This window comes from Nuphar pumila, chromosome 3 (genome assembly GCF_984573655.1).
Source record: "Nuphar pumila chromosome 3, dmNupPumi1.hap1.1, whole genome shotgun sequence".
Taxonomy (NCBI): Eukaryota; Viridiplantae; Streptophyta; class Magnoliopsida; order Nymphaeales; family Nymphaeaceae; genus Nuphar; species Nuphar pumila.
The window spans coordinates 58,849,303-58,921,391 of record NC_143251.1 but is presented as its reverse complement, the minus strand read 5'-3'; the positions used below and the strand labels follow the sequence as shown (position 1 = coordinate 58,921,391).

The 72,089-nt window shown below is 38.9% G+C and overlaps 2 protein-coding genes across 5 annotated transcripts; one reads left to right on the top strand and one right to left on the bottom strand.

Annotated features, from left to right (window-relative positions):
• Nucleotides 1–15,686: 15,686 nt before the first annotated feature.
• On the top strand, nucleotides 15,687–63,498 carry LOC149842949 (Tetratricopeptide repeat (TPR)-like superfamily protein). Of its 4 annotated transcripts, XM_089999525.1 has the most exons (6): nucleotides 15,687–16,140; nucleotides 16,435–17,618; nucleotides 17,755–17,860; nucleotides 18,038–18,138; nucleotides 60,819–60,888; nucleotides 60,996–61,443. In XM_089999525.1, exons 1-2 carry the CDS (start codon nucleotides 15,699–15,701, stop codon nucleotides 17,481–17,483), a joined length of 1,491 nt encoding a protein of 496 aa, XP_089855651.1. In that variant the 5' UTR covers nucleotides 15,687–15,698; the 3' UTR covers nucleotides 17,484–17,618; nucleotides 17,755–17,860; nucleotides 18,038–18,138; nucleotides 60,819–60,888; nucleotides 60,996–61,443. The 4 variants fall into 4 exon arrangements, with proteins under 4 accessions (XP_089855651.1, XP_089855648.1, XP_089855649.1 ...); XM_089999522.1 differs by having other exon boundaries at nucleotides 15,687–17,618; XM_089999523.1 differs by lacking the exons at nucleotides 60,819–60,888; nucleotides 60,996–61,443 and adding an exon at nucleotides 56,393–56,874 and having other exon boundaries at nucleotides 15,687–17,618.
• Nucleotides 45,659–47,604, bottom strand: LOC149842950 (uncharacterized). The gene is made up of 2 exons (XM_090000777.1): nucleotides 47,125–47,604; nucleotides 45,659–45,952 (listed from the first exon to the last, which is right to left on the bottom strand). Exons 1-2 carry the CDS (start codon nucleotides 47,602–47,604, stop codon nucleotides 45,659–45,661), a joined length of 774 nt encoding a protein of 257 aa, XP_089856903.1.
• Nucleotides 63,499–72,089: the final 8,591 nt, after the last annotated feature.

Sequence of the window (72,089 nt, the reverse complement as noted above, 5' to 3'; positions counted from 1 at the left end):
ACATGATTGATGCAAAGTAATTAATGTGAACGTTGAAGGTGCAGTTGAATGGCAACAACATACTAAGCAATGTGATCAAATGAGAATAGATCTCATGACGATTCAGAGGGGGATTCTTGTTGATCTAACTTTAGGTCAGGGTGATTTGATTTTATGATAAAACATTTCACAGCAAACCAAATACGAATCTAGTTTCCTTCTCTTTCCCTTTCTAGCCTCTTTTCCCTTTTTGAAGGAGAATAAAAGATAGAAAAGAAGAGAAAAGAGAAAAGAAAAGAAAGAGAGGAATTCTTTTGCAAAGGTCTCACTTGACCTTAATTTTGAAAATATTTTAAAAAATACTTGCCTCCGTTTTTTAAAATTTGTGGGAAAATAGAGAGACGGGATTCGCTCGTCGGTACGAGGTTCGACCATTCCTAGCGCCTTTACAAGGGGTAATTGAACCAAAGATCGAACTTATGCCTTTTGCTTTGCCTAAATATTGTCTAAGAATTTATTCTAAGTTTGGAAAATACACAAAGAATCATGATTGTGAAATACAAATGCAAAGATGTATGCTCTTTGAGAATAATTTTAGAACTTTTTGGGATTTTCCAAGTGATTTTGAAATAAATTTGAAAATATTTTGAAGAAATAGTTTTTGAAAGTTGAAGATTTTGAGTCTAACTTAGAACTTGAAATAGATCTGGAAAAAGAGACTTGAAGTTCTAAGTCTTGGAATAAATCTTGAATTTGAAGAAATAAAAAAAAAAGGAGATTTGGAACTGAGATAGAATTTTGAAGTAAAAAATGAAGTTTCAAAGTTTAAAATGAAGTTTCAAAGTTTAAAATGAACTTTGAATTTGACTTGATTTTTAAACAAAATCGATTTTGAAAATTGATCTCTGATCTTGAGTTTTGAATTCAGAACCTAAAATAGGAATTTGAATGGAAATTTGATTTTAGACTTGGAAAAATAGATTTGAAAATGGTTTTGGAAACAGAAATTGGAAATTTGAAATCCAAATGAGATTTGAAAATGGAATTGAGTTTGGAATTGGATTTAAAATCTGAAATCCAAGATGGAATCAGATTTGAAATTTAAAATCCAAGATGAAATTAGATTTGAGAATCTGGAATCCAAGGTGAAATTGGATTTGGAAATATGGAATCCTAGATGAAATTTGGAAAATTTGAAATTGAAATCTGGAATCCTAAATGGATTTGGATTTTGCAATCTGGAATCCAAGATGGAATTGGATTTGAAATCTAGAATCCAATATAGAATTAGAAGACGGATCTGGATATTAAGAAATCTTGATGAGATCTGAAGATGGATCTGAACCATGGAAATCCAGATGAGATTTGAAGATAGATATGGATTTCAGAAATTCAGTTAGAATTTGGAATTGGATTCAAGAAATCCAGATAGAACTTTGAAGATGGATTTGGAATTAGCAATAATCTTTAGAATTTCGATCCTTAATTTCAAAGTGATTTGAATATTTAGAAACACAGAAAGAACTTGGATATTTTGAGAATTTGAAGTGAAAAAAAAAAAAAAAAACTTTACTAGGAGATGAACTTCAAAGTTAAAGTTGAACTTTGAAGTTCGATTTGAATTGATTTTGAAATTGGACTTTTGAATCTTGGAAATGAATCTGAAAATTCCAAAATTGAACTTTGAAATTGGGATATTGAAGTTTGAATTTTTAAAAATAAGATGAAATAGAAAGATGAATTGAAATTTACAGATAGGAATTGAAGATTGATTTAAGGAATGAAGAAGATATTTAAAGAATTATCTCAAAATCACTTGGGTTTTTAAAGAAAATTTGAAATAATTTGAAAATATAATGTAATTCTATCCTAAATGATGAAATGAATTGTAAGGATTTGAAAATTGGATATTTGAAAAGCATATTTCATTCTTTAAACGAATTGAAATAAGATTGAAGATATAATACGTTCATGACTATGGTCACAAACGTATTATAAGATAATCTATATTTAAATTTAGATGAAGAATAAAACACATTTTTGTGCCTTTATAGAGTTTGAAATAAAATTAACTCTCAATATATCCTGACTATGGCCATTGATATATATTTTAAGTTAATTCCAAGTTAAACTCGGATAAAGGAAGAACATATTTAGAAAAATATGATGATTTTTTAAAAGAGACCCAGTGTGGATCCAATGTTATTCCATAAAAGATAAAAATCCTAAGCATTGTTCACATTTTGACTATGGCCATCAGTGTGAATCATTTGCTTAGGATTTAATTACCTTTTATTAGAATGGTGCATGTGTCATTCGTGTTTCACCATTGTGGATTTTAAAAAATAAAAGAAAATAATATGGAACAGGTAATTCATGATATTTATATGCTCATACATTCTAATCTAGTACTGAAAAGGAAAATTCTCATTGATATCTAGCTATTACATAATTGAAATTGAAACTAAAATAATAGAATCCTAAATCTAAAAAAAAAGGAATTCAACAATTTCTGCATATTTCCTGTAAAACAAAATTAGCATAAAGCAAAATACAAGATATGAGAAGAAATTTGGAGGTTACATGAAACTAGAGTGTACATTATGATATTTGAATGTTAATGAGAAAATATAAACAAAAATGTATATGCAAGGCATTATGATGATGAGAAAACATGTGTTGGAGCATATGTATGACATAGTAAACTATTAAGAAAATTGAATGCAAACATGTATATACAATGCCCTAAGCTAATGGTGGGAATAGGCATTAAGTGCATATACTGAATCCTAAACCAACCATGAATATATTATTTTAATGAAGAAAGCCTATTGTGATACATGCGGTCGAGTGATCATGATATGGACGATGTAACATAATGAAGGTGAGGGCGATATGCTGGGGTATAACAGTGGACGTGTGAAGGAAATGATGCAGGCAACTGGGATGCTATATTGGTGCAGGGCATATGACAAGGGTGGAGGTACAACAGTGACTGTACAAGTGGTGAGGGAAGTGATGATGTGCTGAAATATGGGGCAGGTATACCGGCAAACATAGGGGAATGGTGATTATCACAAGAGTAATGAACTGGAGGTGGCTGGAGATGTATGGCGTTCATGTAAATAAGGTGAAATTGTAACAATGCAGAATGTGGAAATGTGTATATATATGAAGATATATATAGGAGAAATGGGTATGAGGGTGATAATGCACCATATGTGATGAATTCCTTTATGCCTTTGACATGAGGACTAGTTGTTGCAATAAATGCTTGATGTGAATGAGGCACGAAATATATCAGGAAAATTACAGCCCTTTTACTGGTTGGAGTTCAGAAAAATGGCGGTGCACAAGAGACCACCATGAATATCATGCACAGAGGTGTGTCACTTTATTGAAAGTGGTCATGAAGTAAAATCGAAATAAAAGGGGATCAATGTTTATGATTTTGCAAATAAAACGCATGCCTAATATATTACATCTATGCAAATGCAAAAAACATGTATAAAAATGCTCTTATAATGTTCATTGCTAATGAAGAGGGGCATTTGCCACGGTGATTCAGGCTGAGCTATTGTAAAAAGAGGGGTGTGTACCTCTTGCTAAAGGAAACCATTTCCTAACAAAATCTGGAATTTCAGAAAAGGGCTTCAAATGTTAACATAACAGCTTCATCTTTAGAGAGATAACATGAGACAGTGTTAACAAGATAGTCCATTGCAGGAATTGACAACACAGCATCTGTTGTACTAAGGGAGGGGAGTCCCTTTAGAGGGTCGCCTGTAGCTTGGAAATACTTCACAAGTGTACACAATGCAACACTTTTATCAACAGAACTTGGTGACTTATACACAGAATTTCAAGATGGTTTCGACTCTCAAGGTGCAAATGAAATCTTCCAAAGGATTCTATAGGCATAAAAGTAATGATTGATCTTGTTTTTTTTTTATTACGATATGAGCTCACAAAACTATAGGATATGCTGGTGGAACTAGAGGTGTGGGGCGATCTTGTGAAGGCTATGCTGTAATGGGTGTTGCAGGGTGAATAGTGTCATTTGCAGGTGGATGGGTTGAATGCTTGTGGAGGTGATAATGGTATATGTGTGAAAGTTGTGGGTGTTGTACTATTGTGTAGCAGGTGCGACAGGTGGTGTAGCAATAGGTGTGTGATGTGAGGATGGGAAGCTGTTGAAGGCAATGAAATGGTGGTTGTTAGTGAATTTTAAATGGGGTTATGCAACATATATGAAAGGATGGAACAGGGAACAAAAATATGGGCGCTGTGGATGAGAAATGAGTGATACAGGGGGTAGGTGGATATGTATGCTGGAAAGGGGTAATGAAATGGAAGGTGATGAGTGGGATGCAAGTGCTATAGATGCAGGAAAACAGAATGCAAGGGGTATGCATATGTAGCAGTAGATAAAGCACATGGTGAAACTGCAGAATGAGATGCAACTGATTAAACTAAATATAAATATACAGAAACTAATCTATTAGTGTTTAATGAATGTCGTAATGCATGTAAATTACAATATGTAATATAGCCAATATGCGAAAGGCTAACCTATGCAATGCATTTAACATGTAAAACTAAACATATGCAATATACAAACTAACATATGCAACATATCTATCATGCACAAACTAATACATAAGCAATGTGGTGAATCACGATGGGCAAATCAAGGTGATTTTATCATTGCCACTTCTAAAATGGTGACTCCAAGACCCCATACAGTCACAACAAGCTTATATCCACTCAAATTTCTACTAACCTCAGAGGCTGTCCAGTATGAGCTCCCCTTGAAGAACAATGGTGATGAGCACGAGCAATCTAAAAGACGTAATTATTTGCTGAACAAAGATATACACAGATATGCTGTAGTGATTCCTAGGAAATGAACTCAAACCTTTTTCACTATATGATTGTTTGGATTTGGGACCAACTCCAGGAAAGGAACATGAATTTCTAGCTACCAAGGATTGATTAAAAGCAAATGACATTTAATAATTTGAATTTCTTGGAACTGAGGGCTTTGCACGAAAGCTTCCTGAATTTCCTTCACATGATTCATATAAACTCCATTTTGAGATTAGCATAAAGAGACCTGTCGGAGGAGTGCTTAGCATGCATGATTTCATTCTCAGCATGTCACTAAGAGATTAAATCTCATATTTAAATCACATAATCTGAAGATAATTCTTGAAAGGAGTAACAGTTTGAACTGATAGCTAGCATGACTTAAACTCAAAATAAAAGAAGTTAGATCTAAAATAGCATGAAGTCACACAAACATGGGCAGATTGAACATGATGCCTTCACAGAATACGAAATAATGACGGGAAATATTGTTGTAGGATTAATGCTAGAGGTTTGATAACATCCGACTAAAACCAACATAATAAAAATTACAGAAATGGAAGTAATAACAGAGGTTGATGCAGCAAAAAATGCAGGGATTGCCAAGAAGAACAAATAAAAAATGATGATAAACGAAAGAAAATGGAATCCAACTCACTGGCAATGGTAAATTAAACTGGAGGATAGCACTGGATGTCATAAACCATCAAATGTTAAGAGATAAGATGCCATGAAAAAATTCGTTTAACAGAATGAATAAAATGCAATCAAATGTTGCTGAGATGTAAGATCAAATGCTGAATCCAATATAAACATCAAAGGTGAATGAAAAATCAAAAATGAAAAAAAGGGAATAGGGTATGGAAACAAAGAGAGATGCATAATTAACTAATATTCAAATCACCTAAGTATAAAGGAATTTTAGAAATGAAGAAAACAAAATGTATTGGAATCAAAGATTCCGTTGATATTACATATCCATAGACCAAATTTACTATATGCAAATCGGGATTATGGAGGATGCGTTAATGGGACAAAGTAAGAAAAATCCAAATAAAATGTATATATAAAAAAAGAAAGAAAGAAAACAGAAAACAGCAGAGAGGAGAGGGAAGTAATTGAAATAAGAAAAGGAATCGCAATAAAACTAAGAAATCAAAACAACAAAGAGAAAATACAAACCGAAAATCAAAGAAAAAGAAGATGAAATGCGAATAGGAAATCATACACAAACCGGTAATGATAATAAAACAAGAAGATCAAGTATGAAAAAATATTTAATCAAAAAATCAGAGAAACTCAGTAAACACAAGGGATTGTTGGAACGAACATTCTGTTATTGTTGCATGGGGCGATTCGATCCTGCTATATGCAGATCGACCCTACCACTGATGCCTTAAGATTAAAGAAAACGAGAAGAAAACTGAAATAAAGCACCAAAAACAATGAGGAATGTAATGAAATGGGAAAGTGATTTTCATAGGAAATCGAAGGAGGTCAGAGGTGATCGCTTACCTCTAGCTGCAGGGGGAGATCGATCTTTTTCGGATTACTTGTTTGTAGGGATTCTGAAATGATCCCTTCAGAAGAGGGAGGAGGCTCTCCGTAGGACTTCCTTCAGAGAAAAAGTGAAAGAAACAAGAAGGGAGATGCTAAGAGGAAGGAGAGGGATCAGATGCGTAGAAGGGGGACTTCAGAGAAGGAGAAGAACGTGGTGAGGTGAATCGCGGATGGGTTTCGGGCCCCCCTGTGCCTCCTGTTTTATAATAGGAGGTCATTAGGCCTTTTACAAGGGAGGTCCCTCCTTTTCTTGAGCTTTTTCAGAAAGGTGGATCCCTATGTTTTCGAAATTTTCAAAAAGGGGGCTCTTTTACAAATTCTTTTCAAAAAGGGTGGTTAAAAGCCATTTTTTATTTTCTTTTTCTATTTTTGATTTTTTTGTTCTTTTTCTTTACATTTTCTGCATTTTTTTATATTTTTGAGATAAAAACTATAAACTAAGGGATTTTTAAACTATTTTTGTAAAAGTTAAAAATATTTACAAAAGAAGGGTTTTCTGAGAATTCAGGATTAATCTTTTGAAATTTTTTTCAGAAAACAGGTTTGGATCCAGGGTTTTAAGAAAATATTTGAGTTTTGAACCTTGAATCAAGAAATTCAAAATGGTGGATCCAAATGGATACTGGATGAACTGTCTGAACTATTTAGAAAATATTTTTGGATTTTTATTAATTCGATTTAAAAATTGGATAACGAGGCTCAGATTTGAATTCTAATACTGGATCCGGATCCAAAATTGAGTCAGATATAGAGAATGGATTTGGATTCTAGTGAATATGAGAAATAACTAGAATTTAGATCGAAACTGACTCAATTTATTCAGAAAATGGAGGCCAGGGGCAAAAAGGGAATTTTTTATTATTTTTGAAAAATTTGGGGTGTTCACATCTGGATCCGAGGTTGAATCAAGTACAGAAAAAGAGATTGGATTTCAGATCTTCAACAGAGAAGTGAATCCAAAAAATGATTAGAAATTTACTCAATTGTCCTTCTAAATGACTCAAAAGGTGGGTGCTAGGGGCAAAAAGGAGAATTTCAAAATTTTAAAAAAATTGGGGTGTTTACAGATTCCCCTCTTTGTTGCTAAGCTGGTTGAAAGCTGAGCTTAGTAGCAAAAAAAAACACACCAAATTTTAAAACAAAAATGCCCTAGTAAAAAAATTTGAACTGAGTGTGAAAGAATTGATTGTGGAAATGATTATCAGGTTTAACACGTCATTCGGAATGGCTTGGAAAAAAACAAAATCCTCAAGAATGAAATAATTGGATAAAAGGAAATGAGAAAATCATGATGGGACTTTTGGATGAAGATCCTGAAATTATGACAAAGAGAGATTTTGAAGAAGTCTCATGACTGAGACAAAATAAGCTTTTTGAAAAGATTCAGGTTTAGCCCGTAACCTGGATGGAATAACAAATACCTCATGAAATGAGGCTCAGATTTTAACCCTTAACCTGCCTGGGAAGAAAGAAACATACCTCGTTAGAATGAGGTTCATGTTCAACCCTTACCTGAATGTGAAAGAAGTACCTCAAAAAAATGAGGTTCAAGTTTAGCCCTTAACCTGAAAGAAAAGAAAGAAATACCTCAAAAAATGAGGTTCAGGTTTAACCCTTACTTGAACAGGAAGAAAGAAATACCTCAAAAAATGAGGTTCAGGTTTAGCCCTTAACTTGAAAGAGAAGAAAGAAATACCTCAAAAAATGAGGTTCAGGTTTAGCCCTTAACCTGAAAGGAAAGAAAGAAATACCTCAAAAAAATGAGGTTTAGGTTTAACCCTTAACCTGAAAGGGAAGAAAGAAATACCTCAAAAAATGAGGTTCAAGTTTAGCCTTTAACCTGAAAGGGAAGAAAGAAACATACCTCATTAGAATGAGGTTCAGGTTTAACCCTTACCTAAATGAGAAAGAAGTACCTCAAAAAAATAAGGTTCAGGTTTAGCCCTTAACCTGAAAGGGAAGAAAGAAATACCTCAAAAAATGAGGTTCAGGTTTAACCCTTACTTGAACGGGAAGAAAGAAATACCTCAAAAAATGAAGTTCAGGTTTAGCCCTTAACCTGAAAGGGAAGAAAAAAATACCTCAAAAAATGAGGTTCAAGTTTAGCCCTTAACCTGAAAGGGAAGAAAAAAATATGATGTTGCCGGAGCAGACTTGAAAAATGAATGAGGTAACTCCTTTTGAAGAGGTAATCAATGCCAAGTTGTATCAAAATAGACATTGAGTATTTATTTCATGTTTAAATAGCCAGAAAATTTCACCAATAAGATGAAATTGTAGTTGATTCAAATGCTTGAAAATGTGCACGTATGTGCAAAAAGATATTCCCTTTTTACCTAGAGTATTTCTTTTAAATGAGGTTAACTCCCCGGATTCAAGAGTCAAATTTAAATTTTAATGTTGTTAATTTTCTTCAAGGGAGCTATCCATTTCCTTGGTATGAAAAGAGAAGAGATATTCTCAATTTCGTGAAAGCAAGCAATAAAAAGATATTGATAAAACAATTTTGCATAAGGAAAGATAATTCTTGGCAATTTCGACAATTTGATATCTGTGATATACTTTTTGCTTGTTTTTTGAGACATAGAATTGACTTCTGTTGGGGTTTGGCAGGAATTTCATCGTATCATTCTTCAACTTGGAAATGTTCTTATTTTCTATAGAAGAATAGTTCACACACTCCTTCAACTTGGAGATGATCAGAATCTTCCTTTAGAATTGGCAATGATGTCTCTTTTGATTAAAATCTCTTGATAATATGAATCAAATATCTTTTAAGGCTGGTCGAGAGGTTCATCGCATCAACCTTCAACTTGGCGATGATCCAAACTTTTTCCTAAAAGGATATGTCACACACTCCTTCAACTTGGAGACGATCTGAACCTTCTTTATCCCCAGGGGTCTAACTCGCATATCAGTCTTCAACTTGATGATAACTGAGAGAGCTTTTTTGCAGATAATCAATTATACTTGCTTTATTGGAAATTTTGAATGGATTCTTTATTGTTCAGAATATTTCTACTGCTTTCTTGCTAGAAGAATCATCTTTTTAAAATGCACCATAGCTATGATCAATATCAATTCGCTTCTGGCTTTTCAAAATCATTGAACAATTCTTCGCTAATCATACCAATGATATTTCTTTTATCCTTTTGATTGATCAACAGAAAAAAGGTTTGAATTTTGATCTTTTTCGTAGCAAGCTTCACCTTTTAGGAAAGAATACTAGAGATAATATGAGGTGATTGTTTTGTGCAGTAAAGTATTGGAATCAACAAATGTTTTTAGCAAATTGACAAAATGTTTGAGAATCTGTTGTGAAACAATTACTTAACATCAATTTTGATGGGACCTTGGGCTGAAATTTGGAAGAAATAATGTAAAAAATAGATTTTGAAATCCTGACCAGTGAAAAACTAGATTTTAAAAGACTGACCAACGAGAGCTGGAACCTTTGAATTACTTGCCAGCGAAAGCTAGAACCTTTGATCGAATGACCAGTGAGAGCTGAAACTTTTGATTGAATGACCAGCGAGAGCTGGAACCTTTGATTTACTGACTAGCAAAAGCTGGGACCTTTGATTTATTGACTAGCGAAAGCTGGGATCTTTGATTTACTAACAAGTGAAAGTTGAGACCTTTGATTTATTGACCAACAAATGCTGAAACCTATAATTTACTCACCAGCGAGAACTGGAACCTTTGTTTTACTGACCAGCGAACGCTGGAACCTTTGATTTATTGACCAGTGAAAGTTGGGACCTTTGTTTTACTGACCAACGAATGCTGAAACCTTTGATTTATTGACTAGCGAAAGTTGGGACCTTTGATTTATTGACCAGCGAATGCTGAAACCTTTAATTTACTGACCAGTGAGAACTGGAACCTTTGATTTATTGACCAACGAACGCTAGAACCTTTGATTTAATGACCAGCGAGAGGTGAGACCTTTGATTTACTGACCAACGCAAAAACTGAAACCTTTTGATTTATTGACCAGCGAAAGCTAGGACCTTTGATTTAATGATCAGTGAGAGCTGGGATCTTTGATTTACTAACTAGCGCAAAAACTGAAACCTTTTGAATTTCTAACCAGCGAAAGCTGGAACCTTTGATTTATTGACCAACGAAAGCTGAAACCTTTGATTTATTGACCAGCGAAAGCTGAAACCTTTGATTTATTGACCAACAGGAGCTAAGACCTTTGATTTATTGACCAGCACAAAAACTGGAACCTTTTAAATTACTGACCAGCGAAAGCTCTAACCTTTGATTTATTAATCAGCGAAAGCTGAAACCTTTGATTTAATGACCAGCAAGAGCTGGGACTTTTGGTTTCTTGACGAGCGAAAGCTGAAACCTTTGATTTAATGACCAGCGAGAGTTGGAAGCTTTGATTTATTGACCAACGAAAGTTAAAACCTTTGATTTAATGACCAGCAAGAGCTGAGACCTTTGATTTAATGACCAGTGAAAGCTGAAACTTTTGAAGAAAGTCTAATTTTAATTTTTTTGAAAGAAAGTTTGAGTAGAAACTCAAAACTTTTTAAGAAGCCCGAGTTAGAACTCAGAACTTTCAAGAAAATCAAGCCAATTTAAAGGTTGGATTTAAGAGAACTAGTATTCGACAAGATCGTAACCCGAAGGTTCGATCACAAAAATTGGTTGATTTGAAGACCTGAAAATGATTGATTGAACTAGGATCTTAATGAATGACCGAGTTCAGAAAGAATTCACCTTAGAGATCATGTTTTTGAGGAAGAAATTGGTTCAAAAAAGAATTCAATCCAAGAATTGCCAATTTGAAAAAGAAATTGGTCCAAGAAGGGATTCATCCCAAGACCAACAATTTTGAAGAAAAGAGATCAGTACAAGGACTGACCTTGAGAAATAGGCTTGATTTAAGATTGAGAATTTTGAGAAATAATCAGTGCGAGGACTGGGTTTTGCAAATGATTCAACTTGCAAGCTGAATTTGGAAAATAAAGATTCTTGATGAAAATTCTGAATTCAATAGACCATCATAGTTAACTGTATGTGACCCGCTTTCAGGATTATCCCCTTATCTTGAATGGGTAAGAAGAAAAACTTGATAAGCATTGATGATAGAAGGATTGATTTGATTTTGCCTGCATATGGAAATTTTGAAGTAAGATGAATGTGTATATACAAAAATAAAAATGCCCCAGTATAATGGAGAAGAATGTTAGGATAACAGAGGATCATTGTTATTAAGAAAGGCTCTTTGAAGAATACAAAGGCTAGAATGTGCATTTTAAGTATAAAAATTCTTCAAATATAGAGCATTGATAGGATCTGACAATTCCATCCCATCTGTGTTAATCAGACAATATGCATTGCGGGGTAATGCTTCTTTGACCACATAGGGACCTTCCCAATTGGGTGACCATTTGCAACGCAAGCAGTGCTTGATATGAGCTGTTGATCTGAGGATTAGATCATTAACTCAAAATCTCCTCTCGATAACGGACTTGACATAATGTCGAGCTATCCTTTGAAGATAAGCTTGAGCATGCTCCGCTGCCTTGAATCTTTTTTTGTCTAGTAGATCAAGTTGCACCAACCTCTGCTGCTGATACTGATCAAGTGACAATTTTATAAGTGAAACAATTTTGAGAGCAGGTTTTTTAATGTGGAGAGGTAAAACCACCTTAGTCTCATAAACGAGCTCTAAAAGAGTGACATTGGTCGGAGTCCGAATAGTAGTTTGGTATGCCCAAAGTGCATCATGGATTTTCTCGTGTCAATCACGGCCCGTCTCAACGGTTCTTTCCAAGATATGGATCAGAATCTTATTGGTGGCCTCTGCTTGGTCATTCCCTTGAGGATAGTAGGGAGCTGAAAAATAATAACAAATTTTTAATTTTGAACAGAAGGTTTTCATCCTCTCATTCTTGAAATGACTATCATTGTCTGAAACAATGTCATATGGTATGCCAAAATGATAGAGAATATTCTTGTGAATGAGTCCATTTTGCAGAATTCTAGTTGATTCAGGACTCTCTTTCAGAGTTTCAATTGAGTTAGGACTCTAACCCTAACTTTTTTTTTTTGACTTATTTTCACTTATTTTGAGAAAATCTTTCAAAAACCTCTTCATTTGGCTTTCAAAAACCTAAATTTTAGAGTTTTAGTCAGCTTAGGACTCTGGTCTAGAGTTTCAGTTCGCTTAGGACTCTATTTTTAAAATTGATTTTCATTCAGTGATTTTTACTCTGTTTTGAAACCATTTTCAGTCTTTATTTTAACTTTTTCAAAACCCTGATGTGGGGCCCACTCAGTTGATGCCACATCTAGAAGAGTTCTGATCCAGTCATAACTTTATTTGGTTCAAAAACTTTCCATTTCAATTCCAAATTCTAAACCTCTTTTTGAAAACTTTCATTTTCAAGTTTTAAAAATTGCTTTTGAAAATCAAGTGGGGCCCACTCTGGGTGGCGCCACATTTGAAAAAGTTTGGGTTAGCTTAGGGTTAGCCAGTAGTCTAATTAGTTTAGGAGTCTAGAAGGATCAAAACTTGATTTTAAAATTGTTATTTTCACTTAGATTTTAACTTTGGTTTTTTAAGTTTTCAAAAACTAGGGTTTTAAAAACCAAATGTGGCACCACATTTGGAAGCTTCTTAAACAATTAGAATTTCAATTAGGGTTAGTCCATGTCGGGTTAGGATTCCACCCCCCCACCCCCCCCCCCCTTAGTGGATTTAGATAGAATTTTGAAAAAGTCAAAAGGCATTAGTTATCCCTAATTAATAGCCTTTGAAAAAATCCATAAAAAGGGGACAAAAGGGGGGTCGACCCCTAGGCTTTCTCTTTCCCTTTCTTGTTGCTTCTCTCTCCTCCGAGCACCCTCTCCTTCCTCCATTGAAGCTGCAGCAACCCAAGGTAAATTTTGTTTACTTATTTTCATTATGTTATTAAATTTATTACAAGTTTTTCATGGATTTCACCATTGCCGCCTCTTGCATATGGATTTCAAGCTTGTTTTTCGTTCAAGAACCTTAAAATTGATTCAATAAAGCGATATAACATTGTTTGAGGGCATTTTTCCTGATTTAAATCTATTAAAATCGTTAGAAATATCATTTTTTATATTTAAGCTAAATAAAAGATGAGATTCGCCTCTTCAATGGGTTGAATCTCTCTTTTTAAAGGCTAAACCAAAATCTAACCATGTATTCCCTGATTTTCTTTATTTTTTTATCGTGTTTATGTTTATTTTGGTCATTCAAGCATAAAATTCAAATTCGTGATATTATTTGCATATTTTTTTTTTTTTATGTTTAGATTAGGGTTTTCAAGTTTTATTGACAATATATGATCCTCGATCCCGGGCACGCGGAAACAATGTTATTTCATGTACGTTTTTTTGTCAAAAAAATCTGATTTTTTTAGGGTTAAACTGTGAGCATGTCAGTGATTTCTTATAAAAAATTGGATTATTTTAAGTTCTGTAATGCTGTCAAAAAAATAGAAAACCAAACCTTACTTTTCAACCTCTGAAATCGCTATGTGGATTCAGGAATGACTTGCCAAGATGATATCTCCCTCATCGTAGATCCGATCGACGATCCGTAAGTTGTAATATCTTCATTATTCTGTATAGTATTTCTTGAAAATGTTTCAGATTTTTAGACATCTGTTTGCTATTTTTCATCCACCATAAAGTATAATCGATTTTACAAAGCTTGTTATGTATTGTCTAAACCCTAGATCATCTTGTGTCAATCATATCTCCCTCACCGAAGATCCGATCGATGATCCGTAAAAAATAAAATCTTTATTTGTGTGTCTGCTTTCATCTACTAAATTTTTATAAATTTTGAATAGGATTTTCGATATTTCTCTGTACCTGAAACTGGATGTATTTATTTCAACTCATTACATATAAGCCAGAATCAATCATATATTGCCAGAGCAATATCTCCCTAACCGAAGATGATTTTTCTAATCTGTAAAAAGAGAAATCTTTGTTTTTTCTGTCTAGTATCTTTGTATAATTTTTTTTTGAATTTCCATGGTGGTTTGGTTCCTGATTCAGGTCTGACACTATGACAGGTACATGCCCACAGGCAAAATCGCATATTTTTAGGGTTTTATTCAAATTTTATATTAAAACAATGTCAAAAATATAGTTTTTTGAATGCAGTTTAATTTTAGGGTTATCAAAACTTTCCATGTCTATTTTTACAGATTTTTGAATTCATTTGATATATTATTTGATTAAATCATGAAAATAGGGTGCCTGCGGAGTCCCAATTCGAGTAAAACACTGGCAAAAAGTCATTATTTTTATGATATTTTAATTTTTTTTTATAAAAAGTTTCATCTTTTTAGTGTTTGATCATGTTTTTAATCATGCTAGGATACTTCATACTCGATTTGGCTTTGATTTGAATCCATTTGAGCCCTAAATCCAAAGTTTTACAAAAATCTTTTCTGAAAACCCTGATTTTAAGACCATAGTCTTATTTTTGAGGGTATTTTTGTTATTTTTCTCCAAATTTTATATTTTAAAGTTGTTCATTTTTATTATTTCTTCAATTTTATATTATATTTTATTATATTTATCTCAGAGAAACATGAAAAAGGCTTATATTTGGATAAATCCAGTAATTTATAGATATTATTGGATAAATCCAGAAAAGCTGACACATTTTCACTAACAAGTTTTCTAGTTTGGTAGGGACATTCAAGTGTGTATTTTATTTTATTTCCTTTTCCCTTTTTATGTAAATTATAATTATAAACATTAGAATAAGAATTTACTTTTCTTGCTTAGAATAGGATTGCGTTGCATATAATTTTATTTTTCAATAATATTAATGTGTGATGGATGATGATTCATGCATATTCAAATTCACCATGATCTACACGAATGACACATGCACTAGAATGAGCGAGTTTGAATGGATCATCGTTTCTTCCTTATACACCAAGGAAAAGAGAGATGAGAAGAAACTCATTTCCACGGTTAAGAAGTAAGAACTTAAGGTTAAAAAAAAAATATATATAATTTAAATATTATTTTATAATATAATAAAAATATATTAATAATTCTATTAACAAAGATCAAGCACGGGGTTGAGGCAATAATAACTCCATCCCCACATCCATCCTGTACGGGTTTTGATTTTCCCCCAAACCGAGCCGGTTCGGACGGATCCCCATTTCCCCTCGTCCACTGCCATCCCTCCACCGTCCACAAATCTCTCTCTCTCGGTTCACTCAAACTCTTCTCTCTCGTTTCATCTCTTTGCTTCATAACGCATGGTTTACTTCCGTCTCCCACACAGTTACAACAACAACAGCCACCCCTTCCACAAAAAGAAGAAAACCCAATTTCCCTATACCACCTTCACTGCCCCCAACAATGAAAATCCTTCTGCTTCTGCAAAAACGGTCGCACAAGACCTGCGAGTACTGGGCAGCTTCCTCAGGCAGAAGAGGTTCCCGGAATCGTGGGCGTGCAACCAACTCCTCCACCGTTTGATCAAGAGAAATCGTGGGGTGCTAGCAATTAAGGTTCTCTTCGGTCTGATTCGATATGGCTATCATCCCCACGTCTCTTCGTGCAACTCTGTCGTCGCCCATCTCTGCAAACTGGGTCGTGTAGCGTCTTCCGAGCAGTTCGTGAAGCTCATGCCGAGAATCCGGTGCTGTCCGGATACGATCACTTACAATTCCGTGATCGACGGGTATTGCCGATTAGGTAAGTTAAGGTGCGCTTGCTTGATGGTTGGTAGAATGAGAACAGAAAGATGTAGGCTTGATCGAGTCACTTTGAATACTTTGATTAATGGGCACTGCAAAAATAGATTGGTTAGAGAGGCATTTAGTTTTCTTGGTTTGATGTGGAAGTGCTATACACCCAACGTGATTACCTACAGTACGTTTGTCGATTCTCTTTGTAAAATTGGTAGGGTAGATGAGTCTTATGAGGTGTTTAAGGTTATGATCATGGAAGGCGTTTCACCTAATTCAATTACTTTTACTTGTCTGATAGATGGGTACTGTAAAGATGGTCGATTGGATGTTGCTTTTGATCTGTTTGAGAGTATGTCAAAGTCAGCGGTGACACCGAATATTGTTACTTATAGTGCACTGATTGATGGTTTGAGCAAGAAAGGGCTGCTGGAAAGAGCAGCAGATCTGTTTGAGAAAATGTTGGCTAATGGAGTTCGGCCTAATAGCTTTATATTCACTTCAATGATTGATGGTTTCTTTAAGAATGGAAATGTGGATGCGGGGATCAAATGCTTTGGCAGAGTTATAGAGGAAGGGATTGAACTTGATGTTGCTGCATATGGTGCAATTGTGTGGGGGCTCTGTACTAATGGTAGGTTGGAGAAAGCACTAGAACTCATTAGTGACATGAAGAAGAGAAGGCTGAGACCAGACAAGATCATTTTTACAACTCTCATTGATGCATATATGAAACAGGGAAATTTGAAATTGGCTTTTGATGTTCATGATGATATGGTTGCTAATGGTATTGAACCTGACATTGTCACTTTATCAGCACTAATGGATGGCGTGTGCAAACATGGACAATTAAATGTGGCAAGGAAATATTTTCATAGAGTGAAGCAATTGTACCCAACTGCAAATGAGATTGCTTATACCATTTTCATTGATGGATTGTGCAAGGAAGGACATCTGGAAGAGGCTGAGGCTGTCTTTAAGGAAATGGTAGTGGTGGGTATTATTCCAGACAAGTTGACGTACACATCTTGGATCACTGGGCTCTGCAAACAGGGGAACGTTGTGGGGGCTTTCAAACTGAAGAACACAATGATTCAAGAGGGAAGCAAACCGGATCTGTTCACGTTTAACTCTCTTATTTGGGGTTTGACTAATAAAGGATTGATGATCGAGGCAAAACAAGTTTTCAATGATATGTTACGGAGCGGCATAGCTCCTGATCCTATTGTTTATACTGTTTTGATTCGGGGGTATCTAAAGCAGAACAACTGGTCTGCAGTTTCTAGTTTGCAAGATGATATGAGAAATAGACAGATGCTCCCAGTTGAAGCTAAGGAAGCTTGTGGCTAGTTAACCATGTTTTTAGACATCCAGTCATGACTGCCAGTTCTTTCAGGAACTTAAGATCATGAAGAGGAACACCCTGCCTGACCACCTAATTTTACTTCTGTTATGTATAAGACCACTTGAAAAGTTCCTGTACAGGTAAATTACAAGAATCTCATTCTTTCCAATAAGCGTACATTTGAGTACTTAAACCTAATTGTGCTGTCACTCATTGGTCATTATGCATTTTACTTCCAGTTAATGACAAACATTTGCATGACATTTTTGGTCATAGGTATACGCAGGAGTTTTATAAAGCCAGCTCTTTTCAATAGAAATTCCATGCTTCGGAGAAGATACATGAGCAAGTTTCATATGTTTATGATAATGGCAAAGATAAAGTAGGCTACCGAGTTAAACCTTTTCATGTTGTCCAACTCACTGTCTCATAAATAATTCTTTTTGACATTATCATGATTCTTTTTTTTTTTGTTATTAATGATATTGACATTTTAATTATCATCTATAAGATGTGATCAACTGCAAATGCATGGGATGGTGCAAAAACTTTGCTACAGGGAATTCTGTTTGAAATACCAAAGAAGTTATAAGATCAAAACTGCAAATGCACGATCCTGGTTGATGTATCAGATTAAGCTTGCATACTTGTCTGATGCAGGTTAGGCTTTAGCTCTTTGTCTCTATTATTTTTCTTCCTTATCTTATTGCAAATGTTCAGCTTCAAGTTTAACCTGAAATAATCCTTTTGTTTTGTTCACTTAATTCTGAAGAAAACTTGATTTTGTACCCATGGTAGTAGCTTGCATTTAGGAAATCTAATGATGGGAGGGAACAAGAACCGATTCTTACTCTAGCAATCTTTATTGCATAGGGCTGTTCTGAACATTCTACCCCTAGGTCATGATCAGAGCCAAATGTTTACATAAATAACACGGGTATTCAGTGAATTACTAACTATAATTAATAGAGTTTGAACCTTCAGGTTGTTTCCTGTGTATCGACAACCAACCTAGACCTAATAATTTCTTCTGCTAAATCAGATTTTGTTCTATTAACTTCTTAATCTATCACTTTGCGTTGTAAATTGCTTTTCTGGCTCTAATTAGCCGATTAGTTTTTGGCTTTCTGTATCATATTTTATTTTTGGATGGTGTGATGCTCCTTAAATTGTCAGAAACTTCCCTTCTTTTTTCGTTTTAAAAGTTAAATGGCTTTTAATACCAAAAAGTTATGTTGGCTGAATGTGTTATCATCTTTTAAACTCTTTGATAACACTACCAGCATTTGTTCCCTACCATGACTATTTCAGCTGAGATATTTATTGTTTTTCTCTACCTGTTTGTCAAAGTGTTTTTATCCTTCAGTTAAGGTAGTGTCTTCTTTGAACATATTCTGGTTTTTAAGCATAGAAATCCATGTCAGCAGATGAATACATGCTAAGTTAAAGTTCAATATGTGATCATACCGCATAGATTTATCGTGGGTTTCGTGTAAGGAGCATTATTCAATCATGAGTCGGGCCAAGAAAGATAATAGATGCTCCACTCCAGGTTGAGAATGTTGTCCACCTACAATAAGGCAAAGGCGACATACCATCCCAATCTTTTACACATCTCCACTTGCTGTTGCTGCAGGGGAAAATGGGGAATGGCATGGGGTCGATTATCATAGCTGTTCCAGTAGAGTGTCATTATCATGACCCATAGATCTTTGATTCGATTCTTGCTAAACGCCATCTGCACCTTGTGTATCAAAGATGAAAACTGGTGAATGCACATCTGGGTGTTTCAAAGCTGTTGTTGTTTCCACTGTATCTGGTTTAGGTGGAAGGTCTTTTGATGCAGCGTGAAGAGGAACTGAAACACTGCTTGATCATGCAATATACAGAATACCACGACCACGTCGAGCCACACGCTGATGGCCGCTGATGTCGTGATGGACTCGGTGTTGCCCCGACTGCTATTTTGATGCTCCTGGCAATGCACGGTCGTGCAACGCAAAATAACGCAGAACAAGTGAAGCAAGGAAAGAAAGCTCAGAACAAAAGGAGTCGAGCCCAATGTATTTGAACGGAGAAACAACTATTAATGTCCATAGATTTGAATTTTCTAACAAGAATGGAAAACAAAAATCGACAAATTAATAACAAAAGTATTCAGACTGACAGAGAAAACAAAACAAAAAGACAAAGGAAATCAGTAAGGACGTGCGACTCAAAAAAAGGAATAGCAGAGAAAACTAAAGGAGAAAACCAAAAGGTTGTGGGATTTCAATCGGCTCTTTCCTTCATGAAACCCTAGGCATGGTATTAATAATGCCTGTCTGGATCTGGGTCTCGGGTCCAGTCCTTGGACCCGAGACGAACTCTGATTGCTACTGGATCTGGGGCGTCCCGGCTCGTGCCCTTTGTGCTCGCTTGGAGTAGGTACTGTAGAAGATGTACCGAACCCTAGAGAGAGAGAGAGAGAGAGAGAGAGAGAGAGAGAGAGAGAGAGAGACGGCTCTACAAGAAACAGAGAACTCGATATTCCCCATTAGGGCTTCTCTCTATATTAAATAGAGAGAGGCAAAAAGAAAAATTACATCTAAGTCCTTATGAGAATAAAATTTCAGAAAACCTCTAATATAAGAGAACTTAACCTAAAAACCACCTATTCTCAACACTCCCCCTCAAGCTGAAACATAGATATCAATCATGCTCAGCTTGTCACAACATTTGGAGAAATTTGGCTTAGCAAGAGGCTTTGTAAACATATCTGCAACTTGGTCTTCCGACTTTAGGTATTTTGTAGTGATATGACCAGCTTGAATCATATCTCTTACATAGTGGCAATCAACCTCAATGTGCTTTGTTCTCTCATGAAAGACAGGATTGTTTGCTATATATGTTGCCGCTTTGTTATCGCACATCATGGTCATTGGAGATGAAACCTTCACCTGGAGATCATGAAGAACAGTGCTAACCCATATCAATTCAGCAACTGTTTGGGCCATAGCCCGATATTCTGATTCTGCACTTGACCTGGAAACCACATTTTGTTTCTTACTTCTCCATGAAATCAAGTTGTCTCCCAAAAACACACAGAATCCTGTGGTAGACTTTCTATCTACTACAGATCCAGCATAGTCAGCATCAGAATAGGCTACTGTCTCCAGAGTTCCACCTTTCCTAAACAATAACCCCTTTACAGGAGAGGATTTTAGATATCTGAGAATCATTATGGTTGCATTCCAGTGTACCTCAGTTGGTTTGTCCATAAACTGGCTAACTTTGCTTACTGCTAAAGCAATATCCGGTCTGGTCACAGTTACATATAATAACTTCCCTACTAGGGAGCGATAGCTTTTGCTATCAACTGGTTTTGACCCTTCTTCAAACAACTGAACTTTATGGTCCATGAGAATATTTGCTGGTTTAGCTCCCAACATGCCCGTTTCCTTTAATAAGTCAAGAACATACTTCCGTTGAGACAAAACCATCCCTTCACGGCCTCTAGCAACTTCTATACCCAGAAAATACCTGAGTGAACCAAGGTCTTTTGTAACAAAGTGTTTTTGAAGATGAGCCTTTGTGGCTTCAATAACTTTCACATCATCTCCTGTAAGAATGATGTCATCCACATATACTACCATAACAATTATGCCAGAGTTAGTTTTCTTTATAAAAAGTGTATGATCTGCTGCTGATCTATTAAAGCCAAAGCTTGACATCACTTCAAACAACTTTTGAAGCCATGCACGAGGACTTTGTTTCAAGCCATAAATCGCCTTTCTCAATCTGCACACCTTCTAACACTCCCCCTCAACCTCGAATCCTGGAGGTTGCTGCATGTAAACGGTCTCAGAGAGATCCCCATAAAGAAATGCATTTTTCACATCTAATTGACACAAGCTCCAGCCATGCTGAACAACTACTGAGAGAACAAGACGGATGGTACCCATCCGTGCAACAGGAGAAAAAGTTTCAAAGAAGTCAATTCCATATGTCTGAGTATACCCTTTCACGACTAATCTGGCCTTGTAGCTTTCAATAGAACCATCAGATTTGTACTTTATTGTATATACCCATTTACATCCAACAATGTCAGCATCTGCTGGGGAATCAACTAGATCCCAGGTATGCTGAGATACCAAAGCTGTCATTTCTTCTTGCATAGCCAGCTTCAAGCGATTATCAAGTGCTGCCTGCTGATAGTTCAGAGGAATGGTTTCAGCAGACAAGGCTGAAATAAAAGACTTCATCTGATGTCCAATTCTGGCATGGGAGACAAAATGAGATATGGGATATAAGGTGCATTGTCTTGTCCCTTTTCGTAGAGCAATAGGCCTGCTATTATCATCCTGAAGATCACTATTGTCAGTAGAACTTACCTCAGGAGAAGAAGAAGATGAAGGCTCTTGCGGAAGTGGAGCTCTACGCACATATACCAATGGAGGATTATTAAATCTGGAAGAGGATGAAGTTTGGTTCGGTAAGGAGGGCACAGATTCCAAAGGAAAAGGAGGTATAGGTAATGGAAAAGACTCAGCTGGATCAACCTGCAGCGGGGAACCGGAACTAGAGTAATATGGAGAGGATTCCAGGAAAGATACATCCGCACTGACATACTCTCAGCGAGAAATAGGATCATAACATCGATAGCCCTTTTGATTTTTTGGATAACCGATAAATATGCATTTTGTAGCTTGAGCGGCTAATTTATCACGGTCAGGGCCAAGTTTGTGTACAAAACAAACACATCCAAATATTTTTGGTGAGAAAGAAAAAAGTGGGGCATTAGGTTTTAGGATATGTAATCGAATTTGATCACCCACAGAAGACGAAGACATGCGGTTGATCAGATAGCAAGCAGTGGTAATCACATCACCCCAGTATACCGCAGGAACATTTGATTGAATCATAATGGTCCTGGCAACATCAAGGAGGTGCCGATGTTTTTGCTCAGCCACCCCATTTTGTTGAGATGAATAGACACAAGAAGTTTGGGGTTGGATGCCATGATCTTGGTAAAATTATAACAGACCTTTTGATTTAAACTCGAGAGCATTATCAGTGCGAACAATCTTGACAATAGATTCAAACTGAGTTTTTATTTCAAGAATTAGGGATTTGATAAGACTTGGAACTTCAGATCGTTCTTTTATTAAAAATACCCATGATAACTTAGAGAAATCATCAACAATAACAAGATAATAACGACACTGAGTCCTAGTAGGAATCTTACTAGGACCCCATACATCTGCATGAAGAAGTTCAAAAACTTTATTACTAGACTGACTCTGACTCGAAGGGAACGAACTTCGATGATGCTTGCCCAACTGACATGCTTCACACTGAAATGATGTGGTGGAAGGAATCTGAGGAAAGACCGACCGAAGCTTTGACAATGAAGGATGACCAAGACGACGATGCCACTGAACATGACTGAATGAATGTTCCACTGCAGCATGAACAGAACCCATTGGATGATGTAGGTAGTAAATTCCATTTTCTTCATAGCTTCCACCAATCTTCTTCCCCGTCAGCAAATCCTGAAAATGACAACCCATTGGATCAAATATTACTCTACAGTTTTGTTCTTTTATAAGGCAACTAACAGAAAGTAAGCTTTGAGGAAAGTTTGGAGCATGAAGAGCATTTTTCAACTGTAATGAGGAGGATATAGAAATATTTCCCTGACCAACAACCGGGGAGGAGCTCCCATCGGCTAATGAGACTCCAAATTGAGCCTTAATGACCTTTAGATCTGAAAAACACGTGAATTTCCACACAAATGTCTGGATGCACCAGAGTCAATAACCCACTTACTATCATTCGGATGGAGATGATTTCCGGTTGAATAGGCAACACCAGCTACAGGAGTGGTGGAACTCAAAGGTCGAAGAGCAATCAACTCATCATATTCCGCACGACTAAGGGTGATACTACTTTCATTTGCAGTGATATTCTCTTGTGCATTTGTTGCCTCAATAGTAGTAACATTTGCTTTAAGGGTATATGACTTTGATGCAGAAGAGATTGGCCGACCATGCTTATCCCAGCAACGATCTTCTAAATGTCCAGATTTTCCACAGAATGTGCATTGAAGCTTTCCTCTGCCTCCCATACCATGTCCACGTCCTCTGATATTCTGAATATTTCCACGCCCATAACTAGATGGGACAACAAGAGCAGATGACTGAGTCACAGGCTGAGATTGTGGCAGAGAGATCGCAAGTCTACTCAGACGATTGTAAGCATCAGCAAGAGTGGGAACATCTGAATCAGTCAACATTTGAACTTTTGCAACAGAAAAATCTGAAGAAAGACCTGTAAGAAAACGAGCAACCATGGTTTGTTCTTGATGATCCTTTTGCTTCGAGTAACAAAGAGGCCTGTGAGCATTAAGTCTTTCAAACACAGCTTTGACAGAGGCATAGTACTGGGCCAAGGTCTGATCTCCCTGTTGCAAGTTATATATTTCCTGTTCGGCTTGCAGGATACGACTCACATTCGTTTCTTGTGAGTATGTATCACGAAGATTGTCCCACATTAGTTTGGCTGTATTATAGTAGATCAATCCATCTGCAATATGGGGTTCGACACTATTCATGATCCATGACATAACTATGTCATTATCTTCATCCCAAGTAACATATTTTCCCAATTTCTCAATGGGTTCGCCTTCCAACAAAATATGTTTTCGACGATGTCCAGATACCGACATCATAAAAGTTCTGGACCACCTGGCATAGTTGGTTTCATTCAACCTTACGGAAGAGCCATATGAGAAGGGGTTGGCAAAAGCCTTATACTCCCCAATATGTTCCATTTTGGAATCGTATTTCGAAGTTTCAGCCATATTGAAGATAAAAAAAAATACCTCACTTGAACAACAAGTGTTCAAGAAGAAATTTCAACTCAGCAGGAAACCACACCTGCTGTTTCCACAACAAGCAGCAGCCCACACACAAAATAAAATTCAACCCAGCAGGAAATCACACCTGCTATTTTCCACGACAGAAGAGTAACTTAAGCTACCGTGCTTCCTTAAAAAAACTCGACACAGCAGGGAGTCATTGAAAACCACATTCTGAAATAAACCAACCCACTAAAAACAACTAAAGTTCAGTTGCTGTCGATACCACAGAAATCACGAACATTGCTGCACCCAAACACATCATGACAAATGATAGAATGCAGTCGCAAAACAAAATATTCACTACACCTGCTGTTCTCCAACATATAAGGCACAACATCCAGTAAGTATCACACGCAATCAGCTTCTAATCACACGCAATCAGCACAGCCGAGAACTCAGCAATCACGACAAAAAAAAAAAAAATTTCTGCTGCTCCCAAACAGCAGGAACACACCTCGACAAGAACTCAACACTCACTGTAACGCCCCAAAAATCCAGGACTTGTAACTTTTTAGAAAAGTTTAGAAAGCTTTGAAATCATACAATAATCAGAGTTTAAATAATACTTCAGCGAAAAATGATATTTTTAAAACCACAAGTCAATGGATCTTGAGCACATTACAGCGTAAACTTTCCTTTTGTCAAATCCCGCACAACCATTGAAATCAAATGGTTTAGAAACAGAGTTTCAATAATTGAGAATTCGTTTGTTGAAACCAAGAAGAAGCTTACTAAAACAGTTTTATTAACTCACGGTTTAATAAAAGAGAAATTTTGAAACACACTTTATACCAAATTTACCAACATGTCCTCAGGAGCGAAACGTTAGGGAAAAAGCTCTATCTTGACCTCATCACGCCATCGTGCCATCGCAGACTGTATTATCCAAAACCTGTCCATAAAATGGGTCAGTTTCACTAAAAACTGGTAGGTGCACAGACAGGACAATATTGAACATAATTAAGCAGAATAATTTAATATGTCAAGTAGATAGGCAATTATATAACAATTTAATTTCAACAGATTCACAAAGCAACGACCATGAGCATAATGTTAAAATTATTACAAGCATTTTATTGGCACAAGTAGGCTAACTATTACAAGCAAAGCGCTGCACAAGAAAGTTAACTAGCAAAATACAATGCTTCATCAACCACACACACAATTCCATAAGTATTGAACCTGTGGCCAAGCGGGTACGCACAAAGCACGACTCTAGAAACAACCTAGACTGATCCGGGGGTTTATTATGCTATGTATTTTATGATAACCCGGATAGCTGACTGAGTCCGCACCTAAGGGGACGGTCGGTGACCAAGAGAGAAATCCTCAAAGCAGCATAAACAATGGATGCATCCCAAACATGGAGAACTACCACCTAGGATAATTATGGTAGTCTCATTCCCCTAACTCCGATGACTGGGGAAGCCGAGTCTTTTGCTCGTAACTGCCATTAATGGCCTGTCCATCGAAGTTTTGTACCTTCCTATCCTCTCTCCTGACAGGAGTCAGCGATTCGAATGAGTACATCAGGGGTAGTTAACTGAAGACTCATTCTACATACTCTGGTCTTTCGACCCACTCGAGTATCTTGCCGGTGAAGGCGAAAACATCACTTATTTAGGTGATCACAATATTTTGTTATTTGCGCTCATCGAGGTTGCCACAACCTACTCATCCAATCATCGCAACGTAAGAAGACGTACTTGTCAAAAAGTACGGTCGTACATGTCATAAGTACGACTACGATGAAAGGGATATGGTTCCACAAAAGAAACCCCAACAGATGTTATCTGCAAAAGAATTAACACAACACAGCCTGGCAAGATAAATCTTGAATTCACTTCAACAACATTTTTCATATTTCATGATGCAAGGTCATCTCGGATCTCTCGTCCGATCAACAAAGTACTTAACATGTTGTGCATGTCTAAAAGTACACCATACTGAACCAGAGAGGTCTGTGGGCTTCTCAAAAGGAATACCCAACACCCAACTTCAAAACAATTCAAAGAATATAGGAGTGCTCATTTGGCACGATTCATCCTTAAAAGCCATAATGCCACATTAAGTCATTCACACAAGACACAACACTATCAATCTTACATCCAAAATTTATCTTAGTATCGACATGTTACACTAGATTGATACATAAAGAATGGGTCCTTCAAAAGAACCCCACTCATTCATATGCTCATGCCCCTGATCGGGGTTATTCAAAATGAGCCGCAACTTGAGTCAAGGTTATAAAACATTTCTCCCAAGTGTGTGGACTTGGGAGGGGCCAAATGTGACTTCGCAATCCTGCAAGACTTAATCATACTTTGCAAAAGTTGTGCATTTTGAAGAGCCCTGGGTTTGCAGAAGGAAATCCTCTTTAAAAGAACTATAGTGCACAAGTGCAACTTCTGGTGTTTTGAAAACAGGTGATAACAGGATATGCACAAGACTACAGTTATGTAAGTACATATTTACCATGAGTGTGAGCATATGCAGGTTATAACATGTCAACAAACAACTCTCGACTTGCGATGCCGCACATCGAGGGAAAAGCACATAACTAATACATGAGGTACCAACACCATACATTGACCACTTAGACAGGCAAACACATAAGGTCATAAGTAATACACGAGACACAAGGTCGTACCTCACTCAAAGGAAACGTGCAGGCAAAAATGGATGCAAGCAAACAAGGGCATATGTATTTCAAGAAATACGAAACCACACCTCAAATTCATAAACACTACGCAAAATAATAATCGAATAATGAAATTGTACATCCACCCATAGAAAGGTACAGGCAAGTATACATGCGAGCAACTTAGGGCATAAGTATTGCAAAAAGTGCGAAACCACCTTCAACACGTAAGCAAATACACAAATTACTACTCGAAGAGTAAAACCGTACATCGACTCATAAACATGGAGACAAGAATAATAAGTCACGCAAAAGCAGTATAAATCTAAGTACAACTAGCATAGACATTTTAATTATTTCAACTTAATTAGATCTTATTGCCCCTTGTGCGACTTTACCCTACCTCGGGATGTCGTGCAGTTGTGCGTCTACGAGTGTAGATGATACAAGGGTTGGGCCGTGGAGCGCGAATTGGACCCGTTGCGTAAATCTGCAAGAGTGTGAAATATTCAATTATGCTAATATAATTAATGGTTCGACTGAGGCATTGGTAGAATTAGGCGACAGGGGACCTCGGCCCCCTTCCTGACCAAACAACAAATGGCAGGGGCTTCGGCCCCTACCCAACAACAACTGACAGGGAGTAAAACCCTAATTGTTGATGACAGCGAGGCGGCAGGGGACGAGCGCCTGCCGACGGCAATAAGGCGGCAAGGGGCAAGCCCCTGCCGACAGTAGCGAAGCGACAGGGGGAATAACCCTTGCCATCGGCAGTGAATCGATCGGGGGGACAGCCCCTGCCGATAGCAACGAAGCGGCAGGGGTCGCGCCCCTGTCGACGGCAACGAAGCGGCAGGGGTCGCGCCCCTGCCGACGGCAACAAATCGGCAGGGGTCGAGCCCCTGCCGATAGCAGCGAATCGGCAGGGGTCGCGCCCCTGCCGATAGCAGCGAATCGGCAGGGGTCGCGCCCCTGCCGACAGCAGCGAATCGGCAGGGGTCGAGCCCCTGCCGACAGCAACGAAGCGGCAGGGGTCGCGCCCCAGCCGACGGCAGCGAAGCGGCAGGGGTCGAGCCCCTGTCGACGACAGTGAATCGGCAGGAGTTGAGCCCCTGCCGACGGCGGCGGATCGGCAGGGGTCGAGCCTCTGCCGACGGCAGCGGATCGGTAGGGGTCTAGCCCCTGCCGACACCGGCGAATCGGCAAAGGTCGAGCCCCTTGCCGTCAGCACAGAAGCGGCAGGGGTCACGCCCCTGCCGACATCACTGAGGTGGCAGGGGGCTAGCCCCTGCCAAAGAGACAGGAATCGGGGCGGCAAGAGCCATCAGCCTCCTGCCGACCCCTACGCAGGTCATGGCAGAGGGGAAAGTGACAGGGGGAGGACCGACCTCGTGTCGGTCGCCCGATCTCCCACAAGAAAGAGAAAGGGGGTCCGCAGGGGCCATTGGCCCCTGCCAGCACTCCGGCGCACCTCAAAAGAGAGAAGGAGATGATAGGGGCCCTGTAGGCCCCCTGTCGGGTCTCCAATGGGCAAGGAGGGAGGTGGGAGGGCGCGGCAGGGGCCGTGCGCCGCCTGTCGGCGTCCTGGCAAGGTGACAGAGAGGGAGATGGGAGGGGGAGGAGGAGAAGGTGGAGTGGCGTACCTGGGAGGCGGTGGCTGGCGTCGGCGCGGGGTGCAGCAACGGCATCAGTGGCGAGCGTAGAGAAGGAGGAGGCGGGGTCGTCGCGAGGGGATCGAGGGCGGCGCTGGTGGCGTGCGCAGGGAAGGAGGAGGCGGCACAGGGGGCAAAGGGCTGTGTGCCTTCCCCCGCCCCCCTGCAGTGCTTTTAAAAGCCTCAGGGGGGCGACGAATGGGGAAACCCCGATGGGTTTCCCTAATTCTTCCGAAAACGAAGGTGGAAGGGGGGGGGGGGCGACGCTCGGGAAGAGGATTTGAAATCCTCTTCCTGAGTCGGGTTATTAAAACCCTAATGAAGAGGGGCCCGGGTCGGGTCCGTACCCGACCCGGCCCAGGTCAATTTTTTTTTTTTTTTTTAAAGCTGGTTTTACACTCACGGCAACACAGAAAAAAATTTCTGTTACTTCCAACCATCAGGAATACCCCTCGACAACTCACAAACCAAAAAAACACGTCATAGCAGAAACAAGACTCGGCAACACTAGGTCGCAGCAAGAAATCCAGATGAGGAGAACAAATTTAGATCTTCTCCTAAGATCTGAACAACAATCAAACTCCCAACAGCAATCAAACTCCCAGCGTAGGTAGTCACGAGATTAAAAAACGAGGAGCTACGAAACCCACAGCAAGCATCCACGACCAGCAGCATGCCCAGATCTGTCATCAGATCTTAAAAAAAAATTTAAATCGCTGACCTGATTAGAAACATTACTCATTTGATCGAACTTTGATCACGATCATGAAAGCCTCCACGATCGACTGTGTTTTGATCACACTCGATCACGCTCCCACGTCACAGTCGATCACGCTCCCACGATCGGCTAGGCCACTCGATCACGCTCCCACGTGACAGTCGATCACGCTCCCACGATCGGCTAGGCTCTGATACCATGTAGAAGATGTACCGAACCCTAGAGAGAGAGAGAGAGAGAGAGAGAGAGAGAGAGAGAGAGAACTCGATATTCCCCATTAGCGCTTCTCTCTATATTAAATAGAGAGAGGCAAAAAGAAAAATTACATCTAAGTCCTTATGAGAATAAAATTTCAGAAAACCTCTAATATAAGAGAACTTAACCTAAAAACCACCTATTCTCAACAGGTACGAAAGGACCTCTTCTCTGCGCCTCGGTTCAGTGATCCGGATCGGATCCACCACTTGGATCCGATCATCGATCCCATGGTGCAAATCCAGTCCACCACCTGGGTCAGGCTGTATGGACCTGGGTCCATCCTGCTCTGCATCATTCTCCCCTAGTTGGGAAAAAGTCGGCTCTGACGACTTGTTGTCTCCACAATAAGCATATAGATCAGACACATTGAAGATAAGTGAAATGTGTCAATCTTCACGCAGTTCAAGGAGGTAGGCATTCAGACCTAAGCGCTGAAGGATCTTGAAAGGACCATATTCTTTAGGACTCAATTTACTATAAGTACCTACTGGGAAACACCCAGGACGTAGGTAAACCCATACTAGTTGACCGACTTGAAACTGGACATCACGACGACCTTGGTCTACAAAGGCGTCGTAGGCTTCACGGTTCTCAATGAGTTCGACGCGGGCTTTTCTATGTATGTCACGCATGTGCTCGACAGCATCAAACGAGAAAGACTGGTAAAATATGCCTGCGAGCGGAGGAAACCTAATCTCCTTGGTGGAAAGAAGAACTATCTTATGACCCTTAAAGATAAATGTGTACGTGTTCCTACGGCCATCATGGATGGTTTTACGGTCAAATTGCCAAGGACGTCCCAAACGGATGTGATAAGCACTCATAAGGGCCACATCACACCACACTTCATCGTGGTAATGCTCCCTCATGGAAAACCGAACTAGACAACGCAGTGTGATAGGTACCTCATTTCCTTTCTTGAACCATGCCATCTTATAAGGTTGGGTCAGTGTTTCCGTTTTTAGGTTCAAGGTGGACACGACACTCTTGGACACCATATTCTCACACGCCCCGGTATCAATGATAACATCACACGCACACCCCTCACAGTTACACCGGTATCTAAAAGTATTATTTCGCAACCATTTTGTCAGGGCCGACTCTCGGGATGTGGTTAAAACATGACGGATGGTTAACAAATTTTTGATGCTATCGTCGAACTCAACGACTTTTATCTCGTCATCTCCCTCAACAAGTGACTCACCCTCGCTCTCACTATCAGACGCTGACTCAACAATGCCCTCCGCCAGATGGGTGTTCTTACTCACGGTGGGACACTTGGATGCAATATGACGTAGTTCTTGACACCTAAAACAACGAATGCTAGACTCACTGGGCTTAGCTTTGGATCTGGTGTGGTACGCAGGTCCGGACTGATCGGGTTTGCTAGGGTCGACTCTAGGGGTGGACTTTGAGTCTTCTTTTCTAGGGGAGCTCGCTCCTCTGGTTGGGAAACTCGACTTGGGTTGACTGGACTGATCACTACGGGATGTCCTATGTTTCTGCCTCCTTTTCAATTTTTCCTCCACATTCATGGCATAACTACTTGCCTGATTTAATGATTCGATTGTAATACAACTGAAGTCATCAGAAATAGCAGGTCGGAGACCAGAAATATACCTCTTGACTTGCTAGTGGGCGGTCTCCTCGATCTGCACTCTCAGGGATAGGCGATGAAACTGAACAGTATACTCCGCAACAGTACTGGTGCCTTGACGCAAGGTAAGGTAATTCTTGTAGGCTCTCTCAGCATGATCTAATAGCACGAACTTAGACTGCATCAACCGCTGCATTTCCTCCCAAGTCTGTACGCGCTCTAGTCCCTGTCACTCCCTCGACTTCTGCAGCTCAACCCACCATGTCTGCGCTAGGCCTCTCAACCGAGTAGAGGCTAGGGAGACATGACGGTGCTCAGCAACATCGTGGTAGTCGAAGAAGAACTGGACAACATAAGATCAATCGAAGAATTGCTCCGCATCGAATCATCCTGCGAACTCTAGAAGCTCCAACTTCACCCCGTACATGGAGGGGCGCTTTGGTACTCTCTGCTGATGGGCCTCCACCATACCTGCGGGGTACTCATTCCAGAAGTTATCATCATCCATCACAACCTCATCTCCTTCACCACGATACTGCTCTCCTGGTAATTGATGCTGACGAACTTCAACGACCTGTGGTCGGCGCTCTGGTCGCACCGGTCCCTGCTGAAGCTGCATAGGAATCTGTCTTTGTCTGGCTCGCCCGTGAGTGGGAACCATCTGCGGCCGACGTTGTGGCACCGGTATGATAGGTGGCCCTGTTATAGGTGGAAGGGTTGGTCGGGTCTCGGGCTCTAGGTGGGTAGGAATGGGATAATACGGGGTTGGGTTGTGGGTCGGGCTAGGATAGTGGTGTTGGGTTAGGTATGGTATTGGGTTTTGGATCGGGGATGGGTTAATGGGTTGGTTCTGGTACGGGTATTGGGTCTGGTTGGTATAGTATTGGGATGATTCGCTCGATTGGATATGGATCAGGTATAGTCCTAAGTTACTCGTCGGACCCAGATTTGGATAGGTTAGATCAGGGATCGAGTTGTGGGGATAAAGGCTTGGTTTGAACTCGATCCACGATCCATATGATTATGGGTCTGGTTTTGACCCGGCTCAAATTCAAACTGGAGCTCCGTCCGGGTCCGATATGGGTTTTGGTCAGCATTGAATCCATATTGGGGTTCAAACATAATGGGTTGGGTCTGATTCGGGGCAAACTGCGAACCAAACCCAACTGGGTAGGTCACGTAAGGACCTTCGGAACTCGGACCTGCTCCCGGGGACACAAAGGGTGGTCCCCCAGACCCAGGCCGAGGTCCTATCGTAATCGGGTCCGGTCTGGACCCTCTCAGATTCAGACCCACCCACACGGATCCGTGACCCACTGCGCATAGGTGGGCTGCAGTAGCGCCCCCATGCGCAGGTTCAGGGAAATGGGTCTCGGGTCCGGCTGATGCTGTGGTGCCAACAGCCTGGCCCAGCGTCACGCCAGGGAATTGTGACTTGGGTCCAAGCTGCGACACAATCACCATGGCGTGTGGCCAGGCCTGTGCACTAGTCTTAGCGTTGGGGTACACGGCCAGAGCCCCTGGTTTTGGCTGACAAACACCAACGACCAGGTTGGCAGCCGAAACAGGTCCCGTAGTGACAGACGGTACCTGACGTGGATCGTGGGTGCGACCAAGAAGGATCGGCTGACCTGATTCGGCTGATGTAACAGGTACATGACTGTCCGCACTGTCACCCAGGTCTGCCCCTGTTTTCAACATTGAGGTTGTGCGCGTACCTCCGGATGACTCGATGATTACAAGTCGATCCTCAATCCCATCGATGCGCTTTGACATACCAACCATTATCTTTGTTTAGGCGCAATAGTTTTTCCTGTATCTGAGTTACTATGTCCAGCACCCGCAACATTGGATCTTCCACGGCGGTTCCCTCCCGCTCTTTTCCACCGGTAGGATCGTGCCTCGCCTCTTGAGCCATCCCGCTGACGAAGGAGGACGCTTGCGCTCTGATACCACTTTGATGCGGCATGAAGAGGAACCGAAACACTGCTTGATCGTGCAGTATACAGAATACCATGGCCACGTCGAGCCACACACTGATGGTCGTTGATGTCGTGATGGACTCGATGTCGCCTCGACTGCTATTTTGATGCTCCTGGCAATGCACGGTCGTGTAGCGCAAAATAACATAGAACACGTGAAGCAAGGAAAGAAAGCTTGGAACAAAAGGAGTCAAGCCCAATGTATTTAAACGGAGAAACAACTATTAATGTCCACATATTTGAACTTGCTAACAGGGAATGAAAAACAAAGACTGATAAATTAATAACAAAAGTATTCAGACTGACAGAGAAAACAAAACAAAAAGACAGAGGAAATTAGTAAGGACGTGCGGCTCAAAAAAAAGGAATAGCAGAGAAAACTAAAGGAGAAAACCAAAAGGCTGCAGGAGATTTCAATCGGCTCTTTCCTTCATGAAACCCTAGGCAAGGTATTAATAATGCCTCTCTGGATCTGGGTCTCGGGTCCAGTCCTTGGACCCGAGACGAACTCTGATTGCTACTGGATCTGGGGCGTCCTTGCTCGTGCCCTTTGTGCTCGCCTGGAGTAGGTACGAAAGGACCTCTTCTCCGCGCCTCGGTTCAGTGATCCGGATCGTATCCACCACTTGGATCCGATCACCGATCCCATGGCGCAAATCCAGTCCACCGCCTGGGTCAGGCTGTATGGACCTAGGTCCATCCTGCTCTGCATCAGCTTTGCTTTCTACTTCCTCAAGATTTCTGCCTTGAAACATGCAACAACTGTAATGAAACAAGCGGAAGTACAAAAAACAATGTGCACAATACAAGTCCACTAACGAAAGAGTGCATACAAGGGCCACAATAGGCCAACAAGAGCACCACAAAGTAAAAAAAATAGAAGATTTATATTCAAACAATGCTTAGAAAAGCCTAAGTTTTATAAAAGGGAAGTCCCTTAGAGAGAAAGGGGGCAGTCCAACTAGTCTTTAGACTAGCCCCCAACATTCATAAATGTGACCGTTGGGAGCAGTCCAAGGACTAGTTGGGCTACTCCAACAATCATATGAATTTAAAATTATAAAAAACAAAAAACAAAAAACAAAAAACAAAAAACAAAAAACAAAAAACAAAAAAATACAACAAACAAGGAAAAGACCTTGATGGACATTGCCTATTAAATTAATGTATACATATATATAACTATATTTTAACACCCTCTGTCAAACTTATAGTGTGATCATCAAAAGTTTGTTAAGGAGGAAAATGAACTGAGGTGCAGGAAGAGCTTTAGTGAAGAAATGTACAAGCTGATACTTAGAAGTAACATATGATAATTCGATAGTCCCTCTGCGGTATTCATCCCATACATAATGGCAGTCTATCTCAATATGCTTTGTTCGCTTATCATAGGTGTGTTTGCTTGCAATGTAAATTGCACTTTTGTTGTCGCAACACATCTTTCTAGGGTTGAAGATGATTACACCCATATCTCTGAGAAGATTCCTTAGCCATACAAGTTCCATGATTGTCGTAGTCATTGCATAATACTTAGTTTCAATAGAGGATAATGAGACTTTATGTTGCTTCTTGTATCTCCCAAAAATTAAAGAATCTCCTAAAAAAAACGCAAATACCAGTTGTTGATATTCTATTATTAGGGTTTCCTCCCCAATATGCATTAGTATAAGCAATTGAATCTAAATAAGAAGAACCCTTTAGTTATGAATTTTTTTAATGTATCTGACAATTCTTAAAACCATGGTTGTCAGTTGAGGAAGAGGAAGCGGGAGTGGGAAGCGATACGGGAAGCAGAAACAGGAAGCGAGGCACTTTCAAAATTTTAGGAAGCGGGAAGTGTGGGACGACTTAGGAGTGAATCAGGAATCATCTCGAAAGCGAACCGAAAGAGACCTAAGAAACGAGGAGGAAGCGGAAAAAGAGAAAAAAAATACAAAAAAAAAGTTCAAAAAATGGGGGAAGCACGATGGGAAGTGCGCTTCCCAAAAAAATGGTGCTTTCCCACACATTTTGAAAGCATGACGTTTCACGCTTCGGAGAAGCGCGCTTCCCCACTTACCTAGGCATTTCTGGTAACTCTGTTTAAAATTGCACTCATGTGCACAGTGGTTGGAACATGCTGAAATTTAGAGGATAAAAAAAATCCTTTAGGTTAGTTTAGATTTCTTACTTTCTTACTTTTTGGTTCAATTCCAATTAGTCAACTAATGTTGACTAGTCAAAAGTAAGAGACGTTGGAAGGGTCCAACGACTCTATTTAGAGTCGTTGGGCCTCTCCCAACGTCTCTATTAAGGCTCTTTGGAATGTGTGTATAAAAGGGTGAATCCCCCTCACTAATATAATGCTTCTTGCATAATTCAGTCAATAAAATAATATTTTTAAGGTTGTTTCAGCCACCTTTGGTGGGTCTTTTGTATGAGCCCATTTGTGGTTGTTTTGTATGTTCTTGTGATGCTTTGGTGGAACTCTTTTGAGTGCCCACTTTTGACAATTTGGTGAACATCTTCGGAGAAACTTGTTTTCTTACAGTTGTGGCTTATGATATTTTAGTATGACTTGGATGTGAATTTAATATTGTTAGTTAATGCTTTAATTGTATTTAGAATTTAAATTATGTAGTTGCTTTTTATTTATATTGTCAGTTATCAATTGCATGGTTTGTTATTAATTTTAGAAGGAAAAGAAGAAGATGAAGATGATTATGATTATTGAGGTTTTATATAATATTTTATTTTTGTTTTTGTAATATGAAAATATGATTCTTGTGGCATGTTAGTAATTGCAAGAGTCTTGTATATGATTTTATGGTTGTATTTTGTGCAATTCATCATTGTTTTATCTGTTATGATTTTTTTAGAATTTTTGCTAATTTTGTCTTATTTTTTTGGAATTTTTGATTTTTTTTATTAAAAAATTACGATATGTTTACGATGCGATACGATACGATACATGCTAATTTTTGCTCGACTGATATAGGTAACGATACGATACCTACAACCTTGCTTCTATTTTTGCCCGACCAATACGGGTAACGATACGATACTTACAACCTTGCTTCTATGGGTAAACCTTGTGAATATTTTTCAAAAGCACATTGTTGATCTCTTTGCTCACGCAAGTGTAGACTTGTATATCATTAGAAGAATTCTCAACCACATTATCATCATTATGAGTTTATTCTAAATTATTATTAACGTCATGATGTCAATTATTGACATCATTATCTAAAGAGTTCTCACAAATAGAATTACTATTGTGATTTATCTCACAAATATTTGGTTCATAGGAACCGTGTTCTTCCTTTAGTAAAAGATCGAACAAAAAAATATGGTCTACTTTCTCTTTGTTATCCTTTTTATCAAAACCATTCTCATTTTCTAAAAAAGTCACATCCTTAGAAACATATAGTTTGTTGTTTTTAAAGTTAAAACACTTCTAACCTTTTTTATTTTCTTCATATCCAACAAATACACATTCAATGGCTTTTGGAGACAATTTATCATTTTTACGAGAAAGAACAAAATATTTACATAAAATAGGTAATCGCTTGAAATTGGGTGTCATGTTAAATAATTTTTCGAATGGAGAAATATTTTGTAAAGATTATGAAGACCTTCTATTTATCAAATAAGTTGAGGTCAATACGACTTCGGTTCAAAATTTTTTAGGAATATCTTTTGAGATAAGTAGGGTTCTAGCGGTTTTTATGATGTCTATATTTTCTTTCCACCAACCCATTTTTTTGAGTTTTAGGGCAAGATCTTTGATAACAAATTTTATTTTATTTTAAATAGTTTTGAAAATCTTTTGACATATATTCTCCACCCGAATCAGATCTAAGAATAGATTAACTTTGAAATTGATTTTTTACAACCATGTGAAATTCTTTAAAAAATTAGGAAATAACCAATTTGAAGTTAAGGAAGTGGACCCATACATATCTAGTGAAGTCATCAATAAACGTCATCTAAAATCAAGAGCTAGCAAAACCCCAACTCAATCGAATCAAACTGCATCAAATGTACGGACATCCTTCTTGGAGTACACAAAACGAGGTACACACCTGACGCACCAGAATGAAGTTTCTTCCTCTTCCCTTCCAGATCACCAAATACCTATCTTTTGGGTTGGGTGATATTCTAATACCATATCAAAGTAAAGTAATACAGATCCAACCATGGGAGAGAGAGCAAGAAGACGAGAAGAAAAACTTCATTAACTTTGAAATGAGAAGAAAACAACCATACAAGTGACATCCCCTCTACCCCACTACAAGACAAAACTTTTGACTCTACGCTACTTGTGAAAGTGCAAAATTACCCCTAAAAAGAATGCTATGTACATATAAATACAAAAAGGGGAAGCACACAAGAATGGTAATATACCCATGATACATAAGTCCCAACAACGTCATGGTTCTGTTTTCTTTTACAGTAACTTGTGTTTTCCTTCGTGTGGTTCTGCATTGAGGCTGGAGGAAATGTTCTTCATGTGCAGTGCTTGTGCCTACTTCTGATGAACCCTTTGCTTATATTAGAATTGAAAGGGATTGGTTTAAATCCTTTTCATGGGCCTTGCTTTAGCAGTTTCAACTTCATACAAAGATGACTTGTCATTGGCTAAAGCCATGCTAGGTCAACCTCTGGTTGTGGTTGTACTTGCAGTGTCATGAAATTATGGTTTGGCTTGTATTTTATGTATTCATGTGAACTTTATTGTGGTTCTGGGGGATGTACACCTTTAAATAATGTTGATTCATGGAGAAGTGATAGTCTAATGTATTTGTTGTGATAGATAAGACCAGCTAGTAGTTTTTCAGTTCTATTCTTCAAATAAGGTCAGTTTTGACTAGTGGAGGTGTTGCAGTAAATTATGTATTATGGAGGAGAATATCGTGTCAATGTTTTTCCTGTTTGAAGTTGGAAAGCTGCTAACAAGATAATCTGACTTGGCCTCACCTGTTGCACTAAGAGATCACAGTTGCACTACTTTTTGCACCCTTTAGAATCTCTATGGCTTCAAGCTGAATTCTGTCTGCCTAGGGGGTGTAATTGGATCGGATCTTTTGAAGACCTATTTTTGAAACGGGTTTAAAAATCAGACCAAGCTTAACCCAATTTGATTCAGGTCTGAGTCTGAGTCTGGGTCTGCATATGACTGAAATTTTTTACCTGTATTACTTAGTGGGTTCAGGTATCTAGCGGGTGGGTTATAAATGGGTAAGGTTTTTGACAGACCCATTTTTTAACAAAAATTTTGACCCAAACCCGGACTAATTTGATGTAGGCTTGAAATTGTAGACCCATATGGGCTAATGGGTTTGGGTATAAGTCGAGTTAAGGTATAAAGTGGTCGGATTTTAAAAAGATTTTTTTTATGGAGGCAGATGTTATTCTTTAACAGGAGTAGATATCAACAAACTCTACTATAAATATGCAAAGCTTATAAAAGTCACTATTCTAAAGCATATCAAAATTGTGAGTCATTTAGTTTTAGGTTGGGTATGAAATGCATTTGGTTACAAACTAGGTCAGGTTCGTTCAAATTGCATATAACCATTTGGGTTGGGTAACGTGTCTAGTGTAAATGAGTTTGGGTCTATATTTTTCTTATCCAAGAACGACTTCTCTGCTAAAACTATAACGACCCCATCTGACCCTCGTAAAAATAGTGATTTTTTTTTTAAATAATTGCGAAAACTCACCCAAGGATTCGAGGCCTCACAAATTTAATATACCTAACCACTGCATTGAATTAACAGAAGAATAAATCAAACTTTATTAATTTAAATCAACTGTCAACTAGTTTAAGACATAAAATCGTCTATATCATAACCAAGCCATCCTATCAGAAAATGAGTCATACAACTCGCAGCCTCTAGCCGACTAGTTAGGACATCACTGAGCATCCATGCATGTAAAACAATTTTAAGAAAATGGGTAAGAACCACAGTCCTTTGTACGAATTTCTCTAAAAGTCTAAATAGTAAAGGAAATAAGATAAACAAATTCATGCATAAATTTCAGAGGAATTACAAGCAATAACTTACAACAATTATTCTACTATTCAAGCATTCAACCAAATATCATGCAGAAACAAATATCATGCGAAACCAAATAAGCATGAATGCATGAACTAATGTAGAACAATAAAATATGCATGATTCAATGCCTATGCGTGAATAACTTATTAAGTTATTTATTAGAGTTGCTTTTGTATGCATGTCTCTATTAAATGCTCACAAATTTAATTTTCATTTTTTCTTAAACCTGCAGATACTCAAAACGAGTATAAATTTCTGAAGTCCAAGTTAGGTTTCCAGTTGTAGCTTAACACACAATTTGTATTTTATTACTAGGTTTCACACTTATTCGTCGACCGATATCAAGAATCAACACCATTCATCAGAACATTAGAAATCAACATCTAATGACGTTACTTTTTTGGTATACCAATAACTACAGTTGAGTCAATACCACCACCCTCAGGCAAAGTGGTTGAATCTTCCTAAAACCGTAGCTGGGAGGTGAACCACCATATCGAGTTCAGGGGCACAATCACATACGGAGTTTTAGTATCCTCACGGTCTCCCAGGTCCGCCATTCAAGATTCCCATATTGTGAAAGGGACATCAAGGAAGAGATTAATTGCACCGTTTGGTCTCTTTTACCATTTTAAATAACTTTTTTTCAAGTTCTTTACACACAAACCGTTATGAAAATCAGCATGCAAAACCAACAAATTTCGAGCCCTGACCTTCACAATTTAACAATGCAATTAATTTTGAAAAATCAATTAATTTGCAGAAATAAATTTTGCAATGCATAAATAAAATCTACAACAATTGGAGCAACACATGCTCCTAGCCTACACGGCCGCAGTGGTTCACATCTGACCACCAATCTCAGAAATAATTTATGCATCTTTACAAAATTTTAGTGAATATGCAATACACACGGTTTTCAACATGTTTAAAAATGCACATTCAAAACACACAAAATCAATGCGCATACTCATGCAAATAGATGCTTGTAGAACACACCATCATGATCAATTTCATGCATAAATGACCAAACATGCATATGATTACAGTCATGTAAACACCAATTTATTTTCAGATTTATGCGTATGATATGCATAATTGCAAATTGATAAAATCAGGATCAGATTTATATATATCATTTCAAAAAGAGTACATATATCAATCTTAAACATGTACATGACAAATTTCATGTACTCAAACAACTATGCAGAAATTTTTACCTAGCCAACAACTGGGACTGATCCATGTATATGATCGAAATCCTGTACATGAGTCGGCTAATGCTGAAAAAAATATGTATTTTCAACATGTCGGCTGATCCATGTACATGATCATAGTCATGTACATGGGTCGGCCAGACCAGAATATACTATAACCAGCCTGCTGGCTGATCTATGTACATGTTCACAAACATGTACATGGGTCGGCCAGACCTGTGTACACTCATGGACAACATGCTGGCTGATCCATGTACATGATCGTAATCATGTGCATGGGTTGACTATGCTGGTATGCACACATGTATATATATATATATACCAAACTCAATACAAATTGAACATAAACATACACAGATACATAAGTGTCTAGGACAGATCTGAATCAAAACAAAATGATTTAATGCATAATCATGTAACTAGAACAGATCTGAATTGAAACAGTATGAACAGGTACTCGGCAAAACTAAAAAAAATAAAGTTAACATGTGATTCGGCATATATGAAAAAAAATAGACGTGTGGTACAACAGATCTGCATAATGCAAAAACTCGATAGATCTGTGTATCCATATATATTCAACAGATCTGAACCAGATCTGCGTGTATATGTATACTTGGTAGATCTAAATAAATATATATATTCATCTACAAGCATACACAACTCTACAGATCTGAGTCAAGATTATATTTTTTTTAAATGCATATTTTCAGGTGCATGTATATGCACACGTTAAGTTTGAAACAGTGAAATATACTTGGCTTAATGCATGTCTAAAAAACCATTATCAGATCTAAACAAACAATATATATATATATATATATATATATATATATATATATATATATATATTGTGTTTGTCCTTCATTATAAATTCTGAGATTTTTGAAAATTTGGTTAAGTATTTTGTAAGTTGATAGAAATCTTTGTTTTTAGGTGACGTCAGTTGAGTCGGGGCATGGCCCATGACCCATTGACAAGACCTAAACGACACAAAGATTTGTTTAAACTTTTTATTTTTAACCTTTAAAATCGAGTAAAATTCGAGCAAAATTTGGAGGCAAAAATCAGGTAATATATCATTTGATGCGTCTCGTAATTCTGAAAACATTGATATTTTGTTTTCTGAATTCGAGCTACGGTTGGCCCGAAAATCTTTTTTTTTTCAAAAGTGACATGCCTTGATGTGACCAGTACTGGATCGGATCCGATCGTTTTAATCCAAGTTGATATGGATATGGATCCAGTCAAAGATCGATATTAATTAGGATCTGGTCTAGGCTAAGATCCATATGGATATTGGATATCGATTTGAATCTTGGATTTGGATCCATATCCGAAATTGAAGGCCAACTAATTTAAAGTTTTAAATTCAATATACAAGGTTAAATTGAGTGAAATTTCATGTTAAAAAAACTCCCAAAGGGGTGAGATACCCTCTGGAACATTCTTAAAAATTTATTATTTAATAATTAAATAATTAAATAATTAATAATTAATAATTAATAATTAATAAAATATATTAATTAATAAACTATGAATTTTAATTATTTGGACAAGGGGGAAATTCCGCATTTGGTAGAACTCTACCTAGATAGGAGTTTTAGATAGATACCAATTTAGTTAAAAAAGAAATAAAATAAAATAAATGATAATAAGAGGGTAAATAAGATTTGGTTAGAGAGAGATAGAGTTCTACATCCTCTATAGAAGGACTCTAGAAGGGACGTCACCCTTTCTCTAGAAGACCAAAAAAAAAAATTATAAAAGGGTCTAACTCGCCCTTCTCTCTAGATTTTGTTTTCTAGAGAGAGGGAGATTGAGAGAAGGAAGAAGGGAAAAGAAAAAAAAGAAAGAAAGATAGAAAAAAAAAAGAAGAGAGGAAAAGGAAAGGAAAGAAGAAGAAAAAGAAGGTGAAGAAGGAAAGGAGGATCCCTTTCCGTTCCGATCATCCGACGAACACTTTTCAATCTTTTTTCATCTCTGATCGAAGGTACGAATTTCTCTATTGATTTAAACAGGAAGAAATAGCCTAGATCAGGTTTATGTAATAATTTAGTGGAAAAAAAGATATAATTTTATGTATATGTATATATAGAAATACACGATTTCGAATATATATATATACAGATTTACTCTTTTATAACGATTTTCATTATATACCAAAAACTTGATTTATGCCTGTCGATCTCTTGAATTCTTGTATTGATCATGTATAGTCTATTTCATGTTCAGATTTGATGAGTGTTCACCCAAGAATGGGCATGTCAATTTTCTGTTTTCTTGTATATGCATAGCAAAAATGCAAATGGATGCAATAAAATCAGATTTAGTGATCTTATTATTGTTCATGCCATGGAACATATATATATATATATATATATATATATATTCATATGTTCAGTTCTGCCGACTATGCAAATCACGCAGGTTTGTTTGCAGCCCCGAAAAAGAAATATATGAATGCTACGTATTCTAAAAACATATTATTGTACGAAAATAAAATAAACGAAACTACTCTACGATGCAATGCAACTAAAAAATCGACTATATGAAACGATATTACAGAAAAAAAACTATATGATATGCAATGCTAAAATATATTTTTACGTATGCAATGAACTTAAAATAAATTTACATTACCTATGAATCAAATAAAGAGATGGGGAAGAAGGAAACCTCGCAGCCACTTTCGATGAAGGGGTCGAGTAGAAGAAGTGGTCATTCCCGCGGTTCAAACGCATGCTCCGAAGACGAGGTAAGAGGCACTGTCGATAGCAAGGATCAGAAGTAGGATGAAAATCAAGAAGAAAGGAAGAAACAGTGATAGAACGAGATAAGAGAGGGAAAGAGAAGAGAAGAGGGAGAGAAGGAGGCTGGCATTTTTCCTAATGAGAGGACAACAACCGCTCTTTGTTTAAGACTATTTATAAAACAAAATTAGGTTAAACTAATTATTTTCTAAACACCCTACCTAATTTTATGAAATTCACAAAACTACTTTTTCTAAAAAAATATTTTCAAAAGAAGGCTATCAAAAATTCAAAAACACTCAGTTAAACTTGTTTTGTGTGATTTTTCTCCCTTTTTAAAATTAAAACCAACACCCTGAAAAATGTTGATAAGAATGAGTTTTTAATCAATTTTTATAACGAATCATGCATAAAAACGTGAATCTACAATACATAAATTATGCATGATCAAATTCTCTCATGCTTATCGTTTGCTAGTCCTCAAGCAAACTGACCCTCATAGAAAAAGTAAAAGTAAAACATGTAAATCAAATCCTAACTCACTTTCGTTGGAATCACGGTTGCATTTAGTATATGCAACAAGCTCTTTAAACTCCTGAGTTACCCCAGTGGATGAGTAAAGTCTCGTAAGGGTTTGCAGTGATGCTACCCACAAACATCTCTGTCATGTATACATCAAGATTCAAATTCAAGAAGCATTAGGCAGTTAAGAAGTTCGTTTAAACAAACATTTCATGCCATTATACTTTCACAACGTGTTTAGAGCCTTTACATACCACCACAGAATAAAAGCTTTTTTCTCTACTTTTCTAAAAGTCTGCAATCATTTATGCTTTGTTCTTTAAAAATCAAGTACACTCACACCATTGCCATTGCTTATTTATCCTCACTTATATGTTTTCTGCACAGGTTTTCATAATTATTTTTAAGCAGTGAACTTTGTCTTTATGCTCTTGATTTTCTTTCTTTTTCTTTTTCAATTTTCAATTTTCTATGGTTTTTCTTTTTTTTCGTTGAGCACTATACCAATTTTTAGGTTTTCATGACCTTTGTAACGAGCTTTAAGTCAGCAACTCCTAGGTCAGACGACCTTAGAGCACCAGATACAAAGTATCCCTCGGACTTAATTGCTCGAGTCACTAGGCCTTCTATTTTTATAGTTTTACGTATAGCTTTCTTCTTGTCATGTGCAATGTCAACATCTCTTAAGCTTTCTATAAAGTCCATGTAATGGGCTTTTGGGTTGGTGGCTTCCAAACCAGATGGTTTTAGGGCACCAGGTGTAAACACCCCTCAGGCTCTATTTGCTTGATCCAAATAAGCCACAAATATTGACTTAGACCAAGAAGTGATTTTCTTCATTGTCCTTTTCGGTATGGGAATCAAACACTTCAACTTGTGTTTGAGCCCAGCTACTAGAGACAATAAAGACATCAAACAACTAAACATATGCTCTTTTTCTTTTTTAAGCTCTTATTTCTGATATTGTTCATTTGCTTAGTTTTTCAAAAATGACGTTGTGCATATTCATACTTGTGATTTAAAAATAAACTTTAGCATGTATCTACTATCATTTCTTTGAAATCCAGATAAATGACAACGTTTTTTCATATTAGTGTCAGAATTTTTTTTGTAAAGCATTCTTATAAAGATTAAAACTTATTCTTTAAAAGCTTAATTTTTATGAGTTTTCATTAATGCAGATACATGGACAGAAAAAAAAATTGGGTGCAAAATATACCCTCCCCAATGCTTGAATGACATTGTCCTTAGTGGCACTCCTCCATGCTTATATGCAACTAAATGAATGCACAATAATAAATAAAAGATACACAAGGGATGGGATAGATGTCACCTGATCCGCGCTATGGAATCTCATTTGTTGTTGCACTGTACTAGCTCTTGAAGAGATTCCAACCTGTATCACTACCTGCAACTCATAATAACTTCACAAAAATAAATATGCAAAGCATACATAATTTGTCTTCCATGCACATGAACCAAAAAGAAAGAAATATGCAAACTACTACAAAGAAAAACTACGAAATAACCAAAGCCAAATGCTAACGGTACAACATACATACACCGCGCACTGCCTCACACGCCCACAAGGTCAATGACCTTGATATCCTGACTAGTAGCGACATCTGAAATGCAGGGCTTCAACCGTTGCCCATTGACCTTGAAGTTCCCGCCCGTCCGTTGGTCCAAAATATCAACAACACCATGTAGAAATACTTCTTGAGCTATGAACGGGCCATCCCATCTCGACTTCAGCTTTCGTGGAAATAATCGGAGTCGCTAATTGAAAAGCCAAACCTTCTTACCAGGCTCGAACTGTTTCCTCAAAATATCTTATCATGAAAATGCTTGGTTCGAGCCTTGTAGATTTTAGCACTCTCATACGTATCGTTTCACAACTCCTCGAGTTCACTCAACTGCAGCTTCCGCTCTGCGCCAGCTTGGGCCATCTCAAAATTAAATTTCTTAATCGCCCAATAAGCCCTATGTTCCAATTCAATAGGGAGATAACATGGCTTCCCAAAAACCAATAGGTAAGGAGACATGCCAATCAGAGTCTTGAAAGCAGTCCTGTATACCCACAATGCATCGTTCAAGCGCTGCGACCAGTCCTTTCGGTCTGGCCTGACTGTCTTTTCAAGAATACGTTTGATCTCTCTATTGGAGACCTTGACCTGATCACTAGTCTGTAGATAGTATGGCGTAACAATATGATGATGTACCAAATACTTCTTAAGGAAGCAACGTGCACATTCTTGAAGTGCTTGCCTCTATCGCTAATAATGGCTCTCGAAATGTCGAACCTGCTAAAGATATTATACTTGATGAATCTGAGCACCTCTTTGTGATCATTGGTTTGAGTGGCCACGACCTCGACCCACTTGGACACATAGTCTACCGCCACCAAGATATAAACATTGCCGAACGAAGGCAGGAAGGAACTCATAAAATTGATGCCCCAGACATCAAAAATCTCAACTAAAAGGATGTGGAGCAGGGGCATCATATTACGCTTGGAAATATTTCCTGTTTGCTGACAATGTAAGTATCTCCTACAAAACTCATGTGATTCTCGATGCAGTGTCGGCCACAAAAATCCAGATTTGAGGACCTTCGTAGCGGTCCTCCGACTAGAAAAGTGGCCTCCACAGGCTAAGAAATGACAAAAAGCTAAAATGGATTCGAACTCTTCTTCGAGAATGCACTTTCAAATCATCTAGTCGGGACATAGCTTGAACAACTCTGGATCCTCCCAGAAGTAGTGTTTCACCTGTGCCATAAAACGGTCTCTCTCATTCTTGTTTCAATGCACAGGGAATCTTCCAGTCACCAGATAATTAATGATATCCGCAAAGCAGGGGAGACATTTTACATGGAGAAGCTGCTCATTAGGGAATGAATCATGTCTGCTGATTTGATGACCGGTAGAGTCTGATCCTTGCATAGGAAGGCATACTTGAGCGAAGCGGGCATGGGCTTTAGCTCAATCTTCGGCGGACTCTCAATCGAAGGTCTGATAGGCTTCTCTGCCAAATCTGGGAGGGGCTCAATATGCCAGGTCCACTGCAATTCTCTTGACGATAAATCGATCAATGCAGGGTTATCTCCCACGAGTCATTCATCAACCACCTCCTGAGGTGGATCACTCAACGTCCAAACCGACTCTGCTTCTACTAGGTCCTAGACTAAATCAACCTGGAAAGAAGTATCTGCTCCTACAAGGCCCATCGCAGCGTTGAAGATGTTCAACCTCATCTTTCTGTTGCCAAACAAAAAATCCATCGCACTTGTGCGACAATTAATGTACACGTTGACAGTAGCTAAGAAGGGTCGACCTAACATAATGGGTCGACCTCACTTTATCCACTCTCTCCATATCTAAGATAATGAAGTCAACAGGGAAGTAGAAGTCCTCCACCTTGATCAGAACGTCTTCAAGAATCTCTCGCGGGACCTTGATCGATCTGTCTGCTAGCTGTAGGGTCATTAGTGTAGGCTTCATCTCCTTTAGCCCAAACGCGATATAGAAAAAACCTGGCAAGACCTTTATGCTTGCCCCAAGGTCGAGCAAAGCACGCTCGACGGTGATGTGCCCTATGACGCATGAGATAATCGGAGCCCCTGAGTCCTTGAACTTAGGCGAAGTTTGGTGTTGTAACACCGCACTAACCTGCTCAGTCAGATAAATCTTCTTTGTCACATTCGACCTTAACTTCTTTTTCTGTGTATAAAGCTCTTTCAAGAACTTTGCATATGTAGGGACTTGTTGTATGGCATCTAGCAAAGGAATGTTAATCTGAATATGCTTGAAAATCTCAAGCATCTCCTGCATCTTCATCCCTTGCTTGTCGAACGACTTCGGTTTCTCTAATGCCTCAAGAAAATGGGTCTTGGGTAGATATGATCTGGAAGGCTCAGGTGGAGGATCCCTCCCGCTTTCCTAGGATGTCTCAATAGGGACTGACTGCTTAAAAATCTGTCTCTCTCTTTCTTCTGCAGTCTTCCTAGTTCTATGAAACTCTTTCCTGCCCTAAGGATGGTAATCGCCTGTGCCTGCTCTTGATGTGTATGTTAAGACATATGTAATAATACATCTATATATATAAATATAGATGTATTCACCATAATACCCGATAGGGGTATTATGGTCTTTTCATAAGTACCCAATAGGGGTACTTGTTTTATTTCTTTTATTTTCCTGTTTTTTATTTTTGTTTTTTTATTTTCTAAAATGTATTTTGGGATACCAAAAGGGGCCCCACAATGGAGTCGTTGGGGCCCCCCAATGGTCACAATTGTGACCGTTGGGGGCTCCCAACGACTCTATTGGGAGCCCCCTTTGGTCTCCCTTTTCTTATAAATAGGGGGAACCCCCCCTTGTATTTTGTATTGCTTTAGAGAGCTCCTCTCCAATAAAAGAGATATTCTTTTTATGTGTGTAGCCTTATTATAAGGCCCTTCGTATATCCCTTGGTGGATTTCCTCTCTTATGCTTGTTTCATTTGTCCGTGTTGGACATAGTGAATGCTTTGGCATTCTTGGATTCTTCCGCATACTTCATTATATGGTATCAGAGCCATACGATCTTCTAAGGTAAAATCGTGTCTCTCTCTACTTCCTTTCTTTTTCACATCTTCATTTTGTAGCAATGGAAGTCAAGATCGATCTATCATTCAAGCTCAATGGAAAAAATTACATGATGTGGGCATCCGCAATGAAGAATAATCTCAAAGGCAAGAAGCTTTGGGGTTATGTAATGGGAACCGTTCCGGAACCCCAACTTAAGCTCACAAAGATGGAAGAAGATCAAGAGAAAGCACTTGAAGGTGATGCTCGTCTCAAGGCCATAGAAGATTATCATCACCAAATGGAAGATTGGGAGAGCAACCATGTAAAAATCCTAGCATGGTTTATGAATAATGTTGAATTTAAGGTATGTGCAAATATTGCAAAATTCCGCCGGGCAAATGAAGCTTGGTTTTTTATGAAGGGTATGTTTACCCAAAAGGATCTTGCAAGAGCTTATTTTTTGCAAGAAAAAGTGAGAACCACAAAACAAGGCGACATGAGCATACAAGACTATTATAGTGCTCTAAATCCTTTGTGGGATGAATTGGCTCTTTTAGAGCCTAAATGGGTGGCTATGGAGGATGTGGAACTAAGACAAAAACAAATGGAACAAGATAGATTGTTTCAATTTTTATTTGGGCTTCGTCCCGAATTTGAACAAGTTAGATCCTCACTTCTCCATAGATCTACGTTTCCTCCTTTAGAAGAGGCTATTGTCGAGATTACTCAAGAAGAGACTAGGCATAGCATGGGTAAAAGCATAGATGAAGTTCTTGCCGTATCTAAACCCGACAATCATGTTAAAACATACAAACCACCTCATTTTGGTAAGCAAGGGAGTGGTGGAAGAAAAATGATTATATGTCATCATTGTTATGAGCCAGGACATATTAAACCCGTTTGCCCAAAGCTAAATGGGGCATTCAAGCCAAAGGTGGCTTCCGTTGAGGAATCATCCACCAAAGAAGATGACGGCAAGAACGGGGATCTCAAAGATACTCTTGGTCAAATCTCCTTGGCTCTCCAACAAATTCTAAAGGCTACTTCTTCCACCATCGGTGCCGCCATTGCCTCATCATCACCTCCCGGTACGTACTCTTGGATTTTAGATTCCGGAGCCTCTTTTCACATGACTTCTCATGAAAATGCATTAACCAACGTGCACACCAATTCAAAAATATCTTGTGTCTCTACGGCCGATGGAACTTTTCTCAAAATAAATGGTATTGGAACTCTTGATTCTAAAAATGTTCAAAATTTTCTTTTTCCAAAAGTTAAAATAGTTCCTAAATTAAATCTTAACCTCTTTTCCGTTTCTCAAATTGCCGACCATGGATGTGAAATATCTTTCTCATCCCAAGAGTGCTTTGTGCAGGATCTCCGGTCCGGGAAGCGGATTGGGCAAGGCCATAGGAAGGGAGATATTTATTTTATGGATAACTTAATGCTTCCAAATACCTCATTTTGTACTTATGTCCAAGACAAAAATATTGAAACTTGGCATAAAAGGCTTGGACATCCAAGTTACTCTAAAATGTATCTTTTTCTTTTTGGAAACAAGTTCTTGTAAAGAAAAAGATATCAATTGCAAAGATTGCATTTTTGGAAAAATGAAGTCTATTCCTTTTTCTATTAGAACCTTTGTGACAACAAGACCTTTTGAATTGGTGCATTCCGATGTATGGGGACCATCTCCGGTTCTATCCAAAGGTGATTATTAATATTATGTTACCTTTATTGATGATTATACTAGATATGTATGGATTTATTTTCTTAACCTTAAATCAGAAGTTTTTAACTTCTTCAAAGAATTTCATGCAAAAGTTCAAAATCAATTTCAAAGTCAAATATCCATTCTTAGATCCGATTCGGGTGGAGAATACTTCTCAAATGAGTTTCAATCATATTTAAAACAACATGGCATTTGTCATAAAAAATCTTGTCCAAGAACTCCTCAACAAAACGGCCTAGCGGAAAGAAAACATAGGCATATTTTAGAAACCACTAGATCTTTACTTATTTCTAATAATATTCCTAAAAGTTTTTGGGCCGAAGCCGTGTTAACCTCCACCTATTTAATCAATAGAATGCCATCTTCAAAATTGAACAATATCTCTCCTTATGAAAAACTTTTCAATATGACACCCGACTACAATCGTCTTCGTATTTTTGGGTGTAAATGCTTTGTTCTTTTACATAAAAGAGATAAATTGTCACCTAAAGCAATAGAATGCGTATTTTTAGGATATGGTGAAAATCAAAAGGGCTATAAATGCTTTGACTATAAAAACAATAAGTTATTTGTCTCCAAAGATGTGACCTTTTTAGAAGATGAAAATGGATTTGAAATATTGGAAAAACCAAATGAAATTGATTATATGTTTATCAATGATCTTTTAGAAGTTTCAAATGATGACTCTTTGAGTCATCCAAAATTTTTCGAAAATACTCATGATTCTCATGATAATGATGTATCACCAACTAATGGTGACAATCTCCAAGTATACACTCGGCGTGAGGAAGCACAACCTATTAGTTCTTTAGAAAAATTCTTGCGGCTTAATGAACCCCTAGAAGAAACCTCCCTTAGGCGATCTTCTAGTGAATCAATTCCACCTAATAGGTTTGTCTCATATGAAACTCTCTCACCTAACTATAGAGTTTGTCTAATAGCCTTGCATTCTTACTATGAACCTTCCCATTATAATCAAGCAAAAAATATTCCTTATTGGGTTGAAGCAATGAAAGTTGAATTAGATGCTTTAAATAAGGCTAAAACTTGGAAAATAGTTCAACTTCCTCCAAATAAAAAAGCTATAGGATGTCGGTGGGTCTACAAAGTCAAAACAAAAAGTGATGGTTCCCTATAATGTTATAAAGCTAGATTAGTTGCTAAGGGATATTCACAAGAATATGACATCGATTATGAGGAGACTTTTGCCCCCGTGGCTCGCATGACAAGCGTTAGAACTCTAATTGCTGGAGCATCATCTAAGAAATGGCCTATATATTCAATTAGATGTTAAAAATGCCTTTCTTAATGGTTAGTTGAATGAAGAAGTATATATGGACCCTTTGCCAGGAATTAGTGTTAATCAAGGTCAAACTCTTCGATTATTAAAAGCTTTATATGGCCTTAAACAAGCCCCTAAGGCTTGGTATGATAGATTTAGTGCTATCATGTTACAATTGGGATTTCGTTCATGTTATACTGACACTGCTCTTTTTGTTAAACGTGCAGGTAATAGTATCATCATCCTTCTGCTTTATGTTGATGATATGATCATCATTGGCAATGATGAAAGTGATATTCTTAATGTTAAAAATATGTTAAAACATAATTTTGATATGTCTGATCTGGGTTTTCTCAGGTACTTTCTTAGTATAGAAGCAACATACTCTCCTCGAGGGTATATATTGTCACAGATGAAGCTTGCTGCAGACATATGTTCCAAATCTGGGATTTCAGATGACAAAAAGGTGGAGACTTCTGAGGTTATCAATGCTAAAGTACGACTGGAGGATGGAGTTCTGCTGGATGATCCTACGCCCTACAGGCAACTCATTGGCTCTCTCACCTATCTGACTATCACCAGGCCTGATATTGCTCATGCTGTGCACTCTGCAAGCCATTTTCAGCATGCCCCTACATCTGTGCATATGAGTGCTGTGCTTCGGATCATTCGATACATCAAAAATACTTTGACTAAAGGGCTATTCCTATCCTCACTCTCTTCCTTAGATTTACTGGCTTATACTGATGCTGACTGGGGAGGAAACCCAAATGATCGAGTCTCAACTACTGGCTTTTGTGTTTTCTTAGGAGATTCGCTAATTGCTTGGAGGTGCAAGGAACAACAAAAAGTCTCATTGTCTTCTACTGAAGCAGAATACAGGGCTATGACAACTACTACAATGGAGCTTGTGTGGCTTCAAAGTCTTCTTCAAGATATGGGAGTCGAAATTACCGGTGCTTCGAAGCTTTGTTGCGACAACAAAAGTGCCATCTATATTGCCAGCAACCACACCTTTCATGAGAGGACTAAACATATTGAAATGGACTGTCACTATGTACGTGATGAATATCTTCGTGGGACAGTTACACTGTCATATGTCACTTCAGAATATCAACTTGCAGATTTCTTTACCAAAGCCCTGCCTGCTCCTCGCTTCTTGTTCATTCTTGGCAAACATTCGGTCATCTCCCCGTAAAGTTTGAGGGGGGGTGTTAAGACATGTAATAATACATCTATATATATATAAATATAGATGTATTCACCATAATACCCGATAGGGGTATTATGGTCTTTTCACAAGTACCCAATAGGGGTACTTGTTTTATTTCTTTTATTTTCCTGTTTTTTATTTTTGTTTTTTTATTTTCTAAAATGTATTTTGGGATACCAAAAGGGGCCCCACAATGGAGTCGTTGGGGCCCCAAACGGTCACAATTGTGACTGTTGGGGGCTCCCAATGACTCTATTGGGAGCTCCCTTTGGTCTCTCTTTTCTTATAAATAGGGGGAACCCCCCTTGTATTTTGTATTGCTTTAGAGAGCTCCTCTCCAATAAAAGAGATATTCTTTTTATGTGTGTAGCCTTATTATAAGACCCTTCGTATATCCCTTGGTGGATTTCCTCTCTTATGCTTGTTTCATTTGTCCGTGTTGGACATAGTGAATGCTTTGGCATTCTTGGATTCTTCCGCATACTTCATTACAGTGTACATATGCAAGACATGCATCGGTTTCTTACTCGTAGGGTTGACCAAAGGCTGGTTAGGTAATGTCCCCTCGCTTCACCTACTTAGTGCCTCGGTAAGCTGTTTCATCTGTGTTTCTAACTTTGCAATGGACTAGATATGGGAATGCAGGTTTGCTTCGATGTCCGCAAAAGCCTGAAGCATCTTGTCGTCAAAGGACTGACTACATGTGGGCTCCTGAGATTGAGGCTGACTAAAGGAAGACTAAGCTTGAGGATAGATAGGTCTCTGAAAGCTCGACTGGTAGCCGCCTAGTCTAGGCTGGTTTTGGGAAGGGACAAGGGGTTGTTGTGGGTTTTTTCATGAGATGTTGAGATGGTTTCGCCAACCTGGGTTATAGATATTTCAGAATAGGTTGGGTGCGGGCTTGGCAAAACCTTGCGCCACCTGAACTTATTCTTGAACAAATTTAGGGTATTGCGGCGTCGCAGGGCAATCAAGAACATGATGTGCTGGGCTAGCACACAGTGCGCACAACTGCATAGCTGATGAGGGATTCGATAACAGCTAATCTAATTTCTAGGTCAGCTGGTCAACCTTGTTTTACAACTCAAGGTGTGTCCCTATCTCTAACATCCCAACCTTCTTCTCTCCAACAGGGGCAGGTGTTGCCCTTTCAGTTCTAGAGGCCGAAGCGTGATACATAGAATTTTCACTAAGGGTTTCGAATAAGGCTCACACTTCATCCTCGCTTTTCACCAGAAAACGATGCAGATCATTTTTGCGTTTTCCCAAATGAACTAGATCGACGACAGAAAATATATGGCTAAAAAAAATTCTGCCTTTAACGTCCGATAAAGGTTTAAGTTCATCCCGATCTTTTTGGGCATTTTGCATGATCAAACAACCCTGCGTGAATATGCAAATCACGCAGGTTTGTTTGCAGCCCCGAAAAAGAAATATATGAATGTTGCGTATTCTAAAAACATATTACTGGACGAAAATAAAATAAACGAAACTACTCTACGATGCAATGCAACTCAAAAATCGACTATCCTAGATGAAACAATATTGCAGAAAATAAACTATATGATATGCAATGCTAAAATATATTTTTACGTACGCAATGAACTGAAAATAAATTTACACTACCTACGAATCAAATAAAGAGATGGGGGAGAAGAAGCAAACCTCACAGCCGCTTCCGATGTAGGGGTTGAGGAGAAGAAGTGATAGTTCTCGCGGTTGAAACGCATGCTCCGAAGACGAGGTAAGAAGCACCGGCGATAGCAAGGATCAGAAGTAGAATGAAAATCAAGGAGGAAGAAAGAAATGGGGAAGAATCAGTGATAAAACCAGATAAGAAAGGAAAAGAGGAGAAGAGGGAAAGAAGGAGGCTGGCATTTTTCCCAATGAGAGGACAACGGCCTTTCTTTATTTAGGACTATTTATAAAACAAAATTAGGTTAAACTAATTATTTTCTAAACACTACCTAATTTTATGAAATTTACAAAACTACCTTTTCTAAAAAAATATTTTCAAAAGAAGGCTATCAAAAATTCAAAAACACTCAGGTAAACTTGTTTTGTGCGATTTTTCTCCTTTTTGAAATTAAAACCAACACCCTGAAAAATGTTGATAAGAATGGATTTTTAATCCATTTTTACGACGGATCATGCATTAAAATGTGAATCTACAATGCATAAATTATGCATGATCAATAAACATAAAAAACAAATTTTCCCCAGCAGTGGTGTGTAGGCTTTCAGCATGGGGTTTACATAACAAAAGTGCCATGTTGCATGGTCAAAGAATGCAATTACGTCTGGTTGATCAGTGCTTTATAAATCAACAAGCATCAAATCCAAATCCATGGATGAAATCATGAAATGAAAGTATTTTGATAGTCAAGAATCCTTTCATGCCTGAAGATATGGAGGATCAGATATCTGCCAAAATTAATGTCTCAAAGAAGTATTTTTGATGTTAGCATATGAGCCAAGTTGCTGCACTCAAATCCGTAGTCGCAAACTTGAAATTTCAGTGCATAAAGTGCACACTCCAGCCCTTTCGAGGATATACTTTCATGTAAATTGGTCCAGGAAAAGAGGATAGCGTGCTGCTAGTAGTAATTTAGCAGATAGTATGTGAATCATGTTTTTAGGTATGAAAGGACCCAATCGTTTATGTACATTGTTGGCTGGATGCAGAAAGCTGTAGTCTGAGACAAGTACGATGCCTTATTGGGTGATGACTCTCATAATCTGACATATTTCTCGAGTAAGTTTTCTTTATGATCTATTTTATTTGTGATCTACATCATTGCAACCATTAAGTGTAAGGAGAAGCCCGCAAAACGAGCGAAAGGAAGAAGAGGGAGCAGCTGTGAACACCATATTTTCAGTAGTGTGGAGTGGCACATAATGTTAGGTATTTATAGTTTGATGATAGTAACCTTAATGACATTTAGTAACAGCATCCTATTTTAGATTAATTTGTAAATTATACTACAAGTAGGATGCCCTTAATTAATTATATAACTGTATATACTGCATGACTGCCACTCATTAAAACTATATAACTGAAGGATCAAGATGCCCCTGGAAGCACGTGTATTTCCTTCATAACACATCCCCTGTAGTTGTACATTCTGTTTTAAACTTTAAACATGTGCAATTTAACTTTAAGAAAGTGGTGTCTTGTTCTTGATATTGGAATTTTGAACTGACAAACATCATTTCAATTTCTTCATTTTCATTTCCTCTCACAAAGTGACGGTCTATATGTAAATGTGTAGACTTAAGAAGCATATTATCACAAAAAACTATGTTTGTATGGTATTTGGCCAGAATATTCATTTAACCGTATTTTCAGACCATTTTGAATATAATTCCTACAACTTGATTGGGCTACAAATTTTTGCTTTCTACTTCAAGATATTTCTGCCTCAAACATACAATAACTTGCTATTGACTTTCTGCCCAATCTGCAGCAGATTATCCAATAATTGACTGCTATATGTTTTCTGGGATCATTTTGTAATAAAGGAGAAGCAATTTTACCTTTTATGCATCACAATTTTCTTTAATGCTGCGATGTGAACCAATAGCATTCATGCTTACATTTTGTGCAAGCTATATGTTACTATTAATGCCCTCTATTCGATAACAATTTCAAGTGAGATTCTTTGTTAATGGAAAGAATAGTAGTGCAGTTTCAGGGAAAGAATGCAAGTTTGGTTTTTCAGTAATTTTGTAAAACCGAACCGACTTTTTCTCTCTTTCCTTTGTCAGATGTACAGCATTTCTTTTATATCACCTTTAGTTGATGATAAGGCTCAATTTATCTTTTGTAGGATGTGCCCCTGATATTGCTTGTCTACACATTTATCAGAGGATACCATTTTGGCTTGTCAGCTATGTCACATGGGTGCGGGTGCGGGGATGCGGCACTTCCAAAAAACCCGGGTGCGGGGGTGCGACAGGGGAAAAAATGTATATATATATATATAATTTTGAAGTTTTAACAGCTTAACATTTAACAGTTAACATTGTCATAATATTATTCATCATGCATGATATCAAATTATCAATCAAATAAGTAAAGCAATTACATAAATCAACCTAAATATCAATCAAATAAGTAAAGCATAAAAGAACTAAATTACGTACCAAAGTATATCCTGATGAAGTAATGGATGTTAATAATTTTCTTCTTCATCATCAAATGCATCATTAGAAGGAATACTGGGCTCAGTTAAATCCATGTTTGTTATGTTGAAATCATGCTCTCCCTCAAAGTTACACTCTTTTGGGTTTATATCCCAAAATTTGGATGTTTTTTGTCTGCGTTACAAACCCAATTTGAAAATGTTAAATACAATACAAGTATATTTAAATGAAAACTAAGAAATAATCAAATAACTAAGAAAGCAAATTAGTACCTGTATTCATCATTGCTTCGTGAAAGTAATCGAAGATTTAAATGAACATATACTAAATCCTCTGCACGCTTGCTGGTGAGTTTGTTTCTTTTCATGTTGTGGATTTAAGAATATGTGCTCTAATTTCTTTCACAACAAGATGAACTAGCAGGCTGCGATAGCAATCTTAATGCAAGACGTTGGAGAAGAGGTGTTTCTGATCCAAATGTTGACCACCATGTGATAGGATCTATATTATCTTCTTCTCTCGCGAATAATGCCGGTCTATATAATCTCGAAGATGAAAATTTTCCAAACTCTTGTGTGACTTGATGTAGAAGATATGCTTCTGAAAAAAGTCTTGTCATACACATATTTCTATGTCTTGATAGCTCTAGGTTTAAATTTGGAGGGACACGACCAATACCATCAGCCCGCCACTTATTTGCATAATATTTTGGATTAAGAGAATGTGTCATGCAATGCAAAGGAGTGTTGCTCTTATCCCATCTTCTGACTAAAATTGAATGAATATGATTAAAAAAATTTGAATCATCCAATGCAGGATTTTTTTCTTCATGCTTGAAAACTATAACTCGTATTTTTTCAATCATATTATCCCACATTTCATAAACTCTGTGAAGCATGGGCTCATCCTTATCAATTTCTTTTAACATTTCCCAAATAGGTTGCGTAAATTGAAGGAAGTATACCACTCTATCCCAAAACTCATCATCAAGAATGAATTTTTTAATTTCTTGAGCCTTGATATCATCATCAGCACGATAGAATGTCCAATTTTCATCAGTCACCATGTTAATCAAAGCATTCTTCACTCTTTTAATCCTCTTCATCATCACAATGATGGACGCAAAATGTGTTTCAACGATCTTTAACAATTTTAAATCAGAATGCCTATTAAATATAGCATTAGCACGATGGTGGTTAACAACAAAATTCCTAATGCTTTTGACATTTCTTTCTAAATCTTCAATCCATAAACATAAAGCATATGCTTGTGAATTTTCTTCTTCTTTGGGGTTGCAAATGCTCTTTAGGGTTAGATTTAAGTTGTGTGCTACACAAGGAGTCCAAAAAATATGAGGGTACTCACTCTCTAAACTCAACGTTGCACTTTTACAAACTGGAGCGTTGTCTGTAATGATTTATACCACTTTCTGATCACCCACTTCTTTTATCACTTCTATAAACAATCCCCTCAAATACTCTGCATTTTTATATTCCCCAGATGCATCAACTGCTTTAAAGAATATTGGGCCACTAAGCGAACACGCAATAAAATTGATTAATGGACGCCTTTGAATATCTGTCCATCCATCAGACATAATAGAAACTCCATTTTGCTCCCATCAATATTTTTTAATCTTCAGCAACCTCTCCACATTTGCCCTCTCTTCTGCAAGAAGTGTGGTTCATATTTTTTCTGAACTTGCAGGCACATAACCACTCAAATTACAATTTGCCAAGGATGTTACTAAATCCTTCCAATAAGGATTTCTAGCCGCATTAAATGGGAGTGAACAAGAATAAAAATACCTCCCAACTTTTCTATCCAATTCTTCTCTTCCATATGTATTGAATGATGCTTGTATCGTTCCTCTACCTCCTACATTGACTTTTCTTTTTTTTCAACATCTTCTTGGTGGCTTGCAAATGGCACACTAACTGCACAAGAATAGGCCATTGCCTTTCTCTTCTCATATTCTTCTTGTATTGTCTTCGCATTGCCTCATCAATTTTTCTGCAAGCTGAAATGCCATGTCCTGGTATCTTCAATAAATGAGCTTTCACTCTTGTGTAAGACCCAACAAAATCTCTTTCGCAGAGCTTGCATCGAAATCTCTTGTTTCCACCACCTCTTTCTCCAGTTTTTGCAAGTTTATCTACATGTACCCATAGTGGCCCCACATCATCAATCCAACTACAACTATCAGCAAAACTAGCAGAACTCACATGTTGGGATGAGGATCACGCAAGTCCTTTCCCTTTATCCGTTATTTTTATCCTGAAAACACAAAAAAAATACATTCAAAATTTTAAATCAATTATACAGACTGACATTATCTTGATATAAAATCACCAAAGAGGGGGATCTGCCCCTCCCCTGCCAAAAACAGAGAGCAGAGACGGGGGCTCGACCCCCTCCCCTGTCGAAAACAGAGGGAGCAGGGGGGGGGGGGGACTCAGCCCCTCCCCTGCCGACCCAATAAGAGAGCGAGAGGGGGGGGGGGGGGCTCGGTCCCTCCCCTGCTGAAAACAGAGGGAGCAGGGTGGGCTCAGCCCCTCCCCTGCCGACCCAACAAGAGAGCGAGAGGGGGGGCTTGGCCCCTCCCCTGCCGAAATCAAAGGGAGCAAGGGGGGCTCGGCGCCCCCTCCCCTGTCGACCCAACAAGAGAGCGAGAGGGGGGGGGGGGGTGCTCGGCCCCTCCCCTGCTGAAAACAGAGGGAGCAGGGGGGGCTCAACCCCTCCCCTGCCGACCCAACAAGAGAGCGAGAGGGGGGGGGCTCGACCCCTCCCCTGCCGACCCAACGAGAGAAAGAGAGGGCGTAGGGGGGCTCGACCCCTCCCTTGCCGACCCAACAAGAGCAAGAGAGGGCGCAGGGGGCCTTGACCCCTCCCCTGCCAACCCAACAAGAGCAAGAGAAGGCGCAGGCGGGGATCGGTCCCTCCCCTGCTGAAAACAGAGGGAGCAGGGGGGGCTCAGCCCCTCCCCTGCCGACCCAACAAGAGAGCGAGAGGGGGGGCTCGACCCCTCCCCTGTCGAAATCAAAGGGAGCAAGGGGGGCTCGACGCCCCCTCCCCTGCCGACCCAACAAGAGAGCGAGAGGGGGGGGGGGGGGGGGGGCTCGGCCCCTCCCCTGCTGAAAACAGAGGGAGCAGGGGGGGCTCAACCCCTCCCCTGCTGACCCAACAAGAGAGCGAGAGGGGGGCTGGGCTCCTCCCCTGTCGAAAACAAAGGGAGCAGGGGGGCTCGGCCCCTCCCCTGTCGACCCAACAAAAGAGCGAGAGGGGGGGCTCAACCCCTCCCCTGCCGACCCAACAAAAGAGCGAGAGCGGGGGCTCGGCCCCTCCTCTGCCAACCCAACAAGAGAAAGAGAGGGTGCAGGGGGGGGGGGGGGGGGGGCTCGGCCCCTCCCCTGCCGAGCCAACGAGAGAAAGAGAGGGCGCAGGGGGGCCTCGGCCCCTCCTCTGCCGACACAAGCAGAGATCGAGAGGGACGTACCTGCAACGAGGGAGAGGAGGAGCTTCGGAGGTGGCGTCGGGAGGAGAGGGTTGCGCGGGAGAGGAGAGGAGTGATTTGGGCAAAAAAAAAAAATTTGCCCTAATCAATCCTTTTCATGGGGGGGGGGGGGGGGGTTAACGTCCGAAATGTGGATGAAAATGACCCTGGGTGCGTTGACTGCACCCAGGGTCGTGTTGACCGCACCCGGTGCCGCACCCGCACCCGCGTCGCGTCTGCGGCACCTGCTTTGCCGAGTCCCTGTGACATAGCTGGTCAGTTGTGGATTGATGCATTTCTAGGTGCATTAGTAAAAGCAAGTGCACATGCTATCACTAGTTCAGGAATCGGTGGTTAGGTTTGCCTTACCTTGCATTCATTCATTGAAAAGAGAGTAAAGACGTGTTGCTGTAAACCTACTCTTCAGTTTCTTTTGTGAAGAACTTGGGCATGCCATCTGAGGTGAGGGCCGACATCTGTCCTTGGCTCAAAGAAATAAGATCATTTTCTGAATTTGAGTCTCTGATGTTGATCAAGCATATTGTTTTATGAACTGTAACCATTATCTTCAACCAACCATTTTAAGACTAAGTTTGCTGATCATCTGTCTGTTATAGTTGATGGTAACCAGGTGAGAGTCATGACTTCTTCCATGAAGATGGTGTCTTACATGTTCACTGCATGCAGGTATTATTATGGCCAATTGTGGCACCTTTTTTAATATCAGTAGGACATTACATCATGGTTCTGTCTTCTTTTACAGTAAATTGTTTCTTGTGTTTTTCTTCATGTAGCTTTGCATTGAGGTTGGTGGAATTTGGAAATTCTGTTCTACATGTGCGCTACTTTTGCCTTCTCCTGCTGATGAACTCTTTGCTGAATGTGAGAATTGAAAGTGGTTGGGTTGAATCCTTTTATGGGCTTTGCTTTAACAGTTTCATGTTCATACAGAGATGACCTATCATTGGCTAAGCCATGCTAGGTCAACCTTGTGGTGGTGGTTGTACTGGCAGCCTGCATAAAGTCGAGGTTGGGCGTGTAATTTATGTACCACCTGTCTGACCGTTATTGTGGTGCAGTAGCAATTAGGTGCCGTGATAGATCTACAACTTTAAATAGTGTTGTTTCATGGAGAAGTTAGTCTATAAGGTATTTGTTGTGATATATAAAACCAGATAGTAGTTTGTCATTTTGATTCTTCAAATAAGGCCAGATTTGTCAAAGTGCAGGTGTTTCAGTAAATTGTGTTTTGTGGAGGAAAACATCGTGTCAACCTTTTTCCTGTTTCGAAGTTGGAAAGCCTGCTAACAAGAAAATCTGTGACATGGCCTTGCCTGTTGCAGTAAGAGCACACAGTTGCAATCTGGTTTGCACCCTTTAGGATTTATATGGCTTCAAGCTGAATTCAGTCTCTCTAGGGATGTAATGGGGCTGGGTTCTAGTCAGGTTTTGCAGACCTTTTTAAAAGTTAGACCAGACCTAACCGAATTTGATTTAACTCTGGATATGACTGAAATTGTTGACCTGTATGGGTTAATGGATTCAGGTATAGGTCGGGTGGGGTATAAATGGGTCTTGTTTTTCGCAGACTAATCGAGTTTAAAAATTGGACCTAAACATGACCGATCTACAGGTTCAGGTCTCTGATTGAAATTGTAGGCCCATGTGGGTTAATGGATTCAGGATTAAATGGAGTCAGGTATGAACGGGTTATGTTTGAAACTCACTCACTTTTTAATTGGGTCAGATATGATTCTCTTACGGGATTATATATTTAACAAACTCACTATTCCAAAGTATATCAAAATTCAGAGCTGAAAAGAAACATTAGTTGAAACAGGTATGGGTACAAATCTAATTCAGGTTTGGGTCAATTGTGTTGATGGGTCATTTAAGTTTGGATTGGTTCATTTTCAGGTTGGGTATGAAATGATTTTGGTTACAAACTGGGTTCATGTTGGGGTCTGTTCAAGTACAAATTGCATAAAACCATTTGGGTTGGGTATAAGAATGCCTGTATAAACTACTTTGGGTTTATATTTTTCTTACCCCAAAATGGCTCCTCTCTGATCCAAACCCATGGGTCTATCAAGATCGTATTGGTTTTGGTCTAATTAGTTCAGGTCGAGTATGGCCGACCTGGCCAGTTGCACCCTGCTGTCTAGAGAAGTGAAATTGGAACTGGCTTCCAATTCCATATTTGATTAGTAGAAACAGATTAGGGTCCATTCCAGAAATTGAACACATGGACACTGGTGCTTGGATTTTGATGCAAATATTTCAAACGACGGTGGGTCATTGTTGTGATCACGGTTTGGGAACCAAATTACATTTTTTGCGTCTCTTGGAAATGAATCCACCAGATTCTCCAAATCCAAACTCTCTCTTTCTCTCTCTCTCTAGCCATATCTTTTTAGCGTGATTTTTTTATGGAGTCACTGTTACATAAAAAAGGAAAATAATCATAGGCTCGACAAGCTGAATATAAACAATTTTTACTCGGCTCGACTGGACTCGTATAAGCTCGTTAGGTATTAAAAAAATAATTTAGATATATTTTACATGTATTTTTTTTATAAACCTATTTCTTTCAGCTCCAAACCAATGTATTTTTTCTATAAATAAACCAGCTCAAACTCAGCTCGTTTAACTCGCACATTATGAGCTCAAACTTGGCTTGGCTTGGCTCGCCACAAGAACGAGGCAAGCTTGAACACTGCAAGCTCGGCTCGTTCAGGTCATTTACCAGCCCTACCTGTGGTTACTCCAAATGGAGTTTTGTTTCATGAATTGGATATCATCAAACCTAGTTATATTTCCAACCAATAGGTCCCTATGGTTACTCCCACAGGAGTGTTGGTATACGAATTGGATCTGATCAACCTAGTTACTTGCATATCTTACCAATAGGGTATCTCAGGTGGGTTGAATTTGGGTTATATATCCAACTGACCCAAAATCCAGACCTGATTATTTTCATTGTTTGGATTTGATAAGTTTTCCAATCCAAATCTTATAAAGGTCCAAAATTGCTTGAATCTAATTAAGTTCTTTTGCAGGTAAATCTCGATCAATTAAGAGAGCTAATCAGATCAGATTTGAGAGATGTATGATCTGTATGTTGACCTGAACTGGTCACATCCCTACCGACCAGCCACAACTTCCACAAATTGGGCATTTATGGGACCAAACTTGGTAAAGATTGTTTTTGGTCTTTTCATAACAGATTAACAGCACAGTGTCAAAATAAAATTAAGGCAGGAACAAATTTTTTAGCTGTCACAGGGATATGGGTATGACGAGATACGCGGCACAGGTTCAACTTGTAAGTTCAATTTTTTTTCAAATACTTTTAGAATTTTTAGTATTTGTATCCTTGGATCATTCTCCAAATCCAAACTCTTTCCCATCTTTCAGTTCCAAAAAACTTAGGACAAAAAGTGACTTTCAGATATTTTCATGCACTCTTGGCAAAGAGAGGATTATTTGGCCCAAGAGCTTGGTTTAACAAAGGCTATAATTTTGAGTAAAATAACAATCTCTCATGCAGGTGAAAATTATAAAATATAAAACATGAGGCTATTAAATTCTTAGAATTTCTTCACAATAAATGAAAACTAAAGCTTAGAAGCATGCATCAATGGTGCTTTCTTAAAGCTATAGTTACCCAATAAAAAGACAAACCACAGTGGGGTCTTCGACTGGGGTAAAGTCGTAGGTGCGAAGAAAAGGAGAGTCTATGATGAAGGCTAAAAATGAAAGACGACGTTAAAAACGAGTATTTTTTTATCATTCAATGAGAATCCTGTAGTTCATAGAAACTAGGGGCAATATAATCTAGAATTTCATGGTCTTATACATGGTCTTCCTTTAAGCAAGGAATTGCTTGAAAACTGGCTCGAACTATAACCTGGAATGAAAACTAACTTCCCAAGAGAGCCCATCATCATTTAGCTATTGCATTTATTTTTCTCGTTGCTGGTCATATATATAGAACCAACTTCGGGATTGGGCATAGTATGAAAGATCTTCTAGAGGCGTATATTTCTTCGGGGAGTCGATTGGGATGTGACATGCAGAAGAGAAATGCTATCCCCACTCACACCAAGACATAACTTTTACCAAAAGTTGTGTCGCCCAGAGCAAAAGGGGCATGATGACTTGACGTCATCCTAACCCACTTGTCGAGCAAGGATGAAAGTTGGCCTTGACCAATAGGGTAGATCAAGAAAATAACAGTAGCACTGATCATGTTTGCATGAATTAAACCTAACCTACTCATTTTTTTAATAGAACCAAAATGCACATGACCCAGTCTAGCATACCATAATTCGAGAGAGTCAAGCAAGTAAGTAGAAACATAAGTAGACTTATTAATCACATTCAGTTTAAACAAACTATAAAAAACAAAGACTTTACCTATTAATACATGGTCCTTTGACAATATTAAACTGTCATATTCAAACATTGTAATATCGTGTATTTTTCTATGATTTTTAAATTCAAAAAATATGAATTTTAAATTATGTATTTAATTAAAATGATAAAAATCATGGAAAATATATTAAAATATAGGTGACATCCGCTGGGTCTGGGCGTGGCCCAGATCCCACTGACACGACCTAGATGAGCCAATTATAATTTGAGAAATTTTTTGTTTTTAACCTTTACATTCGACCGAAATTCAGGCAAAAAATTAGGTGTATATCGTTACATGCGCTTCGTAATTTTGAGCACAATGGTGGCCTATTTTTTTAAAATTGGGTTGCGGTTGGCCCGAAAATCGCATTTTTAAAAAATGATCAACCACTAATTTTGTCTTTTTCTGGATTTAATCGAACTGGATCTACTCCATTTGATCTAAGTTAGTATGGATCTGGACTCAGTCCAAGATCCATATTGACTAAGATCTGGTCCAGGTAGGATCCATATGGATTTGAATATGGATTTAGATCTAGATTTGGTTTAAAATTCATTCATGGTCAATTTAAAACTTTAAAATCAATTTAAAATTTAAATTGAGTAGGTAGAGTTCTACCTGGGGTATAACTCTACTCTATGGAGACTTCCAGAGGGGGCGACACCCTCTGGAATATTATCAGAAATATTATTTAAAATAATAAATAAAATAATTAATTATAAGGATAATATCTAGAGATAATGTAGAGTTCTACATGAAGTAGAACTCTACTTAATTAAGCTTCTCTAGAGGAGGTGTCACCCTCTTGATAAAATCAAAATAGAAAAAAATAAAAAGATAAAACAAAATATTAGAAAGCTAATATAAAAATGGGTTGGTCTTGTAAGATCTCGTGTTTTCAGATCTTAGTCAATTCATGAAAATTTTGAAATTTGGCTAAGTCTGGTAAGAAAATCGTTTGAGGCTCGAGTTTTAGACCAAGGTCTTAGAGTTTGGGTTTGACCCAAGTCTCATCATCAGGGTCTAGACAAGCCAATCGAAGTGTGGCAAAGAGTGTTAATTTCAACCTTTAAATTCAAGCGAAATTCAAGCAAAATTTAGGTTATTTTCGGGCGAAATTCAGAATTTGATATTCATGTAATATATCATTGGATGCGCCTCAAAATTCTGAACGCAATGGTATTTTACTTTTTCAAATCTGAGTTCTGGTTGACCTAGAAATCATGTTTTTCTAAAATTTTAGCAGTTTGTTGAAACAAATCCGAAATTGGATCGGATTGCATCCAAGGTGTAGGATCCAAATTTTTATGGATTTGGGTCCTAGTTAGGTCCTATAAAAATCTGGAGTTGATACAAGTCTTAATCCAAATTTTTGTATGAGTATGGGTTTGGATCTTGGATCTTGGATCCGAATCCGGATCCAAATCCAAGCTCAACATTTTTATGACTTTAAATTCAGCTAGGAGCTTTAAATTGGGGTTATTAGTATAAAAAAAAGTCTCCATGGTCAACATGACCAATTTTGGGAACCTTTGAATATTTAAGAATAAGTAAATTCAAAAAAATAAATTTATTAATTTAATTATTTTTATTAATTTCGGGATTTGGGTTAAGAGGGTTTAGGGTTAACCCTCTTCCCTAATTAAAAAGGGTATAGAGGTTTCCATATCTTTTAGGATAGGAAGGTCAAAAAGTTAAACAAATGTTAATAAGTAAAGGAGTCAAAAAAAAATCTGGAAACTCCCTAAAGAGAGAGAGAACTAATTCTGGAAACTCTCTAAAGAGTTTCTAGCTATATTAGTAGAGAAAGGAGGGGGAGGGGGGCGGCAACCCTTCTCCCTCATTTTTTCACCCTAGAGAAAAAAAAGAGGGGAGAGAAGAAGAAGAGAGAGAGAGAGAGAGAGAGAGAGGAGAAAGAAAGGGAGAGTGAAGGAGGTAGAAGAAGGTTGGAGGCATCAGAGCTCAGCCCAAACGCCTTCCACAACCTCTATTCATTTTCCCCAAAAAGGTACGGGTACTCCTTCTTGAAACTAATGAGAAATCGGGTGGAGGTGGGTTTTCCATGCATCTTTTGATGGAAATCCATGGAGGAGCAGTGGATCCATGATTTCCACAGATACCCATCTTTATATTATGTATTTTCCTTGCTTTTCAACAATACATATATATATATATATATATATATATATATATATATATATATACACTAATATGTATCACATAGTGACTGCCTGGGTTTTTATGCTGTCGTTTTTGACAGCCTACACAAGTCCAAACTGGACCTGTGTGCATGATATTAGACCCAGCCGACAGGGTCGGCTGGGCTTGGTGTTTTCCCTTTTAAAAAAAAAATATATGATATTACTATTAAGCAGTTTTGTGTAATTTTTTTTATGTTGTCGTTTTTGACAACATACACAGGCCCACACTGGACCTGTGTCTATGATGTTAAGCCCAGCCAACAAGGTCGGCTGGACTGTGCATGGCTGTAACAAAAAAGAAGAAGGTGAAATCTGTTTTGTTTTTGGGGTTCGGCTGATTGGTTGGCTGGCTGGCAGCCAGCCGAGTGGCACTCGGCTGACTGCCAGCTACTGGCCGAGCCGACAAGCCCAGCCAAGTGATTGGCTGGGTGCGATGTTGATTTTCGCAGGACCGGGGCAGGCCCAGTCGACCCAGTTGATTGGGTGCTGGATTGGGGCCTTGGGCTTTGAAAAAAAAATATTTTTCTGTGTAGGTGGGGGTTTCCTGACAGCATACACAGGCCCAGACTGGGCCTGTGAATATGCTGTCAGACCCAGTCGACAGGGTCGGCTGGGCTGGGTTTGATCTTTTCACATAATATATATATATATATATATATATATATATATATATATATATATATATATATATATATATATATATATATACAGATAACCAACAAATTTTTTTGGGTTACTGTTGGCAGGCTGGCACCCAGTCGAGTAGCACTGGGCTGGCTGCCAGCATGCTGGCAGGGTGAGCCAGGCCCAACACCCAGTTGGCTGGGAGTTAGGCATGCCAATAGCAGGGTCGTGGCAGGCCCAGCTGATCCAATCGGCTGGGTACCGACTTGCGTGGTAGGTAATGTTTTACAAAAAAAAAAGTTATATATAAGAGCACATGGCTCCCCGTTCGTGGTATGCTTCCGGACAGCATACACAGTCCTTGTTTTGGGCCTGTGTATATACTGTCAGACCCAGCCGACAGGGTCGGCTGGGCTGGGCTGTTAAAAAAAAAATTTTTTTAGGGGGAATTTTTATTTCTATGTTCAATACCCTGATTCATTTTTGATAAACCCAGTGACAGCATACCCACCTTTGTATTAGTCCAATTACAAAATTTTCTCATGTTGGAAATCGTATCTTGTTAGAAACCTAATGCTGTTAGTTTATGAAAGCAGGACCGGGTTGTGTGATTAGTAAAGTTTGGAATTTTAATCTCTTGATGCATGATAAATTTTGAGAATGAGTTATGTACCTGAAATTTTGATTTCTATATATGTTAGGAGTTGAAGTGGTTCATATGTCTGTTGGAACATGCTTACACATTATTCCATGATAAGGTTTGTTTTGAGTGCTTACACATCGATGGACTTGACGTGCGTTGTGGCATATACATAAATACATGAATGCTCCTTTGTTTATCTCAATACGATTCGTGGTTAGAAGCATATGTGGCAATGATTGCATAAAGATGCATGCATGCGCATACCATGCATATGCACAAGAAAAGGGGTATAACGTGGGCAGTTCAATTTGCATATGGGAATGTCATATTTCATGTTCATTGTCAATGGATTAAATTGGTACATATATGACTGTACCTTGGAGGCATGTTGATACCACTGCATACATTACATATGGTCATGATTCTTGCATTAGTGCTTCGGTGATCAAAATGAATCATCGAGGGTTTGGTAAGCCCGAGCTGTGGAATTGTTTTCCCTTACTCATTTCAATGCATCGCAAAAATCATGTTTTATTAATATTTCAGTTTTATTGCACTGTTCTATATGTTTCCACAGGCCAGAGTCCTGTGATGGCTCTCGTGAGATAGATACAAGCTTTTATCTTTCTTTTTGCATATGATGTTGCAAAACTTAAGAAATTAATTTTTAATAAAAAGTAATAATAAAGCACAGTGTAATATACCTTCTGTGATCACCTATCTGGAGAATGGGGATCTTAGAAATCCGGTCTTGGGGAGACTGTGAGGATACAAAACTCCGTGTGCTTAATTTGGTCCCCTGAACCCGATATTGAGGTTCTTTCTCCTGGCCACGGTTTTAGGGAGAGTCCGCCACTTTACCTGGGGGGTGGTGTGTTTTGACACAACTGTTGTTTTTTTGGTACCAAGGAAGTGACACTTGTGGGCGTGGGGTGTCCCTTGTGTCCCCGACATTAGATGTGAAGGTCTAATGTTCCGAAGGTGATTCGGTCGAGGGCTAAGTTGGAACCCAGTAATAAAATACAAATTGTGTGCTAAGCTACCCTGAGAACCTAACTTGACCTCGGGGTTTGTACCCGTTTGGTGTATCTGCGGGCAACGGTAATTAAAAAGAGAAACTTAAAGTTGTATGCATTTAATAGGGCATGCATAAGGAAACAAAAGACTTAAATGGAAGATAATAAAATGATTCATGCATTGCACAAAAGTCATGCATTTTCGTGTTATGCATTAGATCATGCATACTTTAATGGTTCCCTTAATCAATACATGATGGTAAGTGTTGAATGTTTATTTCTTGTTGTATGCTGAAGTTTTATTACATGCTACTGCTTTACTGTCTTTGCATGCTTAGCAGTTATGATTGTTGCATGAATAAATTTCCAAATGCTATGAACTGTCTTGCATGTATTTCCCTCAATTGTTGCATGATATCTTATCTTAACCCTTTTGTCTCACTTGTTTCATTAAGAAGTAGTTGTGCTCAAGATTTCGATTCTGACACCCTACTTCATTGGTTTTTCGCAGGAAAAGGTGATCAGTGAAGTTGACAGCTACTGTGAGGGCGCGAGAGTCACAATGAGTTTTGACAGTTTCCTTTATGGACAGAGTGACTCTTTATTTTGGTTCTTCAGTCTTGTGTCCTTGTCACTTACTTATTTTTCATCAGTGGTTACGTTACTTTCTGTTGAGTGAAACATTGTTTTTGAGATTAGTTCTTAACTCATGAATAAAGGTATTGGTTTGTAGTATGGATGTTAATTGCAAGTTCATTTGTGGTTTATGGCTATCCAGTTGGAATTAGAACTGTGAGGACCTCGGGTCCCTGGAAAGTTTTCCGCACTGTTTTAAAAGAAAAAAAAATTTCCGTATTTTCAAAGGGGATGAGTTGGGGTCGTTACAGGTTTGGTATCAGAGCGACAATAAATACTTGTAATTTTATCGTCTTTGAGTGTTTACTTTTTATTATTGGTATGTGAGCCCTGTCCTGAAGCGTCAACAAGTTGTGACTCGTCCTCCAGAGCAGTCTTCTTCACTGGTATGGCTGTTTAATACTTTTACTTAAATTATATAAGTTCTGTGTGATTATGGTAATTATAGTTCAATGTTCTTTGGTGTGAATTTAAAAGTCTGGTGTGATTACGGGAACGATTATTGTTCGTGATCAACCCTAAGGGGGTAGTATCAATAAGAGTCTAATTTGTAGAAGGATGTGCATTGTAGATGTCTCATTATACCCGCAGAGGCGCTTCGTCTTCTACTGCTGCTCTCACAAACTGGCAAGAGCAAAGAGATTTCATGATGGAGGCCATTCATACCCTTACGGAGACTATGACGGCTCAGGCAACACAAACAGCACAGGTGCTGCAAGCGGCCCAGAACCTTCAGGCGGCACAGGCTGCACAAACGGCCCAAGCGGCACAGGCTGCACAGGCAGCTGCACAGTTAGCCGCGCAGGCAACAACTCGTGAACCTCCTGACAATATTGTTCCAAACACGGGTGGCGTTTCTTTCGAAAGGTTTCTGAAGTTGGACCCGTCTTCCTTTTCAGAAAAGGCAGACCCAGAGGCTGTCGAGAGCTGGGTCGAGGAGATTGAGAGGGTGTTTGACGTCTTACTTGTCCCTGAGGAGAGAAAGACACCTTTTGGCACGTACCGCTTGAAGGGCGATGCCAAGAATTGGTGGGACATCCTGCGAAGGATGAAGTTCACCGATTGGGATGAGATTCCTTGAGAGACGTTCAGAGAGGAGTTTATGGATGCATACTTTCCCCCTTACGCCGAGGAGCAGATGCAACAAAAGTTCCTCGATTTGACTCAGGGGAACATGAGTCTCGTGGACTACACTACCAAGTTCCGGAGCCTTGAGAAGTATAGCCCAAACCTCTTCAAGAATGAGAAGGCAAGGGCGGCTAGATTCGTGCGTGGACTGAAGGATGGGTTGCGGACTCGTGTGCTCGGGGGTCGTTCTTCTACCCTGGCCGAGGCGATCGAGTCAACCACCGTACTGACCGAGGACTGAGAACGATCCAAAGGTGGCTTTCAGAAGAAAGGTGGCAACAGAGGGGGTTCTTCAGGCGGGACCAGGAGGAACCCACCAACAGGAGGGGGGGTGCAGAACGGGAAGAGGCAGCGGACCCGTGACGGGCGACAGCAGGGCGTGCAACAGGGCCGACCTCAGCCGCGGAGACAACAGGGGAAGGCCCAGCCGGCATGTCACAGATGCGGCAAGAATCATCCACTAGGTTTTTGCCCATCATTCAAGGGGGTCTGCTATCAGTGCCAGCAGCCAGGGCACATTGTCCCCTTCTGTCCGAACAAGCCTGCGGTTCCGAGTGGACAGCCGCAGCAACCGCAGCAGCAGAGGCCTCAACAACAGCAGGGTCAGCGCAAGACCAATGGGCGGGTCTACGCAGCGACAACAACCTCCCAGGATGATCAGGCTGATCTGATCGAAGGTATATTCTTAGTTGCCGAACACTTTGCACGTGTTATGTTTGATTTGGGTGCAACACACAGCTTTATTTCTTCTTCATTTGTAAAGTTGCTTGATTTAGTTCCATCTAGCCTCAAGAGGGCTCTTGATGTGATGTCACCTATGGGTGCATCCTCTTTCTGCGGGAAGTATTTTCCATCAGTATGCGTGGTGATAGAAGGCCATGAGTTGTCCGCCGATTTGGTCATTTTGGATATGACATTTTATGATGTCATCTTGGGTATGGACTGGTTGTCCAAGCATAATGCGACCCTCCAGTGTCGGGGCAAGAAGGTAATCTTGGAGCACCCCAAATTGTCTGCATTGCCGTGTCATTCGACGAGACCGACCGATGGGGTGAGGATCGTGTCAGCTTTGAAGGTTTCCAAATACCATAAGAAGGGTTGCATGGCATTCTTGGCCAGTGTTTCTGCTCAAGACAGTCAGGCGACGCCCTTGGATCAGTTAGATGTTGTCCGCGAATTCCCGGATGTTTTTCCCGAGGAATTGCCGGGTTTGTCTTCGC

Excerpts from the sequence above, each read along its gene's own strand:
- LOC149842949 (XM_089999524.1), top strand. The coding sequence starts at position 15,699 with ATGGTTTACTTCCGTCTCCCACACAGTTACAACAACAACAGCCACCCC.
- LOC149842950 (XM_090000777.1), bottom strand. The coding sequence starts at position 47,604 with ATGAAGATGCAGGAGATGCTTGAGATTTTCAAGCATATTCAGATTAAC. Across the intron at positions 45,953-47,124 it reads ATATGGAGAGAGTGGATAAA|ACTAGTGATCAGGTCAAGGT; the intron begins GTGAGGTCGACC and ends TACTATCTACAG.